This window comes from Panthera tigris, chromosome A2, assembly GCF_018350195.1.
Source record: "Panthera tigris isolate Pti1 chromosome A2, P.tigris_Pti1_mat1.1, whole genome shotgun sequence".
Classification (NCBI taxonomy): domain Eukaryota; kingdom Metazoa; phylum Chordata; class Mammalia; order Carnivora; family Felidae; genus Panthera; species Panthera tigris.
Genome location: NC_056661.1, coordinates 90405899 through 90459911, shown reverse-complemented (window position 1 = coordinate 90459911; position 54013 = coordinate 90405899). Strand labels below are relative to the sequence as shown.

Below are 54013 nucleotides of genomic sequence, written 5' to 3'. Positions count from 1 at the left end.
AAGTGACATCACGTGACTTCAAAGCCTAGGCCTCAAGAGGTCTTGCAAATTCTACCTTTCTCTCTGGGAACACTCCCAATGCCAAGTGCAGAAGTCAAGGCTAGAATACTGAATGATCAGAGACCATGTGGAGAGTGTCCCAGGTACCAAGTCCCCAGAGAATGGGGGCTTTACAGCCTCAGTCCATTCCCCCTAGTGAATGCAGCCACATTAAACTACAGCAAGATCAGAAGAACTACCCAACTGGGCACAGTCAACTGACACCATCGTGTGAAATAATCAATTGATTTAAGACCCTTAGTTTTCGGTGGTGTTGTATGCAGCAGCACCTAAGTTACATCAGAAAGTAGAAGGTCAAACAGGAATGGATTAGTTATCCAAACACCATACAAGAAGCTATAGGATTGACAGCTTTATTTTCTATTTTGAATCGGGGGGAAAAAAAACCTGTAAAATCCTGAGAATCTGATTCAACATTCAATCTTTTTAAAGTCACCAACTCTAAATATGTGCTTTCATTTTATATTCACAAACCAGTTATAATGAATTTTGATAGGTTTTTTGTCTATATGCATCATAGGGTATAAACCTCCCACTAATTCTTATATCCAACAGAAATTCTACTTTTAAATGACCAGTAAATTGTAGTGTCCTTTCCCATCAAACAAAGCAGGCTTGTATCCCTGTGCTGAATGTGGAAGGCAATGACTTCATGGGGAGTTAGCATTTAATCATGTACTTTATATCCTTTGGCAACTAGAAAACGTTAAAGTGCTTGGAAGACAGACTCTACAATGATGGTCAGAGGATTTATGACCTATACAGGTACCAACAAAAATATCTGTAAGTTAAGAGTAAGACTTGCATTATTAAAAATTGTAGACTTGCATTGTTGAGGCTCATCTTCAACTTTCGCATGATGCTATATTTCATTGTATCAATTTGCATTGCTACTGCATCAGAGGAAGCTTAAAAATCTATTTTTATCTTCTAGGTGAGAATAGATTTAAAAAACGTGATTCTACCTATTTCTACATTTAACAAGTTTCCTTTAAATCAATATTCCTTTCTATCTCACATCAACAACCCACTCTCCACACCCAGTTTAATATTTTTGTAAATGCTAAATAAATGACTAGTCTCTAAAGATGAGCAGTGTTCATCAGCTGCATCATATCTTGGAAAGAATGAAAAACCAGCTGAACCAGCTTTTCTGCATCAGTTTCTGGGCAGGATTTCCAGGCTGTACTGGCCACATTAAACCTGTGAAGCACAAATAAAAAATGATTAAGTACTATACAAAAATCACAACACAAAGAGGCTCCAAATGGTGATGATGAACACAGCCGTGACCTTTACACCATCTGGTAAAATGCCTACTATTATACTTAGAAAATTCTGACTTCTTGTATTACAAGGCCCTGTATCAAATGACCACCCAAACCAAGACTCTGTCTCCAGAAGCAATGTTTTTAAAGCTCTCTAGGTGATTCTCATGTGTACCCAGACTTGAGAACACTGTCCTCCAAATGGAGGACCTCTTCAACTTCTACCCCCACCCAAAGCAACTTCATTGCTAATTAATAGTCATGCTGTTTCTTTCTGTTCCTTATAAATATCAGGCTCTTTCCTACCCCACGACCATATAATTTTGTTCACCAGCAAAGTCACTGTGAAAACGTTAAGTGTATTCTACTTATTTAGAAGGCATTGTTACAGGGCTGGGGATACAACAACAGACAAATCAAAACCCCTGTTCTTCTGGGCTTATATTCTAGGAAGGAAAGAAAGAGAACATACAAATAAACATGGATACCCACTGGATGGTTAGGAGTGTTCTAAAAAAAAAAAAAAAAAAAATGCAGCAGGTGTGTGTGAAGGAGGCACAAGGGCTATTTTAGACCATCAGAGAAGGCCTCCCCGACCAGAGCAAATTTTAAGCAAATACCTGTACGGACTAACGGAGTGATCCCTGCATGTTATTTCAAGGAAGAGTAGGAGGCAGAGGAAATCACAACCACAAATGCCAGGAGGAGGGAGCTTGCTTGCTGTACTCCAGGTACAAGGAGGCAAGGGTGGCTGCAGTAGACTGAAAGAGGAGGAGAGCTATAGAGGAAAGGTCAGATCTGTGACTGAGAACTTGATCAGACAGGATCTCACAGGAGGACTCTGAATTTTACTGTGAGTGAGATGAGCTCTTGGAGAATTTTGAGAAGAATGATAGGACTTGAGTCACATTTTTAAAAGGGCATCAGTGCTGTTGTGTAGACAGTGGTCTGTAAGAATGAAAGGGTGGACCCAGAAGACCACGTGAGAACCTGCTGCAATAACCTCAGTGGGAGAAGATGGTGGCTCAGCCCGGGTGGTGGCACTGGAGGTAGGAGGCGGTGATCGGAGTCTGGAGAGCTGCTTTCTTGGCATAGTATTAATTCCTTCTCATCCCTAACATCTCAACTTCCCTGTTGCTCTCTGACCACACTAAGTAAAGCGGTGCTCGATCTCGCCCTCCCCACCAGTGTGTCTGTATTACCACATCAGCTTGCTTTCTGCTTCCCAGCACTCATCACTACTTATCTTGCTTATTTGCTTCTGTGTCTCTTTCCCCAGGAGAAAATAAAATCTCTAAAAGCAAAAATCTGGTCTGTCTTGCATCCTGAGCACCTAAAACGCTACAAGTTTCCACTACATATTTCCTGAATGAGTGAATGGATGTTCTGCGCCAGGATTGGGACTTCCAAAGTCAGAGACCTGGTGTGTCTGGACTGAACCCTTGTCACTGCATGCAATACAAGATCCATACTTGTCAGGAAATATGTTAGAATGCTTATGCTCTGTGTCTGATCATGATTTTAGACCGTAGACCCTTTATATGAAAACATAGTAAGATCTATGTTGAACCTTTGTAATTTAACCTTTAATTTGTACATTCATGGACATAAACTAAATACTATGGGAATAAATATCTAAGGACTTAGATGCTAACAAATATAAGTACCACTGGTATAAGAGACTATATGCACAGGTCACACTTGACACGGAGGCAGAAGAGAACATTTTGCAGAACAACCCTGACTGTAAACTCTTTTTAAAAAGTTAATGAAAAAAATAAATTACAAACTGAAATATGTCATACATATTATCAGTCCAATTGTTCACATTCCATCCGAAGCCCCCAATCCTACCATCTTATTCACATAGTGCTAAATGTGGCCACATGATTTTTTACAAAGCCCCCCAAGCTCTGAAAAATCTCTGAGATGGCCAGACTATATGGATGAAGACCTTGCAAGCCATTCTCCCAATTTCATATTACCTTATTCTCCACCTAACAGGTTTTAGTATTTTCTTTCTCATTCTTTCCACAAACATAAATCAAACCTCATCTGAAATTCCATCTGAGCTGGTAAAACGTTCTTTTTTGGAATATAAATTAATTTACCTAGTCTCTTATCTTGGTCACATTAGTACTGTGAACTACATGAACGGACTACATGAACCACCACATATTTATAGGCAATTACATTTTATGTGTTTTATTACCATAAAACACCTTGCCCAGAATACGTTAATATGTGTACTGAGATTTAAGGATGATGGCAGTATATCACTGAGTCAACCTAAATTGGTGTTCTGCAAAAAATGCCTAAGGGACTGATTTGACCAGTGTCCCAAAAGCAGGATAGAGAAACAAACACACATTAAATGCCCACGTGGTAAAAATAATTACCTATGTAGCGAGTGGCAGATGACAACACAGTCAGAATTACAGTGCAAGAAAGACATTCAAAAGACAGAATAAAAGCTTTCTTACTCTATAGCACAGTAAGAATGAGAAGAGCAGTCTCACCTGTCATCTCTGATGTGGTAGAAAAATCCATAGCCATTGTGTACCATGGGAACCACCACTCCCAGGACTCTTGAATACCCAACCAGACTTGTTGAGAGAACAAAGTTTCCACCTCCTCCACTGTATGCCATAAAGAGAGGATATTTTACTAGGCTTACAGAAACTTACATTACTTCAGAAAAGCTTTTAGGGGCCCAGAGGTGGCTCAGTTGGTTAGGCCTCCTAGTTCAGGTCAGGTCATGACCTCTCGATTGCTGAGTTTGAGCCCTGCTTTGGGCTCTGTGCTGACAGCTCAGAGCCTAGAAGCTGCTTTAGATTCTGTGTCTCCCTCGCTCTCTGCCCCTCCCTTGCTGGCACTCTGTCTCTCTCTCTCAAAAATGAATAAATGTAAATTTTAAAAAAAGCTTGTAACCCTCAGAAAGAAGGAACTGATTATTAAACACTACATTACATTATATTACCTTTTGGAGAAAAGTGGGTCTGTAAAGAGTTCTGGAACTGGAAGATCTTCCTCTTTTGCTATGAGTAAAAGACCTAAAAGATGACGGTCAAATCCTGCAATGAAACCCCAAGTATTAAGCTAGAAAAAATTTTTCAACATGAGAGAATTTTTTTTAAGTCAGAATAATTCCAATGTAAGTACCTTTTCCAGCCAAACAATATTTCATCATTTTATCATGTTTTGCAAAAGCTTGTAACATCTTTCGCTGTCGCTCAAGAGGCTGTGTTAAAAATCAAGACATATTTCAATAAACTTTCAGCAACAACAACAACAAAAAAACCTGAGCTCAATATAGTTAGGATGCGGGTCATCTGAGAGAGAAAAGATTTCTAAAAAGACCTTTAGACACATGCTTCTATTTATTTTCCTCACTTCTACTGCCTTTTCTTTCCTATAGGTCCTGCATCTTGATTATTTCTTTCCCAGAACAGGAAAAACAATAGGAACTTGTGGGCAGCACTGAAGTGATACTAACAACTGTCAAGACAGAAACAAGTAGGATTTCAATACTAACACACAGTTGTTCAAAATGATAAGGAAGCAGTTCTAGGACACTAAAATAAATTAACACATACATAACTATGTCTATCAAAACTAAAGAAAAAAATACAATACCAAAATACCAGGGGGAAGGAACTACCCTATCGTCTAAATGCTTCAAAAATAAATAAATAAATACAGTATAGGGGTGCCTGCCTGACTTGGTTGGTAGATGTGACTCTCGATCTCGCGGTTGTGAGTTCAAGCCCCAGATTGGGTACAAAGATTACTTTTAAAACAAAACAAAAAAATAAAACAAAACTGTTCTGGTTCCAACACATTAAAACAAGAATCTGTGATTTCAAAAACGTTCAACCACATTAAGAAAAGCTTCCTTTTAAGGCACTTTGGGAAAGTCTTCACTTTATCGGTGTTATCTCAAAGGTAGATCGACAATAGTAAAATACTCATGGTATTGAAGACACTTTGCTGAAATACAATCAAAAGCACAATGAGATACCACCTCACACTTGTCAGAATGGCTAAAATCAACAACTCAGGAAACTTACACTTTTGGCGGGAATGCAAACTTGTGCAGCCACTATGGAAAACAGTGTGGCGGTTCCTCAGAAAGTTAAAAATAGAACTACTCTAACAACCCAGAAACTGCACTACAAGACATTTATCCAAAGGATACAAAACTACTGATTCAAAGGGGCACATGCACCTCAAAGTTTACAGAAGCACTCCCAACAAGAGTCAAATTATGGAAAGAGCCAAATGTCCACTGACTGATGAATGGATAAAGATGTGTGTGTGTGTGTGTGTGTGTGTGTGTGTGTGTGTGTGTGTGTGTGTGCCTCTCTCTCTATATATAGAGAATATTATTCAGCCTTCAGAAAGAACAAACTCTTTCCATTTGAAAAACATGGATGGAACTAGAGTGTATTGTGCTAAACAAAGTAAGTCAGAGAAAGACACATACCATATGATTTCACTCATATATGTAATTCAAGAAACAAAACAGACCAACAAAGGGGAAAGGAAGGAAAAATAAGATAAAATCAGAAATGGAGGCAAACTATAACAGACTCTTAACTAAACTGAGGGTTGCAGGAGAGGAAATGGGGGGCTGGGAAATGGGGGAGATGGGTGATGTGCAGTAAGAAGGGCACTTTCTGTGATGAGCAGTGGGTGTTCTATGTAAGTGATGAATCACTAAATTCTACTCCTGAAACCAATACTACATTATATGTTAACTAACTTGAATTTAAATAAAATCTTAGAAGAGGAAGGAAGGAAGGAAGGAAGGGAGGGAGGGAACCAACTTTGCCTAGAAACAGACACAAATGGACTGCTTCTCAGGTCCTTCCTGTTTCATATTCTTCCAAGTATATACTTCATTAGCAAATGAATGAATGCTTCAAAAACTTTCAGAAAAAAATATCTGCAAGTATTTTACTGATCCAGGAGAACTGAAGCCAAGGGGTTCGTTATTCAAGGTCTAAGGATCCTTTAAACAAGTAAATAAATACTGTGAATTTTTTGTTTTTCAAATACTCACACTAGTAGAGGGATCCTGCATGGACTGGCACCACCTGACTGCTTCTACTGTACATGACCTCACAGTCTCTGTGCGGCCATGATAAAAGTATCTGGTCATGGCAGTTTCATAGCAGCTGCCAGGGCTACAAGAAAAAATGAAAATACAAGGATGTGTCACAAGAAAGAAAATGCTCAAACATCATCCAAAGAAAGCTTACGTAATAAAGCTGGCTTTGGTCAGAGACTAAGTTCTGTAACACAGACCACAGTCGAGACTTTCAATAACAAAGAGACTATTTTCGGTATCAAAGAGCAAAAAAGTATTCTGATCAACAAGGCCTGGTATTAATATGGGCTGTTTCCAAGGCTTGGCTGCTCTGAGGTTATGTACACTGGAGTGTGTGTGGTAGGTGGCCTGTAAGATGCACCCACAGTGATCCCTGCCTCCTGTTATTTATGCTCTGGTGTAACTCCTCAGATGGAGTGTGAGAGGGACCTCATGATTTGCTTCTAATGAAACGAACAGGACAAAAGTGATGTCATTTCTGAAATAAGGTTACAAAGAGATCTCACTGCTCTCACTTCCTCGATACGAGGAAGACAAGCTGCCATGCTGGAAGGTGCCATACAGTGAGGCCCAGGTAGCAAGAAACTGAGGGAGGCCTCTGGAAAACAGCCTCGGAGGAAGTGATCCCTGTTAATAATCACATGAGTGAGCCTGGGAGCAGATCCCTTCTGAGTACCTTCAGATGAGAAAAGAGCTGAATGACACTCTAACTACAACCTCAGCAGACTACTACAATTGTATTTACCCACAGACTACAAAAATTCTAACTCAAAGGGATACATGCACTCCAACGTGTATAGCCCCAAATGTCCATCAACAGATGAATGGATAAAGAAGATATGGTATACATATACAATGGAATGTTACTTGGCCATCAAAAATAATGAAATCTTGCCATTTGCAACGACGTGGAAGAAATTAGAATGTAAGAAACAAAACAAACAAGCAAAGGGGGGAAAAAAGAGAGGCAAACCAAGACAGACTCTTAACTACAGAGAACTGATGGTTACCAGAGGGGAGGTGGGTGAGGGGTTGGAGATTAAGGAGTACACATCTTGTGATAAGCATTGGGTATCGTATAGAAGCTTTGAATCACTAAATTGTACACCAGAAACTAATACTACATTGTGTTAACTGGCATTTAAATAAAAACTTAAAAAAAAAAAAAAACACTACAAGAAAATACTATAGACCATTATCCCTTTACGAATATAGATGCAAAAATCCTCAAATTAGCCAACCAAATTCAGCAGCATATTAAAAAGGACAACTCACCATGCCCAAATGCAATATATCCTAGGAATGTAAGGGTGGTTCAACAAATGAAAATCAATCAATGTAATACACCTTATTAATAGAATGAAGGATAAGTCCTAGAGTAATTGAGACAGAAAAGCATCTGACAAAATCCAACACTCTCCAGTAAAAACGCTCAGTATACTAGGCATAGAAAGAAACTTGCTCAACATGATCAAGGGCATTTATGAAAAACTCACAGCTAACATACTCAAAAGTGAAAGACTGAAACCTTTCCATCTAAAAGGAGCAATATGACCAGAATGATTCAGCATAGTACTGGGTGTTCTAGCCAGGAGAAAAGAAATAAAAGGCACCCAAATTGGAAAGAAAAAAGCAAAACTATCTCTATTTACAGACAACATGATCTCATATTTAGAAAACCCCAAAGAGTCCACAAAAAATTGTTAGAGGAAATAAACAAATTTGGCAAAGTTTATTTATTTTTTAATGTTTATTCATATTTGAGAGAGAAAGCTCACACGCGCATGCGTGAACGGAGGAGGAGCAGAGAGAGAGGGAGACACAGAATCCGAAGCAGGCTCCAGGCTCCGAGCTGTCAGCACAGAGCCCGACACAGGGCTCGAACTCATGAACTGTGAGATCATGACCTGAGCCAAAGTCAGACGCTTAACTAGGGAGCCACCCAGGGGCCCCCGGCAAAGTTTAAAGATACAAAACTAACACACAAAAATCAGCTTCATTTTCATACGCTAGCAATGCACAATCTGAAGAAAATTAAGAAAACAACTGCATTTAAAACAGTGTCTAAAAGAATAAAATACTCAAGATTAAACTTAACCAAAGAGGCAAAAGCAGTATACACTAGAAACTACAGAACATTGCTTGAAGAAATTTTTAAAAACATAAATAAATGGAAAGGGATCCTATGTTCATGGACTAAGACTTATTATCATTAAGGTGACAATACTACCCATAGCAGTCCACAAATTCAAAACTCCCAACATTTCTGCAAAAATGGAAAAACTAATCCTAAAATTAATATGGTATTTCACAAAGAGCCAAGAACTGCCATAACAATCTTGCAAAGAACAAAGGTGAAGGACTCACCCTTTTGGATTTCAAAACTTACTACAAAGCTACCATAATCAAAATAGTATGGTATTGATATAAGAAGAGACATACAGACCAATGGGATAGAATTGAAACCCCAGAATTAAACCCTTACATCTATAATCAATTGATTTTAAACAACAACATCAAAACCATTCAATGAACAGCCTCTTCAACAAATAATGCTGGGAAAACTGGGTATCCACTTGCAAAAGAATGACATTGGACCCTTACCCCACAAAACTCCTAGAAGAATATGTAAGGGGAAAACTTCATGACATTGGATTTGGCAACTATTTCTTGAATACGTTGACAAAAGCACAGGCAACAAATAAAAAAAAACAAAACAAAACAAAACAGATAAACTGGACTTCAAAATTAAAAACTTGTGCGTCAAAGGGTACTATCAAGAGAGTGAAAAGAAAACCCACAGAATGGGAGGAAATATTTGCACATCACATATCTGATAAGGGTTTCATATCCAGAATACATAAAGAACTCTTACAATTCAACAACAAAATGGTAGCCCAATTACCAAATACACAAAGGACTTTTATGGACAGTTTGCCAAAGAAGATATACAAATGGATAATTAACATATGAAAAGCTACGCAACCTCATTAGTCAATAGGGAGATGCAAATAAAAACCACCATGAGATACTACTTCACAAATAATAGAAATAATTTTTTAAATGAAAAATGAAGTGTTGGCAAGGATGCGGAGCAACTGGAACCCTTACATATTGCTGGTGGGAATGTAAAATGGTATAACCATGGTAGAAAATAGTTTGGCAGGTGCTCAAAAAGTAAAAGAGAATTATCACGCAACCCAGCAATTCCACTCCTAGCTACAGACTCAAAAGGAAACTAAAACAGGGACTCAAACAGATACTTGTACGTGAACGTTTACAACAGTATTATTCACAAGATCTAAAACACAGAAACAACCCAAGTGTCAACCAAGAGATGAATGGATAAACAAAATGTGGTATACTCACATAATGGAATATTATTTAGCCATAAAAAAGAATAAAGTTCTGATTCTACAACATGGATGAATCTTGGAAACATTATCCTAAGTTAAACAAATCAGACACAAAAAGACAAATTCCACTTACATAAAATATGTGTATGATTCCACTTACATAAAATATCTATAAAAATAGGCAAGTTTTGGGGCGCCTGGGTGGCTCAGTCAGTTGAGCGTCTGACTTCGGCTCGGGTCACGATCTCGTGGTATGTGAGTTCGAGCCCCGCATCGGGCTCTGTGCTGACTGCTCGGAGCCTAGAGCCTGTTTCGGATTCTGTGTCTCCCTCTCTCTCTGACCCTCCCCCGTTCGTGCTCTGTCTCTCTCTGTCTCAAAAATAAATAAATGTTAAAAAAAAATTTAAAAAAAAAATAGGCAAGTTTATAGAGACTGAAAGTAGATTAGATTACCAGGGGCTGAGGAAACAGTAGGAATGAGAAATTATTTTTCAATGGGTACAGAGTTTCTTTTTGGGGTGATGAAAAAATTTTGCTATAGACAGTTGTGATGGTTGTATAACATTATGAACGTAATTAATGCTGCTATATCATACACTTAAAGGGGCACCTGGGTGGCTCAGTCAGTTAAGCATCTGACTTCAGCTCAGGTCATGATCTCACGGTCCGTGAGTTCGAGCCCCACATCGGGCTCTGTGCTGACAACTCAGAGCCTGAAGCCTGCTTCAGATTCTGTGTCTCCCTCTCTCTCTCCTCCCCTGCTTGCGCTCTGTCTCTCTCTCCCTCAAAAATAAATAAAAAACATTAAAAAAAATTTTTAAAAAAGAAAAAAAATGGCTACAATGGCAAATTCTATTTTATATATTTTACCACATTAAAAAAAAGATACTCAAATGCTTAAGGCAAATAGTAACAGTGTATTGTAAGGCTTGTAACATATGTAGAAATATAATGTTATGACAACAACAGCACTAAAGATGGGAGAATCAAAATAGAAACATTCTGTTTTAAGGTTCTTACATTATACTTCAAGTGGAAAATGTTATTTAAAGGTAGACTCTGGTAAGTTAAAGATATGCTTTATAAACCCCAGTTCAACTATTAAAAGCAAAACAAAACAGTATATCTGACAATGGAAATAAAAGGGAACAAGTGAAAAAAAATGAATTCAAAAGAAGATGAGGGGCGCCTGGGTGGCTCAGTTGAGCTTCTGACTTTGGCTAAGGTCATGATCTCACAGCTCATGAGATCGAGCCCCGCGTCGGGCTCTGTGCTGACAGCTCGGAGCCTGGAGCCTGCTTCGGATTCCGTGTCTTCCTCTCTCTCTGTCCCTAACCCACTCGCATTCTGTCTCTCTCTCAAAAATAAAATAAACATTAAAAAAAAATTCAAAAGGGGGCGCCTGGGTGGCTCAGTCGGTTAAGCGTCCGACTTCAGCTCAGGTCACGATCTCCCGGTCCGTGAGTTCGAGCCCCGCATCGGGCTCTGGGCTGATGGCTCAGAGCCTGGAGCCTGCTTCCGATTCTGTGTCTCCCTCTCTCTCTGCTCCTCCCCCATTCATGCTCTGTCTCTCTCTGTCTCAAAAATAAATAAAACGTTAAAAAAAAAAAAAATTCAAAAGAAGATGAAAAAGAACAAAAATCAGATATGATAAAAAGAAAAGAAACAGCAATATGGTAGACTTAAACCTATCATTACTGATAATTATATTAAATATAAATGACCTACATATCCTATTTAAAGATACATATTCTCAGGGCGCCTGGGTAGCTCAGTCGGTTGAATGTCCCACTCTTGATTTTGGCTCAGGTCACGATCTCATACTCATGAGATCAAGCCCAACATTAGGCTCTGTGCTGGGCGTGGAGTCTCCTGTTTTTTAATTTTTTTTTTTAAAGTTTCTTTATTTCTGAGAAAGAGTGAGCAAGAGTGAGTGAGCATGAGCAGGGGAGGAGCAGACAGAGGGAGACACAGAATCCGAAGCGGGCTCCAGGCACCGAGGTGTCAGCACAGAGCCCGATGCGGGGCTCGAACTCGCGAACTGCGAGATCATGACCTGAGCCGAAGTCAGAAGCTCAACTGACTGAGCCACCCAGGCGTCCCTGGGTGTGGAGTCTCCTTAGGATTCTCCCTCTCTCTCTCTCCCTCTGCCCTTTCCCATGCTTACAGGCAGCATGCTCTCTCTCTCTCAAAAGAAAAAAGAGAAAGAAAAAAAAAAAAAAAGGACACATGTTCCCTGATTAGATTTTTAATTTTAATGCTTATTTTTGAGAGAGACAGAGCACGAGCACGCACATGAGTGGGGGAGAGGCAGACAAAGAGGGGGACACAGAAACCACAGCAGGCTCCAGGCTCTGAGCTGTCAGCACAGAGCCCATTGCGGGGCTCAAATTCAAGAACCAAGAGATCATGACCTGAGCCAAAAACAACAGCCGGACAGTCAGCCAACTGAGCCACCCAGGTGCCCCTGGATTTTTTTTTTTTTTTACACTCAGCTGACTGACCCGCCCACATGCCCCTGGATGTTTTTTAAGTTTTATTTATTTATTTTGAAAGAGAAAGAGAACAGGAGTGGGGAAGGGGCAGAGAAACAGAGAGGGAGAAAGAGAATCCCAAGCAGGCTCCACACTGTCAGCGCAGAGCCAGATGCAGGACTTGAGCTAACTGTGAGATCATGACCCGAGCCAAAACCAAGAGTCAGGCGCTTAACAAACTGAGCCACCCAGGTGTCCCTCAGACTGGATTTTTATTTTTTTTTAATTTTTTTTTTTTTTTTTTACGTTTTATTTATTTTTGAGATCGAGACAGAGCATGAACAGGGGAGGGGCAGAGAGAGAGGGAGACACAGAATCAGAAGCAGGCTCCAGGCTCTGAGCCATCAGCCCAGAGCCTGACGCGGGGCTCAAACTCACGGACCGCGAGATCGTGACCTGAGCTGAAGTCGGCTGCTTAACCGACTGAGCCACCCAAGCGCCCCAAGACTGGATTTTTAAAAAGCAAGATCAAGGAGCTTCTACTTCTGCTTAAGATTTAAGAAAGTCTCAACATACCATTTCTCCAATCCTAAAAATTAGTAAAGACTGGATAATCTATAAAATCATGAACACATCAGGAAACTGAGGCTACAAGAAAACCAAGTGATTTGAATTCCAAAGAACATAAAACCCCTCGTAGAACAAAGCAGACACTTCAGAAGTATTAAGGTTATGAAAAACAAGACTATGAAAAGTGTCACAGATCAAAACTCTAATGTACTAATGATGTTAAGTCCCAATTAGGACAAGGTGCTACTTGGGAGAAAAGTCAGGAAAAACAATGGGGAGGAGTTAGGATGGAATAGCTATGGTAAAGATATACCCTTGGACTTCAAGATCTGAAAATGGAAAATGAATGGTCCTCACCGTCCATGAAGTCTATAATAGGCCAGCTGAAGTGCAAGCTGAATAAATGTATCAGGGTGAAGCCTCTTCTTCTTGGTTAGTTTTTTGCCAAAAGATGTAAAGGCATATGCCACAATCTGCAGATCAGATGCCTAACAAAAAAAATTAAATGGGAAAAATGAAAAATCACCTGAGAATACCCCAAAGATAACCAAATCATCATTTGCATCAATCATTAGATATTAAATAATAAAGGTATCAGAGCTATAATTTAAAATGTTTTATGTTGTCATGCTTGGATGGTAGCCAAATTTTTATATACGGTAGTTAAAAGACAAAGCATCAGTTTCTAAGAAAAAAAGTTAAAAAAATCTACCTGCTTGAGATATTGGGCTTCAGCCTGTTTAATGTTGTTTAGGATTTTATCATCCACAGTGAAAACGAGCTCCTCTGGAAGTGATATATCCCGTACTCTTTCTGAACCCTGAAAATAAGGAAGACTTAAAAATGCTCAATCAAAAAACTACCAGGAAAAAAAGGATGAAATATTTTTTGACATACCTTCCATCTTCCTTCATTCTCTAAAATTTTCTCATCAACATAATGGCTGACGTTTACTATAACCATCCCATCAAAAGGAGCATGCTAAAATGAAAATATACAAGATACTGAATACTTTATGTAAACTTAAAATTTGACCCAATATTTCATTTTCAATTTCCCTGCCCTTCATTCTTAATACAGAATAAACTGCAAAATTCAAATGCTTCACCTAGTAAGAATATATGGCATAATAAATGACTGCTATATTTTATCTGCTGCGAAAGAACAAATACTTAAAGCTGGAAGCACCTAATTAGAGATCCTTAGGTAATGATATTTATACTGGAAGTGAAAGCAGGTGTATGTGTGCAGTGCTAAGATGTTCTGAAATTTTAGGAGCACTGTGCAAAACACAAATAAGGCTGGCAAACTTTCTGAAGGCAAACTGAGCATGGATGCAAATTTTTTAGGTGAAGACATAGACCACTAGGTTGAGTATCAAAAAGCGTAACAATTTTGTGTTTATGTCTACAAAACTGTTCAGATGTGGCAGAAATAATTCTCAACCTTTAAGGAATTCTGGAAAGATGGGCTGAGTTACAGGGGTATTATGGGTTTGACAACTATATTTAGAGAAAGGAATTGCAGCTAGTGAATTTTTCCATCATTTACTGTGGGGGACAAACTTTATGCCTTCTTTTTCCCATGTCCTTTGACAATTGCATCAAATAGTTTTATTTTTCCTCCGTGTTACTGCTCCACTTTAAACAGTTACCATTCATGAACTGTATGTGGTACTACCAGCCTTGGAGAGAAAGATGGGAGGCTTAAGATAGGAACTGAGCACACTTGGACCCAGTTTCAGAGGGAGTTAGGTATCGTAAATATCACCCTACTATTACAGAGATCCGCTGCCCTCTCGAACAGCCCAGTGGAGCCTAGAAGTACAGATGAATACTGTTACCAACTAGAGAGCAGCCTCAACATGAGGAAAGGCTCCTGAGAGAGTTCAGAACAAGATGCATGAACAACTCATCCCACCTGTCAGCAACAGCACCCATAAGACTCACAGATCAGTGACAAGCACATTTTCTAACTGCATCTTGCAACTTTACAAGAATTTTTTATTGGTATCACATAATGTTTCATTTGAGGAAATACTATTAATTTCTAACTCTTTTACTAGAGCCAGTAAGAAAAAGCAAGACTGGAGGATAAAAGTCTCTTTGACTTATAATTCTACCCTACCCATCTCATGGTAGAAAGCTTATCATCTATTTTTTAAAAGTTAGGAACTATGAAAACTTTAAATGCTTTCATGACGTTTTATCTATTAATACAGTTTTAACTTCCTTTTCTTTTTATTTACGTGGAGACAATATGTGTAACGTATTGTTTAGGAATGAGGGCTTTGATTCGGAGTCCAAACTCTACCATTTCCTGGTTGTTCAAGTGTTGAAAAGTTACTCAATTTTTTTAAGTAATCTGCCTCATCTGTTAGTGGGGATAATAATCACAGACTTAGTGAGAAAAATGATTTTAATAATGCTTATAAAGTACTTACTACAGAACCTGGACCACAGCAATCATCAGTAACTGCTGTTATTATTTAATAACTTTATTATATGCTTCCTTATGTGCCCTTCACAAAGCCCTAAAACAAAGCCTGTATAGAGAAGACAAAATAGTTGACCCCAGGATTTTAAACCCCAAAAGGGAAATGTAATTAACTGCTATAATCACAAAAGTACATATTCAAGTACCAATGGAATACAGCAGCGACATGGCTTTGGATATAGAATAGACCAACTTTTAGAGTATACAGATGAACAACACTGACCTCTCATGCAATCAAAAATCCATATATAATTTTTCACTACCCATAACTTAATTACTATTGACCCGAAGTCTTGCCAATAACATCAACAGTCAATTAACATGTTCTGTGTTATAAGTATTATATCTACATTCTTACAATAAAGCTAAGAGAAAAGAAAACGTTGAGAAAATCCTAAGCAAGAGAAAATACACTTATTGTATAGTACATTAGTAGAACAAGGCACTACACATCTCCTCATTCCCACCCAAATTAGCAAAGCTACCCAGGAATGCAGGAAACCTCCTTCCAAGAAGATTCTAGGGGAAGGCAGAGAAATGGCGAAGAGAGAGCACCATTACCCTTCTCGCTAGGTTGCTTGCTCCCCTGACCCCTCTGCATGGTTCTAACTCAGCTTCTGCTTGTGGCAAGTGCTGGCAAGCGGCTCCCAGCAGTATTAGTTTTCTACTTCAGAGAATTTTCAGCACCTCAGACAGCATTCCTTCCTGCCCTGAGCTCTGCAGCCCAGGTTCCTGCCTGGTGGTATCCTGCCCCAGATATTCTCCTGGACCCGTGGCACGGAGAAAGGGTTGGAAGGAGTGCAGATTATCATTCTGTGGTTCCTGGCCAACTGTGGCCAGGCCAACTGTGGACAATGACTGGCCTCCAGTTCCTCTGCTCCTTTCAGTTCAAGACCTCAGTGAACCAAACTTTGCACAGGTAGTGAGGTGAGGACTGCCAGGAGCACGTAGAAGCCCTGCTGTTCCAGCCTTCCCAGCATCTCTTCTCTATCTTTCCTTCACTTTTAGTCATTTGGCAACTTCTATCTTATTTTTCAATCACAATATAAAATATATACTTAAAACAATTAAAAAATAAAAATAAAATATATACTTTTAAAAATCCACGTATTTACACCCACACAGTTGAAACCCATGTTGTTCAAAGGTCAACTGTATACACTCTATTAATGATATTTTACATAGGTGAAATTGTTTTTTTCTGTAATCATCTCAGGTTACAAGGGAAACCTACATGGAATTTTAAAATAAGTGGGTATTAATAAATACACATAAAACATGTCCATACACTTCCTACAAGAAAACATCTCATTTGTGCTGAGATGTGTGTTTATTTTGAGAGCAATATTCTTCATTTAGAGATGAAAAAACATCATTAAAGTTATTTTCATCCTGAATTTGAGCAAGTATCAAGAGTTTAGTGCTATTAGTAAAAGTCAAAGTAGTGCAAGGAGTTTTTTGGAGGGATTTGAGGGTTGAAAGTGATGATGAGAATAATTTACCCTTATGTAACAATATAACAACCAGTTTGAACAATATACAATGAAACAAAATTCTCAAAATAAGAATAGGTAAAAACTAGAAAAGAATAACTGCTCCACTGAGAGATGAATGGATAAAGAAGTTGTGGTATACATACTCAATAGAATATTACTACTTTGCCATAAAAAAGAATGAAATCTTGCCATTTGCAACAACATGGATGGAGTTAGAGAGTATTATGCTAAGCCAAACAAGTCAGTCAGAGAAAAGACAAATACCATATGATTTCACTCATATGTGGAATTTAAGAAACAAACAAACAAAAATGATCATAGGGAAAAAAGAGAGAGAAGCAAACCAAGAAAGAGACTCTTAACTATGGCAAACAATCTGCTGGTTACCAGAGGGGAGGTGGGTGGGGGTAAGGGTGAAATAGGTGATGGGGATTAAGGAGGGCACTTGCAAAGAGCACTGGGTACTGTATGTAAGTACTGAATCACCACATTGTACACCTGAAACTAATAGTACACTGTATGTTAACTGGAATTTAAATAAAAACTTGAAAAAAAGAAAAGAATAACTTTAAGCCACCCATATACAAATGGTCAATGAAACTATCAAACCAGGGGAGAGAACACACATAAGAGGAAACAGTGAGACTAATACTAAGGTCAGAATCAGTACACAGGACAAGACTGTTAAGAGATGGAGGCAATGTCAGAATATGTATGAAGAAGGTAATCAACTGTAGCAGACAAGTCAAGAGAAAGAGAGAGGAAGACACTAGGAAGTAGTTAGCTACTATACAGAGGATAGTTTCCGGGGAATAGAAAGAACTCAAGAAAATGGAGGCAATTAACAACAAGTATTTTGTCAACAATGAATCCCAAGGAAGATAAGAGACAAGAAATCTTTAAAATGACTCACAACAAACTTGCACTCTGATGAGGTACTATAATAGACATCTAGTTTATTACCTACTCATCAACCCTTCACCCTCTTCTGAGATTTATTTTTCTATAGGCAACCACCACATATGCTGTGGTGGTATGAATGAGAGTGATTCTACCCCCTAGATTCCAAGGTTTAACATGTGACCCAGGCCACACAAATGAGAGCACCTGATTCCTCAGAATGGGCACATGATAGACAAAGGCCAATCACAACCAGTGAGCATTATTCCAAGGACTTTTGCTGGAACCACTAGGATGGTGGAGGCGGTGTGTGTGGGGAGGGGGAGGGGGGTGTTTGGTGTGCTGGCCATTTGCATGAAGAACACTAATCTCTGAAGCGATCTGTGAATGTGAAGACAAGACATTGTGGGTACAACGACCACATGGGATGGTCCACCTGAAGTCAAACACAGGAAGTAGTGTAAAAAATGAAGAGGGAAATTTCTAATAAAAGCATTTGGACACTGGAAGTCAGCCTTACCCAAATTCAGCTGTACCCTTATGCCAACAAATACCTTCTTAAGCTAATGCCAGTATAATTTAGGTTTCTGTCACCCAGCACTGAATACTGATTAACACAACTATTGAACGCAGATCAACATAACAGGTCTTTTTAGTATTGTATAGTCGCTAAATGCTTCTGGAGGAAGGCTACCAAAAACAATCTACCTCATACTACTTTATAGCAAATTACGTATTTTATGAAAGGTCTTAAAATGAGATTACAAGTGTATGCTGCAACTCTGACTTTGATTGATTTTTTAATTTTCTTGGTTTATAGACTTCTTGAATGGCCATCAGAAAATGGCAAGGTAGAGCTAATGAAGATGATCAAAGGAGAATAAAAGAAACAAGTTTTTTCTTTTTATTATGAAGAAGGTAAAAAATTGTAGAAGCATCACTTTAATATCTACAGTGTAAATAAATGTTCCAAGGATCATGTGCCATTTTAGGAAAATAATAATTCCTGGGTAAATCTAGAGATATATCCACATATATCTCTCTGTGCACAGAACATACACATAATGCTCTATCTTTTTTTTCAATGCTTTTATTATCTTTATTTTTGAGAGAGACAATGTGAGCAGAGTTGGGGCAGAGAGAGGAAGACATAGAATTCAAAGCAGGCTCCAGGCTCTGAGCTGTCAGCACAAAGCCTGATGTGGGGCTTGAACTCACGAATCATGAGATCATGACCTAAGCCGAAGTCAGAGGCTTAATTGACTCAGGTACCCCAATGCTGTATCTTTTAAAATAGGTTGTAACTCTCAACCAACAGGTAACAGTGGACTTCAAGACCTTCAAAACTCTTTAAAATCCTTAACCACATAAAATACACGCAAATTCCACTTTGCAGATACACGTCAAACCGTCAGCCTTACTACGAATAAAAATAACTTGTCCTATACTCTGTCTTCACTGGAATTTATAACTAAGCCTTTTAGTATAATGTTACAGAACTACACAAGTGTTTATTTGACCACAGCACAGCCTAACTACTATAGTTTATTGCCACTAAATTAACCTCAACAATTGAAAGGAAAAGTAACTTTAGTAGTTTACTTACATCACAATTACAGCCAAATACTCCATTGGAAAAGGAAATCAAGTTATAAGATTTGTCTCCCCAGCGTAATGTTGGATCTCCTGCAAGAATCATTGCAGTTACCTAAAACAAATTCAATGTTTTAAAATTAAAAGAATTTTAATATTAAAAGGTATATAAGAATTTATACCTTAAACGTGTATATACACACACACAAACACACACAAAACCCACTTTTCCTCTTCAGGTAAACCAAATTTAATAAAATGATAATAATTATACTCAAGAGATCATACTAATTCCAGCCCTGTCTCTAGGTATTTCTCAAAATCTCAAGAAATCCCACCAGTAAACAGAAAGCTGGTAAAATACTCATGGGTGTTTAGAGAACTTGGAAGGGAAAAGACAAAGCTTTTGCAACTTGAATAGTCTAAGAAGCTGTGATAAGTTTAGTCATTAGAGTCTAGTTACAAGAAGAATATTTCAAGAATTCATACCCTACTAAGCCTGTTTCTTAAACAGTACGTTTGGCCCATTAGTGAGCCATGAGAACAATTTAGCACATCAGAGTAAACATTCATTACAAAAAAAGTACAAAATAAAAATAAATATCAGAGTCTGTCACAAACAGTAAAAGTAATTACTATTTTGTGAAACTTCCATTATGTGTGTATATGCGTGTAGTGGGCTACAACCTCAATGCATGTCTAACTAGACTGCAGTAAAAGTTCAAACACTACATTAAAATATATTCTTCCTCAAGAAGTTTGGTGACTCTCCCAGGGCACCTGGGTGGCTCAGTTGGGTAAGCATACAATTTTGCCTCGCGTCATGGTCTCAAAGTTCATGAGTTTGAGCCCCACATCAGGCTCTGTGCTGAGTTCAGCCCCTGGCCGGGCTTAGAGCCTGGAGCCTGTTTCAGATTCTCTGTCTCCCTCTCTCTCTGCCCTCCCCCGCTCACGGTCTGTCGGTGTCTCTCAAAAATTAATAAACATTAAAAAAAATTTTTAAAAAAAGCTTGCAGACTTTCCTACTAAAGAAGTCCAGCTAAAGTTATTTTTACTTACAAAATTTTTCAATCCTTTATTTTTTCTACTATTTAATCGTGATGAATCCATTATGAAATAATTTAAGTGTTTTCAAAAGCCTAAGAGACTTCTACAGGTACGAATACTACCTTTTATTGTTTCCCAGGAAATGATAACATTACCCTGGGGGGGGCAGGGAAGGAAACAAAATAAGGCCACATTTACTCTGTACTCGTGACTCACTAAAAGTCAGTGTGAATAAAAATCAAATGATAAATTACTTACAAGAGTGATATAACTCCTAGAACAGACCTCACCAACTAAGATGTCAACCCACTGCTGTGGGTTACTGGAAGGTTCTCATGTCACCTTTGGCATGATAAGCTCACTTAGCCCAGAGTCCCATGCAAATTTTCTGTTCATCCAAACAATAGCCATACTTCTTTAAATAATGTACAAGATATATCTAAATTACCTAAACAATGAGGCAAGAATTTACAAAGGATTATTTATGTGTAAGCTTCAATCTGGTAAATGTATATATGACAGCTAAGTAAAAATTTTAAGAAACTGCATGTAACAAAAAATCTTTTCATCTTTAATATACACAAGAGCCTTCCAGAATAATCTGTGAGAAGAAGTAACAGAACAAGATAGTCAAGTACCTGAGAATAATCTTCTGGCGTTACATGTGGACTGCTATCTTCTAGGGAATACACCAGTAAACTGCTTTGAATTTTTTCTAACCTAGTCAAGTTCTCCGGATCAAGACTAATCAAATATTCTCGTGCCTAAGAAACAAAGAAATAATGATTAAATGTTACAAACTAAATATATCCAGAAAATCTAAAAATAGTCTGTTAGGGAAAAGGTTTATTAAGAAAAGCATAAACCTCTACCTGAAAGTAGACTATTCCTATGAAATCTTTCATGAGCCAAAATGGTATAGAGCAAAGAGGCAATTACCATTAATTTATATGGAAACAGGTTTGAACGTTCTCCAAAAACAACCTCGCTTTTGCTTTACTGATAACACAGGACACATCTTGCAAAGGGATGCACAAATAAAGTCAGATAAAGCACAGGTGCTCCCAGACACAGATGCCCAGAGCTTGATGGTGAGATTCTGAAGGCAGCTCCAGGGGAATGAGCTTGGTGTGCCACTCTTGCTGCTCAAGGAACGTGCTGTGACACACACTTGCTGACACTATTTTTGCTTTTTGCCTTTTTTCGTGAAAGCAAACATCCTCCTTGGGTTTCTTTCAATGCACAAAACCCAGTACTAATGTAGGTACTTTGTGAGAGTGTAGTGACATAACCAAAACTTTAAAAAAGTGGGAGATACTTGTGCAGTTAATAATGCCCTATTACATATTTCGAAACTGCTAAGAGAATACATGTTAAAAGTCCTCATCACAAGACAAAAAATTTAATTATGTGAGATTTATTGTGATCATTTTACAGTATATACAAATATCTAATTATGCTGTACACCTGAAACTAATATAATGTCAATTATACCTCAGTTAAAAAAAAACACACACAACTATAAATTATAACCTTAGCCCATCGGGTTCGCTCCTCACTGGTTAATGCTGGTATCCCAGGTCCATCGGGTTCACTATGGCACTTCTTGTGAATATATGTCAATTGCCTTAGGGAAGATTAAAGAAAGAATATGTAAAAAAAGCATAAGCAGGATCACTAGCTACTTTTAGCCTTTAATAGGTCATATTGTTTATCAGTACTTAAATGTTTTGATGTATTATCCAAAGAAAGGGATTATGATCTCAACAGCAATTTCCCACACCTTATCTCCTTTTTTTTTTTTTTTTTAAAGTGTGTGGCCTATTAACACAAAAGTATATTTAATAACTTTAAGTAATTAAATTTGCTGTTTGGCTGGTATTATTTATACTTTCAAAATGTACATGTACTTCCGGGGTCTAAGTAAATACCCCTTACAATAGAGAACTTGAAAAATATTCTGTAAATGATATCACAAATATTATGTACATCTTACCTAACTAAAAACTATGTGCATATATATTTAACAGAAGAATTACTCTATAACCAATTAATATTTGTGTGTAACCTCAAAAATAGAATACATTGTCAATTTTAAATGTTTTCACATGTTACTTACAATCATTTTAAAGATTCTATTAAAGAAAAATTTTCACTCCCAAGTACTCTATACTCTCAAACTGATGAGTTTCCTGTATCTTTAAACATTTGACAGGCAAATAACAGGGTTCTTCAATAAAGAAATACACTTTCATCAATCCAAAATCCACAGAGGTTTAGCATAGGCAACAAAAGCAAAAAATTACATCAAACTAAAAGCTTCTGCACAGTTAACATCAAAATTAAAAGGCAACCTACAGAATATGAGAAAGTATTTGCAAGCCATGTATCTGATAAGAGGTTAATATTCAAAATATATAAGGAATCCCTACAACTCAATACCAAAAAACCAAATAACCCTAATTTAAAAATGGGTTAAGGAACTAAACAGACATTTCTTCAAAGACATACAAATGGCCAGCAAGTGCACAAGGTACTCAACATGACTACACATCAGGGAAATATTAATCAAAACCACAATGATACATCACTTCACAGCTATCTGGATGGTTATGAGAAAGTAAGAAATAAGTGTTGGTGAGGATGTGGAGAAAAGAACTCTTGTGGACTGTTGGTAGGAATGTCAATTGCTGCAGCCTCTATGGAAAATAGTAAGGAGTTTCCTTGAGAAATTAAAAGCAAAACTACTCTATGACCCAGCAATCCCAGTTCTGAGTGTATATCAAAAGGAATTGAAGTCAGGACCTTAAGAGACATCTGCACTCCCATGTTCACTGCAGCATTATTCACAATAGCCAAGAGGTGTAAGACACTTAAGTATCCACTGACAGATGAATGGATAAACAAAACGTAACATATATGTACAATGGAGTATCATTCACCCTTAAAAAAGAAGGAAAGGAAATCCTGCCATTGGCAACAACATGGATAAGCCTGGAGTACAATACACTAAGTGAAGTAAGTCAGACACAGGACAAATACAACATAGTATCACTTACAGGAGCAAGCTAAAATAGAGTGGCATGGTGGTTTCCTGGACATGGGTAAGGAGGAAAAGGGGGGGGGGGGGTGTAATTAGTCAAAGGACACAAAATTCCAGCTTTACAAGATGAATATCCTAGAGATCTACTGTAGAGCACAGGGCTTGTAATTAACAATACTGTATTGTATGCTTTAAAAAATTAAGAGGATAGGTTTTATGTTAAGTGTTATCACAAAAAAATTATTAAATAAAGGAGGCAGGCAACTTTTGGAGGTAATGGATAGGTTTATGGTAGATTGTGGTGATGGTTTCATGGGTCTGTACTTATTTCCAAACTCATCAGGATGTACACAATAAACATGTCCAGCTTTTCATATGTCAATCACACCTCAATAAAGCTTTTAAAAGTCTGTTCAAATTTTTTTAAATGCTACAGATTTGGTAACTAGGATAACCCCTTTTCCTTTAATTTGGCCATCTATGCATCTGTTTTTTAGCTACACATGCATTGTTTGATATTTAAAAGCACAAAATTTGTATTACCAGTATTTACATTTCAGACTCCTACACCTTTCAAAATATTCTATACTTGAGATTTTCTCACAATCTGGTTTCTGCCTTCATTACTTTCCACTTTCATTTATTATAATCTGGTTTTGTCCTCCAATGATTATCTTGAAACTGCATTTCTGAAAGTCACCAACAGTATCGCATAAAACAAATGTAGTAGGTTTATCTCAGTCCTGTTTTCCTGATCACAGAGTATTTAACACCCAGGAGTAAATCTTAAAATTATCTTCTATCTTAGCTTTTGTAGCACTGTTCCACGGCAGTCTCCTTACCTCGCTTTCTGCTCAGTCTATTTCACTGATCATCTGTTCTCTTTTCACCGCCAAACGTTCCCCCAAATCTGTCACTGACCTCTCCTGACATCTTCTACAAGTTTCTCCTTTGGTAATTTCATCCATTTGTTTAAGAGCTTTAACTGTCTATTACCTTTGTGTAAGAGGCAACCAAATCTCTAACTTCAACCCCACTTTCTCTTAAAATTTCTGGTCCCAAATTTCCTAATGCTTGCTGATATCTCTACTTCAGTTTCAGTCAGCATTCCAAACTAGATTTAAAAATCATCTCCCTGTCCCCTTTCCAAATTAAAAGAAAAAAAGCTTATCTTAGAAGAAAACATAGGTATACATCTTTGTGACTTTGTTTTTGTTTTTTAAGGAGGCTCCATGCCCAATGTGGAGCTTCAACTCATGATGCTAGGCTCAAAAGTGGGATGCTCTACCAACTGAGCCTGCCAGGTGCCCCTAAATATTTACGACTTTGGATTAGGCAACGATTTCTCAGATACAACACCAAAAGCGCAAGCAACCAAAGAAATAGAAAAGTGGACTCTGTAAAAATTAAAACATTTGTGCTTCAAAGGAAGTCAAGAAGAAAATGAGAAGAGAACTCCAGAAAGGGAGAGAAATATTTGCAAATTATGTATCTGGTAAGAGACAGAATGTACAAAGAAGTTTTACAACTCAATAATCAAAAGACAATCCAATTAAAAATTGGAAAAGGATTTTAATAGACTTTTCTCCAAGGAAGATATACAAATGGTCAATAAGCACATGAAAAGATGCTCAACAGCACAGAAGAAAAAGAACACTACTGCACCATTGGTGGAAATGAAAACTGGTGCAGCCACTGTGGAAAATAGTATGGAGGTTCCTAAAAAAGTTAAAAATAAAACTACCTAGAATCTAGCAATCACACTACTGCGTACTTACCCAAAGAATACAAAAACATTAATTCAAAGGGGTACATACACCCCTATGTTTATAGCAGCATTACTTACAATAGCCAAGACATGGAAACAGCCCAAGTGTTCACTGAATGATGAATGGATAAACATGTGGTATATATATACAACTGAAAACTATTCATCCATACAAAAGAATGAAATCTTGCTATTTGCAATGACATGTATGCACCTAAGTGAAATAAGTGAGCAAAAGACAAATACTATATGGTTTCACTCATATGTAGAATTTAAGAACACAACAAATGAGCAAAAGGGGGAAAAAAGGGGAGAGACAAACCAAGAAACTGACTCCTCACTATAGACAACAAACTGATGATTACCAGAGGGGAGGTGGGGGGAGGATTGGGTTAAATCGATGATGAGGATTAAGGAATGCACTTGTTATGATGAACACCGGCTGATGTGTGGAATTGTTGAATCACTATACTGTATACCTGAAACTAATACAGTTAGGTATGTTAACTAAACTGGAATTAAAATAAAAACTTAAAAAAAAATAAAGTTCTTAGTCATTTAAAAAAATGCTCAAGATCCCTGTCATTATAAAAAAGCAAAACTAAACCACAATGAGATCCTACGTCACACCTTTTTGGTTATAGCCAAGGTTATAGGATGGCTATAACCCAAAAGACAGATAATAACAAGTGTTGGTGAGGTGAGGATGCTAAGAAATTAGAACCCTCATTTACTGCTGAAGTGAATGTAAAATGGTGCAGTCATTTTAGAAAACAGTTTGGCATTCCCTCTAATAGTTAAACAGAGCTACGACCTAGCAATTCCCTCCTAGTTATGTATCCAAAAGAAATGAAAATACATATTCACACAAAAGTCTGATGTTCAGGACAGTATTATTCATAATGTCCATTAAGTGATGAATATTTACATAAAATGTGGCATATCCACAGAATGGAATATTCAGCCATTAAAAAGAATAAAGTAATAACGCATGCTACAACACAGATGAGCCTTGAAAACATCATGCTAAGTAAAAGAAGCCAGACACAAAAGACCATACATTTTAAGATTCCATTTGTATGAAATGCCCAGAATAAGCAAATATACAGACACAAAAAGTCCATTGGTGGTTATGCCAGGCTAATGGAATTAGAGTGTTTGGGAGATATGGGTAGTGTCTACTAATGGATGGGGTGAAAGCTGGGGAGCAATAGGGCTTTACTGCTTATGGGTCCAGGGTTACTTTTGGAGGTAACAAAATGTTCTAAAATTGATTGTAGACATGATTGCACAATTCTGTGAATATTCTAAAACATGCCAAATTTCACCCTTTATTTTTTTTAAGTAGCTTCACACCCAGCACAGAGCCCAACGTGGGGCCTGAACCCATGACCCTGAGATTATGACCTGAGATCAAGAGTCAGACACTCAACCAAGTGAGCCACCCAGGCACCCCAAGAATTGCACACTTTAAATGGGTGAAAGGTATGGTGTGTGAATTATATCTCAATAAAGTAGTTATTAAAAACAAGAAAAAAAATGAAATGGTTCCTCCTCCTCTGTTGCCTCCTTTTGTTATAATACTACTTGCCTACCCAACCATGTTTAAAAATTTCAGTCCTATTTAATACCTTCTTTTCTTTCTAAGCCCAATCACCAACTCTTACTAATTTTATCCAATGATATTCTAATAGTGTTGTATGGTGACGATTGGTAGTTGCACTTCTGGTAAGTATAGTGTAACACAGGAAAAAGTTGAATCGCTATGTTACGCACTTAAAACTGATCTGGGGCGCCTGGGTGGCTCAGTCGGTTGAGCGTCCGACTTCAGCTCAGGTCATGATCTCACTCTGAGTTCGAGCACCGCATCTGGCTCTGAGCTGTCAGCACAGCTGAGACAGCTGGAGCCCGCTTCACATTCTGTGTCTCCCCCTCTCTCTGCCCCTCCCTGCTCATGCTCTGTCTCTGTCTCAAAAATAAATAAAAACATTTAAAAAAAATTAAAAATTTAACTTATCTAACACTGTGTGCCAACTTCCCTAATAGAAACACTAAAAAAAAAAAAAAAAAGATACTTTAATAGGGTATAAACATCTTCTATTCTGTGGATTTCAACACCTAAACACAACAAAAGGCTCACATCCAAAAAGTATAAAGAACTCCTCCCACATAGTCATATATGTATGAAAGTGCTAATTAGTATAACTATTTTCGAAAACTGCATTATGTACTGAATTTCAATGTTCACATACCCTATGACTCAACAAGTCCTTTCCTAAGTGTAATCAGAAAGAAAACGTACAAGGATTCTCACAGCATCATTTTTTGTTCTAGTAAAAACCGTAAGCCACCTAAATAATTACCCTTGAAAAGAAGAGAAAGCATGGTAACTGACAAGTGGTATGAAGGAAATTTCTAAAATACTGGAAATATTCTATTATCTTGACCCGGTGGTGGTTACATGAGTATGTAGCTGTATATTTCTGTGTGCACTTTTGTACATGTTTGTAATACTTAATAAAAAAATTTTAGAGATATATATAGATACATACAACTCAACATTTATAAGACAATCTAGGAAGATTTGAACAAATGATTGTATATTAATGATATTAAAGAATTCCTCATTTTCTAAAAGAAGCAAGTCATTAGGTGTGATAATGATACTGCATGTGTATGATTTTAAGAGTCCTTATCTTTTAGAGGTACATACTAAAATACTTCAGTGGAAACATTATGTCTTGAGATTTTCTTTACAATAATCCATAGGAGACTGAGGGGAGGAGAAAAGGCGAGTTGATACAAGGCTATGAATTCATAATTGTTGAAGCTAGGAGATGATAACTGTTGAAGCCGGGGTATGAGAACATGGAAGAGCTTCATTATACAGTTCCCTCAAAATTTTGAAATTTTCCATAATATACTTTGAAAATATAAACACACAAAATACTACACGTACATACTACGTGTACATACTATTTGTATGCATTTAAATACATACTAGATATAAACTACATTCTTTTTTATAAGTCTTTATGTGCATACAAATTCACTAGAACGGATACAGAAGGACAGAATATACCAAACTAGTTAATGGTGATAAATTCTGGGGCAAGAAATGGAATTGATAATATTCTGAATGTTTTCCTTTTCTCCAAGTGGAATAGATTCATATACATCTAGTAAAGTTAAAAATTAATGAAAGCTAAAAATAATAAATTTGCAAAAATCAGCATATACAGAATTATTTCTTTTTAGCTTACTGTCCCTTTATACAAAGGCAATTGTGAACAAAATTTATTTTTTTAACTCAAGCAAAAACTTAACACCTCAAGACTCAAGAAAGTAGTTTGAAAACCTGTGAATCTCTGGTGGGGTCATCAAACATCCTTCATGCATTACATCAAAGACAAAGACTCGGCCTCGACAAAGCACCGTAATGTGAGTTGGGGAACGCCCTTCGCTCTCTGGAAAAAGAAACAGGAAATCCAAACTCAATCTCTCAAAGTTAAACAAGAGTAAAACTGCTTATTTACATCCAAAAGAAGAAAATAATCCTTGCTCCAATACTTGATAATATATTCATATATTCATCAAAAATATCATATGAACAATAAGGTGATGGACTTTCAATTATGATATAAATATACACTCTTGAAATCTGTCCATGTGAAACAGCCAAAAATCCATGGAGTTTCAAATATTTGTACACCTTGAGACTTATATAATCCCAAACTCCTGCAGGGCTTTCTAGTTTATTCATGGATAGAAATGACAAAGGGAAAAGGGCAGCAAGAAATCCTGTAGAAGAGCTATGAGAATTAGTTTCTCCTAGGCTTTATTTCAATGTTGACTGCTTATCAGATAATTTAATTGCAGTAAAAATCTAGCTATGATTTCTAAATAAAATAGTTTTCAGTTGAAAAAGGGCACTGTTTGAGTGGCAAGGAGAATGCTTTTTGCCAAATCTAGTTTTACTTAAGGCTCTAATCACACCTGGCAAGCCACTGATAATTGATTCTATGATTCTTTGGGCACACTTTAACTCTCCAAGAACTGTATGTTTGCTGTAAATCTCAGAATATTCTGATTTAGCCTCACTTTTCTATTACCATTGCCTTTGACAAAGGTCTTCCTATATGGTCCCTGTTCCTTTCCTCTAAGAAAAAAGACAGAAAAGACATACACTGCCAATGGAAGGAAATGTACTGATTAATATGTACAATTAACTGTGGTAAATGCTTTACACACATTATCTCATGAAACCCATCAACTATGAGGAAAGATCATCTCCTCATAGCACTGTTTTTTTTCTCTTATATCCTATTTCTTCCAGTTCTAGGAGGTAAGGTATGTATTTTCATTGTCTTTCATGGCTACTTCCAATACATTTCTTCTCTCTTCTCCTTCAAAAACCTCCTCATCTTTTTACATTTAATACTACTACATCTTATTGTTGCCATTTACTGACCACCCCCTATTTAAATTTAGGACTGGAAAAGAAAAAAGAAAATAAGTCTGATAGCAAATTCATCAACAAATGTTGGGAGGGCGACAGGACAGGAGGGTACTACTTCAGGATGGGCCTAAGTGGGGATATTTTAGCAGAGACCTAAACAAAGTCAGGAGTGAGCATGGAAATATCTGCAAGAAGAGAATCTTAAGCACAGGAAACAGCAAGTGCAAAGGCATTAGGACAAAATGAGATAGTTTGCTTTAAAAAAAAAAAAAAAACCACAAAAAAAAGTCAGTGTAGCTGCAGCAGAGAGAGAAAAGGGTAGAACGGTAGCCAGGATCAGGGCCAGGTTACATTGGCCTCAGAAAGCACTTCCAATTTTAAATATTATGAAAAGGAAGCCTATGGAGGGTTTTAAGTAAGACAGTAATAATGTGACCTCATTAGTACTTGAAAAAGGTCACTCAGGCTACTCTATGAAGAGGAGATCATAACAGTGAAGAGAACATACAGCAAGATCAGTTGAGAGATAACTAAAGTGATCTAGGTGACAAGGATCTATGTGAAAGGTGATGGTGGCTTTGAATGAGGTGTGACACTTGAAGCAGACAAGAGGTCAAATTTTTTTTTTCTTTCCAAATGAGCGATACTACAGATTAGGACAATCCAGTAAAGAGGGAAAACTGACAACGCAGCGAAGAGAAGATAAGTCAGCAGCAAGGTCCTTGATTACACAAGAAGAGGTGGGGCCCAGTGCACCATACAGAACGTTGTCTTTATGAGACAAAGCAGTTCATCCATTTAAACAAGGCAAGGCAGAACGTAAAATAATGTATTGTGAGGGGGTTGCAGGATGGACAAGTATTTGAATGAGTAGGTTTTCTATGAATGCTGTAACAAATTACCACTAACAACACAAATGGATTATCTTACAGGTATGGGGAACAGAAGTTTGAAACTTGTCTTACTAGTCTAAAATGAAGGTCAGCACGTCTGTGTTCCTTCTGGAGGCTCTAGGGGAGAATCAGTTTCCTTTGCTTTTCCAGCTTCTAGAGACTGCCCACACTCTTGCCCTTAGGACTCTCCTCCATTTTCACAACCATCAAAGGAGGATCATGACTTTCTCATCCTCCCATCAATTGGGTTCTCTTCTGCCTCTTTCTTTACTTGTAAGAATTCTTGTGATTATTTTGTGTCCACATGAATATTCCAGAATAATCTTCCCATGTCTAGTCAACTGATTAACAAACTTAACTTCATTTGTGACCTAAATTCCCCTTTACTATGTAACCTAAAACATCTGACAGGCTCCAAGGATTAGGAAGCAAACATCTCTGGGGGGCTGAGGAGCATTATTCTGCCTAACAGATAGGTTGGTAAATTTTGTGATGGAAAGACTGCTTTACATTTATTGAGAATAACAGTTCATTAGCTGAGAATAAAGAAAAGCATGAGACAGTCTTTCTGGAAGAGAGAGAATAACCTGACAAAAATATATGGCAAGATCGGGGCACCTGGGTGGCTCAGTCGGTTAAGCATCCGACTTTGGCTCAAGTCATGATCTCACAGTTTGTGAGTTCAAGCCACGCATCGGGCTCTGTGCTGACAGCCTGGAGCCTGCTTCTAATTCTGTGTCTCCCTCTCTCTCTGCCCCTTCCCCATCATGCTCTGTTTCTCTCTCTCAAAAATAAACAAACATTAAAAAATATATATATATGGCAAGGTATGCTGTGGGTCCATTTGAGGTTTAACAGAAAATTAAGTGATGTTTTCTCAAGCCAAGTAAATTGCTATGGTAATATGTAGAGGTAAGAGAGAAGATTATAATTAAACAGTGATGAGGGGTGGGTGGAGTGGGGAAGGGGGGCGGTGGGTGGAGTGGGGAAGGGGGGGTGGGTGGAGTGGGGAAGGGGGGTGGGGTGGAGTGGGGAAGGGGGGGTGGGTGGAGTGGGGAAGGGGGGGTGGGTGGAGTGGGGAAGGGGGGGTGGGTGGAGTGGGGAAGGGGGGGTGGGTGGAGTGGGGAAGGGGGGGTGGGCAAAGATTTGAATGTGTATGCAAAGGAGTGGTTACAGTGGAGGTGGCAGGAATGGAACTGTGAATAACTGTAGAATAACTGCATTTAAGTCACAATGTGATCAAAGAAACAGCTAAGGTAGACTCCCAAAGGAAGGGAGTTGTGAAGACAAGGTGGAGATCAGAGTGAGATGCTTATAATTACCATGCAGCATCGAAATTGGAGATGGAGTTTTTGATAACAAGGTCTAGGGCATGACCACAGGAGTGTGTGGCTCCTTGAGAAGGAATGGAGGTGCAGATCACTAGAGGAAGAAAGTGAAGGAAAGCAGAAGTCACGGATTATCAACAATTGGAAGTTCAAGTCATCAAGGATGTGACTGAGGTAGTAATGGAAAGAAATGCAGGGAGCCTGGTGCTATACCAATCAATGAACAAAGGAGAATGGTCAAAAACAAAGTCACTGCAATCATGACAAGCTCTGGGGATCTCACCTGATAGCTTTCCTTTTTTCCAGAGCTCAAACTTTAAGGAAGAAGGGAAAGTGGAAAGAATAACAGGAGATAAAGAGCATACAACATCTCCTACCTTTCTTCTTCTAGTACCAAAGTATGAGAGAAAATATACCCACTTGAGATGGTTATAGGCAACGCAGTAAGCTCAAAGAATAACCAGGTTCAGTAACAGAACCCTTCAAAGTAAACAGGAACTTTCAGAGAAAAGGTTGAAGATATAAAGGATTTTGCTGACTGTGTGCTTCAGGAAGTACACAAGAGTCTGGAAAAGGAAAGGAGAGTGGGTCACAGTAGTAAGGAACGTAGATCAAATTAGGCTATGCACAAATCCACGAATCCAGAGGACAGGCTATGATCTGAGAAGTCTGAACTTCTAGGCAAAATGAGGTAAACAGGGCAAAAGGCATGACGGAATTAGTGTTAATGGTCTCTTAAGGGGGAAGTAAAAATAAAAATAGTTCTAACTATTGCCTCCTTATTGACACCATCCTTTGAGCCATAGCAGCTTACAGGCTGCCTCCACATACATCATTTCTTCAATTTTCTCTGTCTTCAAGATAGATTCCAAGACCCATTTTAATTTCTCTCTTCCAAAACACTTAAATCTTCCACTTTCTCTTTCTGCACCTGCTTGATTGTTGTAGGGAAAAAAAAAGAATATATCATCTAATTTTAAATTCGTAAACACCATTTCAAATGGGCACTCAACACTGATCAGCTACCCTACATTTCCATAGCAAATGTGCTTCTCCCACTTTCCAAAAATGACTAGTATTTCACACCATCTCCTTTCTCCTCAAATCTTCTACCCCAGGTGATGACCTCAGTTCTCATTTCACCAACGAAAACACAGGGAATTCATAGGACCTCCTCATCTTCCCACAACAAAATTGGTCAATTATGTCTGCATCAAGATGCACACTTTCTGCATTCCCTCTCATCATTGCTCTTGTCAAAGACCAACCCCTCCACCATTTCTACTTTTTGACCCTCTCAGCTCTTATCTTTTCAAAGACTCTGGCTGTTTATTCTTACCCCTGTAAGATTATTGTTCTTCCTCTCCTATGCCAATCTCGTGATGTAATAGCACTCATTTTTATTTAAATTTTAGCTAGCCAACATGTAGTGCAGTATTGGTTTCAGCAGAATTCAGTGATTCATCGCTCACATACAACTCCCAGTCCTCATCACAACTGCCCTCCTTAATACCCATCACCAATCTAAGCCCATCTCCCACCCACCTCCCTTCATCAGCCTCAGTTTGTTCTCTATCATTAAGAGTCTCCTGTGGTGTTTTCTCTCTCCCTCTTTCCAATCCCCTCTTCTCATATGTTCATGTTTGGGTTCTTAAATTCCACATAAGAGCGAAATCATATGGTTTCTCTAATTGAGTTATTTTGCTTAGCCTAATACATTCTAGTTTCATCCATGTCATTTCAAATGGCAAGATTTCATTCTTTTTGATGGCTAATATTCTGTTGTGTGGGTGTATGTGTGTATACATATGTGTATATGCATATACACATATATATGCATACACACATAGTTTGACTATTGTGGATAATGCTACTATAAACACTGGGGTCTGTGGACCCCTCTGAATCTGTACTTTTGTATCCTTTGGGTAAATACCTAATAGTCCAATTGCTAGATTATAGAGTAGTTCTATTATTAGTTTTTTGAGGAACCTACATACTGTTCTCCAGAGAGGCTGCACCAGTTTATATTCCCACTCACAGTTCAAGAGGTTTCCCCTTTCTCTGCATCCTTGTCAATGCCTGTTGTTTCTTGTGTTGTTAATTTTAGCCATTCTGACAGGTGTGAGGTGGTTATCTCATTGTGGTTTTGATGTGTAGTTCCCTGATGAGTGATGTTGAGTATCTTTTTAGGTGTCTGTTAGCCACTTGGATGTCTTCTTTGGAAAAGTGTCCATTCATGTCTTCTGCCCATTTCTTCAGTGGATTGTTTTTTTGGGTGTTGAGTTTGGCAAGTTCTTTATAGTCTTTATCTGATAGGTCATTTGCAAGTATCTTCTCCTATTCCGTAAGTTACCTTTTAGTTTTGCTTCCTTCACTGTACAGAAGCTTTTCATCTTGATGAAACAGTTCACATTTGCTTTCTTTCCCCTTGCCTCCAGCAACGTGTCTAGTAAGAAGTTGCTGTTGCCAAGGTCAAAGAGGTTGCTACCTGTGATCTCCTCTAGGATTTTGATGGTTTCATGTCTCATATTTAGGTCTTTCATCCTTTTTGAATTTACTTTTGTGTATGATGTAAGAAAGTGGTCTAAGCTTCATTCTTCCACATGTCACTGTCCAGTTTTCCCAACACCATTTGTTGAAGGGACTATCTTTTTTCCATTGGATATTCTTTCCTGCTTTGTTGAAGAGGAGTTGACCATGTAGTTGTGGGTCCATTTCTGGGTTTTCTATTCTGTTCCATTGATCTTTGTGTCTCTTTTTGTGCCAGTAACAATAGTGTCTTGATGACTACAGCTTTGTAATATAGCTTGAAATCAGAATTATGATGCCTCCAGTCTTTTCTTTTTTAGGATTGCTTGGACAATTTGGGGTCTTTTGTGGTTCCGTACAAATTTTAGGATTGTTTGTTCTAGCTCTGCAAAAAATGCTAGTGGTATTTTGATTGGGATTGCGTTAAATGTATAGATCGCTTTGGGTAGTATAGACATTTTAACAATGTTTTGTTCTTCAGTGACCATGGAATGCTTTTCCATTTCTTGGTGTGCTCTTCAATTTCTTTCCTAAGTGTTCAATAGTTTTCAGAGTACTTCTTTAGTTAGGTTTATTCCTAGGTATCTTATTGTTTTTTGATGTAATTGCAAATGGGATCAATTCCTTGATTTCTTTTTCTGCTACTTTGTTACTGGTGTATAGAAATGCAACAGATTTCTGCATGTTGATCTTATATCCTGTGATTGTGCTGAATTCATGTATTAGTTCTAACAATTTTTTGGTGGTATCTGTTGAGTTTTCTACATACAGTACCATGTCATCTGCAAAAAGCAGAAGTTTGACTTCTTCCTTGCCAATTTGGATGCCTTTTATTTCTCTTTGTTATATAATAGTACCCATTTAAAAAAATAAAGTATCTCCCACTGTACATCAAAACTTCTTCCGTAAGGATTATTTCCAAATGTTGTCACTACTTACTTAGCTTCCTTTCATCTTCTCCAGTTGAGCTCCCTTCCCCAACTTCCACTAAGACTGCTCTTGTCGAGGGCAGCCGGTCCATGTCATGTTGACAAATAATTTGGTCACTTTTAAATTTTATCTCAGTTGACCTTTGGAGCATTCAGTACAACACTTCCTCCTCTTGGCTTCCGGGAGACCACTGTCCTTGCTTCCTTCCCACTTTAGTCTCTTTTCCTGTGTTGGACTCTTCAGACCACCAAATACCATATTTAATTGTGCTAAGCATCATTATTTGTTCACTTGATAATCTTCCTCTATATGTGTTACAAAAGCTACTCTTAGGGCTTTAAAATGTTTTCTGTGCCTGCTAATGGTGATTCCTAAATCTCTTGGTACAGCACTGAAACTGCTCCCCCAGTCCAAACTTTGCATCCAACTATCTACTTGCATTTCCACTTCAGATGTCTAAAAGGCATCTTAAACTCAACATAGCCTAAGGGACCTCTTAATTTCCTCCCTGAATATTTCGTCCCAATTTTTCCCACCTCATCAACCAACACATCTATCTACCCCATTTCTTAAGCCAAATACCTTGAAGTCATCTGATTCCCCTTTTTTTTCTTACATCTCATAACCAATCTATGAATAATTCTGCTAAACCCAAAACCAAAATATATCCAGAATGTAAGAACTTTTTATCAGTTCCATATTATTACGCAAGTACAAGTCGTTATTGTAGCTCACTAGAACTACTAAAACTATTTTCTTTTTTTTTTTTTTTTTTAACGTTTTATTTATTTTTGAGACAGGGAGAGACAGAGCATGAACAGGGGAGGGTGAGAGAGACGGAGACACAGAATCTGAAACATGCTCCAGGCTCTGAGCTGTCAGCACGGGGCCTGGCGCGGGGCTCGAACTCATGGACCGCGAGATCATGACCTGAGCCGAAGTCGGCCGCTTAACCGACTGAGCCACCCAGGCGCCCCTAAAACTATTTTCTAACTGATCTCCCTGCTTCTACCACTGTCTGTTTCCTAAAAATCTTAATCTTCAAACAGCAGGTACAATCATCTTTTCAAAACATAAACCTGATCACATCACTTTCCTCCTCAAAACTCACTAATACTATCTTATTCACATTTTAAATAAAATCCAAATCCACGAGTTGGCTTCCAAATTACCATATGATCCAGCCTCTAGTCACCACTCCAGTCGGCCACCTCCCCGTGGCCTCGTGTGCTCCATCCATATTCCCCTTCAAACATGCCAAATTTATTCATGCCTGGGGGATTTCTTCCCTCAACACAAAAACAATATGAACCAATCAAAAATAAAAAGACAAAAAACTGCTGGAACATCTTATTCATATCCTCAGAGATGCTTTCCCTGACTACCTAAACAGCCACCTACTTACCCATTATTTGAATTCTCTATACAGTATTTATCACCAACTCTGTTATTTGTTTACTTATTACCTCAGCTTTATCCCTAACTATACCTCTTCGCATGGCTGTAAGTATAAGAATATAGTCTATGATAGCTTGAAGGACTGTATTAAGAGGCACATTGTTAAATTAATGACTGCATTTTACATGCCCAAACACCATAAAATATCTAGGAATAAACCTAACCAAAGAGGTAAAAGACCTGTATGCTGAAAACTATTCAAAGCTTATGAAAGAAATTGAAGACGACACTAAGAAATCAAAGAACATTTCATGCTCATAGATTAGAAGAATATTGTTAAAATGTCGAAACTACCCAAAGCAATCTACACACTCAATGCAATCCTTATCAAAATAGCACCAGCATTCTTCACAGAGTTAAAACAATCCTAAAATTTCTATGGAACCACAAAAGACCCCAAATAGCCAAAGTAATGTTGAAAAAGAAAACCAAAGATGGAAGCATCACAATCCCACACTTTAACTCGCAATACATGCTGTACCTTAAAGGATTATTTTATCTATCTTAGAACATACCTATCAAATAGTAAAGATTGAACTTGAAAACCAGGTTGACTGATTTGAGTTCTTAACCGATATGCATATTTCTCTCTTTGCTACGGCTATTCCATTTTCTCCTGTTCATTTTTTCCATTCGTGTTTGGGCATTAAACTTTATGCCCTAAGTAACCAGGTTTTTCACTTGGAACATCAAGATAAATGTGTGTGGGCCTGAGGACATTAAATATCTCAAGCATCTAATGAGGTTTACAAAGAGGAGTTTATGAAAGTAAACTCATATTCCTCACATTACAAGCAAAACTGGCAAAGAAATTTTACTTTTTTTTTTAATGTTTATTTATTTTTGAGACATAGAGAGACAGAGCATGAACGGGGGAGGGTCAGACAGAGAGGGAGACCCAGAATCCGAAACAGGCTCCAGGCTCTGAGCAGTCAGCACAGAGCCTGACGCGGGGCTTGAACTCACGGACCGCGAGATCATGACCTGAGCCGAAGTCGGACGCTTAACTGACTGAGCCACCCAGGCGCCCCAGAAATTTTACTTTTAAACAAAATTTCAGGTAAGAAAAATCTCCTTTCATAGTTACATTCTGCAGTAACTATAAACTATGTTATTAAATTTATAAAAAAGAAAAAGATCCTGAAATAACCAAAAACAGGCAGTTACTACAATAGAATTTTCCATTTTGAGATATGCTAGCACACCAAGCAGAATTTACCATTAAGCGGACAGTAAAAACAAAAACTTTGGTGAGTCAATCTGAACTCATATGCCTTCAAGAAGACTGGCACCAGGCTCTCATCTCGAAAGGCTGGGAGTGGAAGGAAGGGCATACTCACAGAGAAATGGGGCATAATAACCATATATAAGCAAACACTCAAAAAGAAAATTCAAGTAAGAGGGTAGAGACAGAAAGATCCAAATCATATGCTCCAGATTTCCTAATATTCTAATCGATAATGTTCTTTAAAATTTAAATACTCAAATGATGCAACATAAACACCAGCTTTTATATAGAACTATGTAAGACACATTTTACAAAATCCATTCCCAGGGCATCTGGGTGGCTCAGTTGGTTTCACATCCAACTCTTGATTTCAGCTCAGGTCATGATCTCACAATTGGTGAGTTCACGCCCCATGTCGAGCTCTGGGCTGGCAGCAAGAAGCCAGCTTGGGATTCTCTCCCCTACCTCTGTGCCCCTCTCTCTCTCAAAATAAATAAGCATTTAAAAAAAAAAAAAATCCATTCCCATAAATTACTTACAACTAAAAGGTTCACAGAAAGCCTCCAATTAGTCATCCACAGCATCACAGTAGAAACCACAGCACAACTATCCAAATCCTAATGACTTAACCAAAAAAGTACCCATGTTTTCTACTTACCAGTCCTAAAATAATTCATAATTGAATCTCTAGTAATCCCTGGAATCCTGCATGTGGAAAACACCATTCGGAATTGATCCATATCTAGAGGATTATTTCCAACTTTATGAACAGGCACTTTTTCCCTATTAAAACAAACAAAAAAAAGTATTTTGGTCAACAAGTCTTTATAACACTTGTAAAACAAGTAGTCACAACTATAGTATCTTTGAATAACTAAAATTCAGCTTCTCAACATTTTGCCACCTAAAACTGTAGGTAAACCTGTTACTAAATTCACATAACTGTCCTTACTTTCTTAATAGCTGCCAGTAGTTCAAGTTATGCCAAAGACTTATACTTCCTCTTTCCAACTGAGTGCCTTCCTTTGGAGGCCAGTAGTGTTCAATATAAGGTGCAGGACCAGCAAAATTGACATTCAGTTGTGACGGTAAACGAGCATCCAGATAGGCAACATTCAGCCACCATTCTTCCAGCTAAAAGAAATTAAGAACTTCAGCCTAATGCAATTGGGTATACTTGAATGTATAATTGCTGCCAAAGAAAACCAAAAAAACAAAAGCTGTATTTGTTCTTTTCTCTTTACTCTTTAACACTTAAAAACACATTTACTTACCCACATCAAATTGTACACGGACAATGGACTTTAAGTCAATTTTACCTCAGTAAGCTCTTTTTAAAAAAATGATAAATTAAAAAATAAAAACACACTTTCTTGTTTTAAATTATCACAGATATTGAAAAATGGTATTATGATCATTTCTTTCTTCTGGAACTATAGGATCTTAATTATAATTACATTACCAAAAACAGGCAACAAGAAAGCACTGAAAAGTCACCTTCAGATAGATAATACTGAAGTCACAACACCGAAGTCCTTAGGTGAGTTTTCCCAGAGTACTTTGGGTATAATAAATATTTAACAAATCCTCAATTATAACAACTAGTAAGACATTTGCAATTTTCCTTTTCCAAGCAAAAACTGCAGTGCTAAATCAGAAATATGAAACCTTTTCAGTACACATAAAACTAATTCAGAATTTTCAGTGCTTTCTGTGTCCTTCTTTTATAATATGCAACTAAATTTCAGGCAGATATGCAGATCTCATCAAATTATCTGGAGTTATTTTTTAAGAAATGGATGTTATAAACTATAATCATTCAGAAAAGGAAGTAACCAAAAAGGATACAGACTTCTTACCTTACCCTGATTCAATTAAAATTGCTCAAGTCTCAAGACTGTGAAGAAAGAAATCTCAAAGTATAAAATTCTATTACTCCTTCATAGTTATCAATGACTAATGGAAAGATCAACTTGCTTTTTATTTCTAAAGCTTAAATACAGTTACAATCATTATTTCTAGATTAAGGCAATTTTTTTTAATGTTTATGAGACAGCACGAGTCATTGATGGGCAGAAAGAGAGAGAGCCACAGAATTTGAAGCAGGCTCCACGTTCTCAGCTGTCAGCACAAAGCCCAATACAGGGCTCAAACCCACAAACTGCGAGATCACGACCTGAGCCAAAGCCAGAAGCTTAACCAACTGAACCACCCAGGCACCCTGGCAATTTTTTTAAATTATGAAAACCTAATCTCTGGTTCACACTACAGAAGCAGAGTAGTTAAGCTGAAGAAGCCCAAGATTCCTTAAAGAAAATTATGCACTGCCTCAGTAATGACTGTATCAACATCTCCCCCTCAATCTACCTAATTCCAACATATAATACTCAAAACCATTCTCCACTCCAACTTTGTAATGGCCCTTTCTCTCCCATGCAATATTTAAGTATTTGTATGCCACCTATGTGGCATGTCTATTTTTTTCAGGCTAGGATTACCTGAACAAAATGTTTCTCTCAAAGCAGGGTCTGCATATCACCTCCACCAGGACCACATGGAAAGTTAAAATAAGGACTTCTGGGCCCCCATTCTAGAGATACTGAATCAGAATCACTGGCCCCAGGAAGTCTGCATTTTAACAAGTTCTCCATGTGGTAAAAGAAAAGTTCACACACAACACTTAAAACTCCTAGAGTTAAACAATTCCCTCATTCTTCTGGATGATTACAACAACGACTGCAAGGATATTTACACTAATAATTTTAAATTGAAAGCTATTTAAATAAAACATTTTTATTTTTCATTCAAGCATCATCAATTTTCTAATTATAAGTACAATAACACAAATACCCAATTTCTTTTTCCTTTTGCCCTTTCAAGTAATTTCTGGTGCAATTTTCTTCCAATACCATCTTGAAATTTTTGGACAATTTCTTCAGTTTTTTTATATTCTTCTTTATTTGCAAATGGCTTTACTATAAAGATAAAATATGCATTAAAATACTTAGACATCATGTGCCATAAACTCACATTATTACATAAACCTTGAGACTCAATTACGTAAAACAATTATAAATGCATTAATTACTACAGCAGTCCAATAAATTATGACAGAGTTTACAACATAAAAATAGCTGAAAAGCAACAATGCAAAATGAGGTGAAAAATAAAACAGTGGATACTGGGTAATCTGATAACCTTTTTCTGAAAAACTATTTTAAAATTATTCTGGATGATGAGAATTAAAAAGATAAAGATAGAACTATCATCTAGCTATTAGTCCAACAGAAAAGTTAATCCTGTTTAGCCATGAATAAGAGAAATTAAAATCTCCTTCCACTAATGTTCAAGCAGAGCCTTGAACATCATGTACGTAAGTGCAATATGTACGTAAATTTAAGTGTAAAGCCTGCCTCCAGCCCAGAGCCAGAGCTAATAACAGTTTCCTTCCAAATACATACACACACACAAAACAAAAACAAATAAAAAACAGGATTTTAGCCCATGAAAATGAAAACCAATTGTTCTGAAAATTTGCTACCGAGAAAAGCAAATTAGCAAAGGACATTAATATCTTCCTTTTTTATGATTCTGTCTCTTCCACGTACTATCTTAAAGTCAATTTAAACAGCTGTATTTAGCAACAGTCCAAGTGAAATGTATAATCAAAAACAGTGAATAATCATTAAAATTTTTACAAAAGAAACTTGAATTCCCAGATAAAAGTACCTGAGGAAAAAGAGAAAAGAAGAAACTTAAAGAACATCAAGGGCTTTCAGCTCAACAAAGTGAACCAAATGCATACATTTATCTCCAAACCTCCTAGAATTCAGTAAAATCACGGTAATTAAAAAGGCAAAAACCTATAAGGACCAAGAATATGGAAGGAGAGGACAGCAGACCAGTTAAGCTAACATTTTACAAATTAGAAAACACATGAGAAAATGGGGACTTTGTAGAATGGAGAAAGCCTGTCTAAAGCCTAGACAGCGGAAGGGAGGAAGATACAAGGTTAAGGTTAGGTGCAAACCAAGAAGCAAGTCAATTCCTGCAGTAGAATCCCAGAAAGGTTCAAGAATTCTAGGCAAATGGACTTTCAAGGGGGGGGGGCAAAAAGTGGCTGAAAACAGGTCTCCTGTAGATCTTTCTCCACTCTAGAAAGCCAGGCAACTTCCTACCAATGCCAGCAGAAATCTAGAGGTTTATTCTTAGGAAAAATTGACAAACAGAATACATGGCTCCTAAGTCATATTGAAAAAAAGAGATTATGATGAAAGGGTACACCCAGAACAATGACCCCTCCAGCCTCCTTCCCCTACTTAGTTCCCAAAACACTAGAAATCAGGCTAATGCCTTCTAAACAAAAGAGGACTCTTTGGGGAAACAGATCAGTCCAAGAAAAATTATTACTTAGGTCTGGGCATGGTCCCAATGGAACTGCTAGATCTCTGCAACAAGAGTCACTAGAAGGCCCACTGGTCACCAAATCCCTACCCACACATATAGAGCTTTCAATCGGCTTTTTAGGGTCTAACTCTCAAATATGAAGACTACAAATTTTCTGATATTTGAGGAAAGCCTCTCGCATGACAGTCAAAGGCAGAATAAGCAAAAATAGGATTGGTGGTCCCAAACAATAAACAGACCCTTTCCCAGGAAGGGAAAGGCACTAATAATAAGGGAAATCATTTTTTAATTAAAAGCTTAGTCCAGAATGCCCCAGATCCAATTACTACGAATTCCAGAAAGAGAGGGAAAACAAAGGAGAAAACTATTCAAGAAACACTATTTTTCAAATTTCCTCAAACTGAGTAACTTGAATTTTTCAACTTAAAAGAACCTACTGTGTATTCAGAGAAATAAATGAGAAAAAAAAATCTACACACTAAGGGACATGGAAACAATCAAAATGGTAGGGATAAAAAGGTTTCCAAACACATCTGTAAAGTAAAAAACAGGCCACATATGAAGAATCAAACAGAATGGCATTAGACCTCTCAAGAGAACAGACAGTACCTTCAAAACTCCTAAGAAAAATCATTTCCAACCCAGAATATTCTATATTCAGCCAAACAATCAGATATGAGGGTAGAATAAATTTTTAGGTCTCACATTCTTTTTTTCCCCAGAAATTCTTTTCTCAAGTAGCTACTAAAGATGTACTTCACAAATATAAGTGAAAAGAGGAAGAAAAAGACAGGAACCAGAGAATCCAATAAAGGAGGGAGAGGTGAAGCAAACTGCTAGGATAATGGGGGAAAGAAAGTCCCCAGAGAACAGCTATCAACCAACTTAAGAAAAATATGCTGATTGAAGGAAGAGGGCAGAGGGCCCTAGGAGGGATGTCTCCAAGAAATGAAACTCAGAGAATAGCTTATGTGTTTAATATATGTATAGGTACATACACATATATGTGTTATATATAATGTACATAAGGGTTTTCAGTGTATTGAAGTGTTTGGGAGTGAATTAGTTAAGGATACAAAGCAAAGTAAGCAAATGAAAAATGAGGCAAAATCAAACAAAAAAAACAGCAAAAAGGTAACCAAAGCACAGTGTGATTGACTGCATAATCATAAACCCTAAATGATCAGGTAAAGTAACACAGGTACATACTGATTTAAATGAGGTAAAACCTGGAGTTCAATCAAGTGAATACTAATTTAATCATTTAATCCCAAATGGTGATTCTGTACAACTATATTGAGAGAATGAAAAGGAAAACGTGGATATGTTGGACTGCATATATGCTGAGCGTGAAGAGTGGAAAGGTAAAAGGTGTGAAAGAGCTAAATCCACATCTTTTTACCAACAAATTTATAATATCTAAAACTAAAAAAAAAAAAGAAATAGTAGTATAAACATGTTACTTTAAATCTGGAAATAGAAGATATCTGGAGATAAACAATATCAAAAAACTGAGAAAATATTTGAAAATGCTTTCCTGAGGGAGTGGGATTTGGGGGTGGGAGTAGAGAATGAGGCAGAGGCCTGCTACTTTTTATTATAAACCTAAAAATACTATCTGGCTTTTCAAACTATGGAAAAAGTAACTTGAGAAATAAAGACAAAAAAGTTCTGCACATTTTAAGGATACATTACCATGAGTCTCAAGGAAAAAACAATTACACCCCCATCAACTTCTAGTAATTTCATAGTTTCCTACATTACTAATAATATAATACATACGAAAAGATTACAAACATACATACCTGATTCAAGATATTTTTTTAATGATTCTTCAAGTGAAGGAACAGGCAGAGATGGAAGAGAATCCTGGTATTGAAATGTTCGTTCTTCAGTTGATTTAGCCAAGTGATTTTCCATGATGCAATCACAACAGGAAAACTAAAGAAAAAAGCCCTCACAATTTCAATCTCATAAATATTCTTATATATGCTAGTTCCAATGCAATAAATCATTATCTAGAGACCACAGTATATACAGAACTTTGTTCTAGTCCTTACAGAAGTCATAAACTTGTCAGAGTGAGAAAATCAGTTAAAAAACAAAAAAAACAAAAACAAAAAAACATGTAGATTCCAAGAGGTGGAGCTCAGAGTCAGTACCTACTATTTGCCAAGTACTACGGTATCATAGAAGACCTTATCTAATCTTCCTATTATCTCTGCCTTTTGGCATTCACTGACATTTTACATACCAAGAAACCAAAACTCAAAAGACAATTTACCAACTCTAGTAAGGTCAAGATCTGTTTGATTCCAATCTTCCCCTTAAAAGCTACTAGAGACAGGTAAGAGAACCCACAGGAGCTCTAAATGGGTAGGGAGAATTCAGATGTGTAGCAAGTTATGCTGGGTGGAAGGTGAGCACTCCCAAGAGCCTAGTATGAAAAGCAGAAGATTCATCCAGCTGTGGACTTGTAGAATATTACAGAATTCATCAATCATACGACAAGCTGTTGTAACCGCATGCAGATGGTTTGAAGCCTACCCAGAATGACTTCAAGTATCCCCAGCAATCTTGAACAAATTTATTAATTTTCATCAGAGAAATCAAACTAATCCAAAATGTGAATGAGGTATACAAATGTTAAAAGGAAAACTAAGTTTCTCAAAGTCTTTAATAGCAACTGAGAAATCAAGGAACCTTAAGAATTATCTGTGCTTTCAAATCTTTTTAAAAACTGACAGCAAACCAAATAAAATATTCCACTCATAGGTTAAAGAATAAAACATTATCAAAAGCAAGGGTGTGGCAGAGACTGTTATCAGCCAATATTAACTGTTTCCTTTTTTTTTTTTTTTTTTTTTTCTTAACAGAATCCTGACTTTCAACTGGGTATAAAGCCACACAGCTTTATCTCCTACCCTGCCTTGGAGCTCAGTATGACTTTGAAATGTGTCACCTCCAGGTCATGCCCCTATAAAGGACTAACTACATGTGTTCTCCCTGTGCTTTCTCTCCTCACTAACAGGTATGACCAATGGAAGCAGCACCTTACAGACACCTCAACTGCTTACAGACACCATGTATTGACAGAATCTTCCTATTACCCCTAGCCTCCACCCTCTAGATGTATGTGAAAACACTGTCATTCATGTCATCAAGCTTTGTTAGGCTAAAACAGTTCAACCTACAGCGCTAATAAAAAGATATAATCCAGAAGTAAGGTACAACAAAGACCTCCCATTTAATAGCTTCTTGCTATCTAATGACTTTGCACTTTATTTTGACCATCCACCATCATTAGCTTTAGACTTAACGGAAATGTAGGCATGGGTCCATATGCCAACTCTACCACTTTCTAGTCATGAGCCTCTGGGCAACTGACTTGAACCAAATTCCCTTATCTGTAGAGAGGATAATCATACAATCAGAAAGAGTTGTTGTTAGGATTGTTTTATTTATTTTTATTATCATTCTTAAATAGGCTCCATACCCAATTGGGGCTTGAACTTGCAACTCTAGGATCAAGAGTCAGATGCTCTACAGAGCCAGCCAGGTGCCTCCAGGATTGTTTTTAAATGACTGCAAAAACACGTCACAGGGGCGCCTAGGTGGCTCAGTCGGTTAAGAGTCTGATTCTTGATTTCGGCTCAGATCACGGTCTCACAATTCGTGGGTTCAAGCCCCGTGTCGGGCTCTGCATAGACACCAAGAAATCTGCTTAGGATATTCTCTCTTTCTCTCTCTCTTCCCCTCCCTTGCTGGCACGCAATCTCTAAATAAACTTAAAATAAAAAACAAAAACACACATCATAAAAATAAAGCAATCTGGGGCACCCGAGTGAGTGGCTCAGTCGGTTAAGCGTCCGACTTTAGCTCAAGGCATGATCTGCCGGTTCGTGAGTTCGAGCCCCGTGTTGGGCTCTGTGCTGACAGCTCAGAGCCTGGAGTCTTCTTCAGATTCTGTGTCTCTTGTCTCTCTGCCCCTCTCCTGCTTATGTGCTGTCTCTCTCTCTCTCAAAGAATAAACATTTAAAAAAGTGTTAAAAAAAAATAAAACAAATAAAAAAAGTAAAAATAAAGCAATCTAGTTGAGACAACCATGTTATGCTAGGCAGAATTTCTAGGAATGGCTCCCATGATTTCACCCCTACACTCTCCAGAACTTGTGAATATAATGAGATCATCACTTCCATGACTGTGATCATGTTGTCTTACACAGCACAGGTGACCTTAGATTATCCAGGTGGGTCTAATCATTTGAGCCCTCAAGAGCAGAAAGCTTACTCCAGCAGTTGGCTGTAGATGAGTCAGGGGGATTAAAAGCATGAAAAGGATTGAAGGTGCTGTCTGGCAATGAACATACAGGTGGTCTTACGGAACTGACAAAGCCCCCAGCTGGAGCCTAGGAAGGAAATCGGGTCCTCGGCCCTAGTACACCTGCAAGAAAATAAATTTTGCACCTTCACTTAGCCTAGAGGTGGATTCTTCCTCAGGGCCTCCAGACCAGAGCCCAGGACTAGAGAAACCTTTATTTCGGCTTTGTGAGGTGCTAAGCAGAGTACCCAGATAAAACTACCTGGACTTCAGACCTATAGAAGCTGTGAGATAACCACTTTGTGATTTTGTGTGGTTTGTTTTGTTTTGTTTTTTTAACTAAGTTTATGGTAAATTGTTATGGCAGCAATAAGAATCTAATACACATACGTAGAAAAGATAAGCTATTCTCTGTATACCTACCTCCCTTAGTACTTAATGGACACTAGAAAAATGATACCAAGACTACCAATCCCATACCTATATGGTCTTAACTCACCAAAACGTACACAGTGAAAATATGAATTAGGAGATTTTTTCAGCAAGGACTGTTTTGAATGTTCAACTACAAAGATGAAGTCTAAAAGAACCTACATACGCATTAAGAAAAATCATGACACTGGATTTAATTACAGGATGGCTTCCTGGGGGCAATAAAATGTAAACACGGATTGGAAAAGAGAATCGGGAACAGCAAGTAAAAAAATAAATTGCCACATACCGGTACACGAAGATGAACTGGTTAGGACTTCCAGGAGGCCGCTGCAACCATCCTGTTTGAGAACACAGGGGTTTGAACTAGGCTGGTGACTGTGGGAAGCAAGAAACTAGCGTGACAACCGCCGGGGGCGGGAGGGAACATGGAAATTTTTACCAAAAACTGGCTTAAGAAAATGGAAGACAAAAAATCTGCAGACTATGAAGCCCTAAGACTTAAAACTGTTGGGAATCAGAGCACGCACTCAAAAGAGTCCATCTACCAGACAGCTGGCGAACAATTGTTACGGGATTCACCAGGTTTTGGACAACCACACTCAAGAGACAAAGTGCTGCCGGTGCCCGGTATCTGGGGCCCCCGCCCAGACGCAGGGCGACAAGCTTAAAGCTTGGGTGTAGATACAGAAGTGCAGAGCGAGGAGAGCTCAGACTTCTCCCACCACACCAAAAGTTGCTCCGCACACTCAGGAGGCCACCAAGTGAGAGAAATCCAAATAAGCAGCGCTACGGCACCACCCGGCGGCCCAACCTCGGGGGTACTTCTACGACCGCGGCAGGCGAGCTGCCGGACTACACGACACTCCCGCCGAGTCCGAGCACTTCCGCCGTTCCACGCTATGGAACTCTGTTCTACGCAACTTAACTTTTCCCCACCATCTCCACGGGCTGGGGAGAGAGGGAGCGCTGCCCCATCGGGCCTACTGGTCCTCACCGCTTGCCCTTCACCTCCTCGGCCGCGACCCGCGGCCCCCGAGGAGCAGGAATTAAACGGAAAGCCGCGAGGGTCCCGCCCCGCAGGCACCGGCGAACGAAGATTGGATGGAAAGCCGCGAGGGTCCCGCCCCGTACTTGAGGCCTGGGACGAGCCGGGCCTGCGCTCTGATAGGACCCAGCCCAATCTCACTCGGGCGTCCTCTGCCGGAGGCTGGGTTCCAGGCTGCGGGGCTGGGAGGGGCTTCCCCGACGCCAGAGAAATGGCCCCAGCCCTGCCGGACAGCGGTTGACTGCTTTCAGCAGGTGGAGCCCAGCGCCCGGGCCAGGGATACAGCGGGAGACTCCGGGCAGGCAGCCCTCCGCCTACGCAGGCACACAACCCTGGGACTGACGTAGTAACTGATGCCTCAGACTCAATCTTGGTCCAGTTTGTGCAAGACTCGGCGCCCTGTTTACCTGCCTCTTCTAGCCCCAGCTCTGTCTTGCCAGCCGCTCCTTCCCCTTAACAGTGCGACTCTTTTTGCAACCCTCAAGCAATAATTTATACCATTGCTTTTTAAAGGAATCTTGTTCACCCTGTGTCTTGGCAAGAGAGTAGTGACCACACAGATATCTGCTTAATCTCTTTTTCTATACACTGAGACTGAAGTTTGCCCAGCGAAGATAATGCTTCAAGCACTCTGCAGCATCCCTGGCTTCCCTACCCGTCTACAATTCTACATGATGTCCAAGGTCGGTGAAGCCCCAAGGGAAGCTTACCCTGCAAGCTTGGGGTTGATCTGATGTTTTTTTTTTTTTAACTATTGCGCCAAAAAATAGAGTTTTCAACCAAAATAGAGCTAGACGAGTTCAAGAAGATCGCAATGTGATTAACTTGGTTAAACAGGCCAGTCTATTTTACATTTACCTCCTGAAACAAAATATACTGTTCGAATTTTCATTTTAAATACATTGTTTCATTTGTGTGGAAGCAAAGACCAATCTTTTACCCTGGCTCTGAACTAAATATCCAATATAAAGAACTGAGTTTCTAATTAACATATCAATGGAGGTCTCAATCCTTTATCTGTCTTTCCTAACTCCCTGGTAGTTAAATCTGAAGTGAATGGAACTGAAGCTATGTATAGCTGAATATTCACTTGGTTTGAATATTCCTAAATTTCCTGCAGAACTGTTAATGTGTGTGATTATGGTGCAGCTCCAGCCCTTGCTGAAGGTGTTGCATAATATATGACAGACACACCTTTCTAATAAAAGTTCTGAATTCTGAACTATATCAGGTCAAGCAGGTTTCGAATAGGAGTTGTAAATTTGTAGTAGTTGTTTCTGAAGTTGTCATAAAGACTATTTCTCACAGTATGTAAATGTTGTGTTCTGGATAATGTTACAATTGGCTTATAAGATAGTATTCTCACACAGAATAATAAAGTAATAGAAAGCTGCTCAAAAGCCTTCATCGTACTTTTTTCTTCTTCCTGATGAGTCTTGGCACCTCTTGAAAAATTTATGCTTATTTAATGCCTTTTGATGGCACAGAAGTTAGGGTCTCTTCACTATCTTTCTCCTACTCTTGTGACTTATGGGGAAACAAGTTATTTCTGTAAAGATTCCTGGATTCTTGAAAGGTGGAAAAAGATGGACTGAATGAAAATGACAGGAATGGACACTTGAGTGTGCAGGGAAAAAATGTAAGCTTAAAATATACTGAGGAGCCACTTGGGTGGCTCAGTCAGTTAAGCACCCAACTAAGGTCATGATTGTATGGTTCCTGACATGGAGCCCCACATGGGTGCCCTGCGCTGTCAGCATGGAGCCTGCTTGGGATCTCTATCTCCGTCTGTGCCATGCGCACGTGCTCTCTTTTTCAAAAATAAATAAATGTTGGGGTGCCTGGGTGGCTCAGTCGATTAAGCATCCAACTTCAGCTCAGGTCATGATCTTGCAGTTTGTGGGTTCGAGCCCTACATCGGGCTCTATGCTGACAGCTTAGAGCCTGGAGCCTCCTTCGGATTCAGTGTCTCCCTCTCTCTGTGCTCCTTCCCTGCTTGTGCTCTGACTCTCTCTCAAAAATACATAAACCTTAAGAAAAAGTTTTAAAAATAAAAAAATAAACCTTTTTAAGAAGATTTTAAAATATACTGATAAGCATATGTACTAATAATCCTTAAAAGCATATAAGTGATTTTTCTTCAAAATGCATAATAAATACTTTAATGGCAGACTCCAGATTATGTTCTGTTCAAGTTAAATTCTAACTGGTTTGCATTTCTTAGAGTGATATGGAAGATACTGGCTGGTGAGGAAGATGTTTCAGGCACATGAAGTACATTGATAACAGTAAGTTTTACCAAGATTAAGAACTGATTGTGAATCAAAATATTTTGCTGCAGAAAAACTTGTAAGTACTATAAGTGGTGATAATAAGTTTTTTTAAGTTGCCATAAAAGATCTTTCATTTTTAGTCCTGCATAGGTCTTTCTCACTATGCTACAAATAGAAAAAGCCCTTAGAGACGAGTCCAGTAAGTACAACTAGCTTACTGCTAAGACTTGTAACTCTAATGTGATGGGGAAACTGAAGGGAATCCGATTTATTTTATTTTTTAATTTTTTTTTAATGTTTGTTTATTTTTGAGAGACAGAGACAGAGTACAAGCCGGGGAGGGGCAGAGAGAGAGGGAGACATGGAATCTGAAGCAGGCTCCGGGCTCTGAGCCATCAGCACAGAGCCTGACGTGGGGCTTGAACTCATGAACCATAAGATCATGACCTGAGCCAAAGTCTGAGGATCAACCGACTGAGCCACCCAGGTACCCCAAAGGAGATCCATTTTAGAAAAGGTCCATCTGTGCTGTTTGTCTGCTAGGCCCATTTGCTCATGTTTTATATTTCGTCTTGCATCTGAGTAAACCAAAGAAGCTAATTATGTTTACATTCCAAGGGGGAAACAAGAAAGTTAATCATTCTGAGTTTCGTCCTAGGCCCCCATATACCTGATAGCATCTTAAGAACAAACCTCAGCGGACACTGGTGCCAACAGCCCCTTCCTTCGGTGATTTGTGGAATAACACCTATTGTTCACCTGACACTCACCTTTGATTGGACCCTACCCTGGATTCGTGAAGGAACCCATGCCCTGGACCCCTTTCCAACATAAAGCCCTAATCCCAAGCAGTGGAGAAACTCACTTCTTTTCTGAGCCTCCCAGACACTCCATCTGGGGTATTCTATCTGTTCTGTGCTATCACTTAGGTTATTCATTAAACTCTGCTCTCACTTCTTCCCGGCTCATATTTGATTTCTATCCTGTACAAAGCCAAGGACCCTCCAGTCCTATAAGACCCCCTTTGGGTCCTCAGACATAGCCTGCTTACTATGTCACTACCTGTCACTAAGAAGTAATGAAATAACATATAAATAGCTCTAATCTATAGGATAGATCTTGACTTTCATCCCAGTGTGTAAAATGAACATATGGAAGACATAGTGTTCTTATTTTTAATGGGGAGGCAGTAAAAAGGTGATCATTTTGGGAAGCAGCCAAAAACAAAGTATGCTGGATGCAAAGAGGCCAAGAAGGTCTAGAAACCTACTTCTGCACCTGCGAGACATGTGTTCTCAATTGCACAAGGATTCATCATGTAAACCCCACGTAGGCAGGCTTTGGCATTTTCTGGGAAATAAAATGATACTCTCCAAGCTCCATGCTCCTACTTTATAGTTCTGAGAAACTCCCAATAAGATTTACCAGGTGTCCCAAAGCAGGGCCCATCATGCCCATGTCTCCAGCTGGGCAGAAGCCCCAAGAGAAACTGGAGTCATCCTGGCTTGAGCAGGATTTACAATCAACCACACGAAACTTGTAGTCCTTAGAACACAAAATGGGTTTCATCATCTCTTGCAGCTGCCATCCACTCTTTCGTAACACGCAAACTGCTGTGGGAAACCTTCCTTCCTGTTCTTGTTCCTTCACCTTCTTACCAGCAACCCAGGCTGACTACGTACCTGTTTCCTCACAAATCCTTTCCACTGCCCACCTTTTGTGTAATCACTGTGAACCCTTCTCAGCTGCAATTGCACCCTGAATTCCCTCCATCACTAAAGCTGCTTAATCTGAATAGTTAACATGACTAAGCAATTTGACACACTTGTCAACACCGGCTGCCCACTATTGTGGTTTTCTTGTTAGCATTCCAAATATCCTGGACTGTGCTTTGGCGTGCTTAATATTCACTTCCTTTTTCGTGTGTTTCATACACATTCATATGTGATTAGCTACAGAGATAAAAGGCTATACAAGCAAGTGTTTATTTTTAATTTATTTATTTTTGAGAGAAAGAGAGAGAGGCAGAGCAAAAAACAGGGGTGGGGCAGAGAGAGAGGAGACAGATAATTGGAAGCAGGCTCCAGGCTCTGAGTTGTCAGCACAGACCCCTTCGCTCAAACTCACAAACTGTGAGATCATGCCCTGAACCGAAGTCAGACGTTTAACCAACTGAGCCACCCAGGCACCCCTACAAGCAAGTATTGACTGAGCACTGCTCCTTACCTAACATTCTATTCAATATCAACAAATCAACAAGTCAAATCCATAAATTTATGAAAACCTCCCCTCAGAGAAATACAAATACACGTATAGAAACAAAGTGTAAAAAATTTCTGAAGGTTCACAGATGCCCTGGAGCTTACTCATACATACCCTTTCAGCCTTGATCAAAGCATGGGCTACAATTTTCATCAGAACACCTGAAATGCTTGTATCAAATGCAGATTCCCAAAGGTTGCCCCAGGCTTTAATTGATTTGGAGGGAGAAGGGGGGCCCCAGAATCTGCATCTCTAAGGAGACAGTCATTCCCTACCCTCCAAGTATGCGGAGTGCATAGCAAGTGAGAATCTCAGGACCTAGGTGTCTACACATCCCACATTAAGAATCCTAAGTAAGAATAGCAAAAATTAAAATGATAGAGAATACCCAGTGCCATGTCTGGAACTTAGGAATCTGAGCAGAAAGCTGTCAAGTAGAGAAAGGGAGAAGGAGGCTTGCAGCCAAGGAAGGGGAAGAATTGGACAGAGGGAAGCATGGGCACAGAAGTGTGAACTAATGACAGTCTGACTGGGAACTGGAAAGAACTAAATAAAGGAAGTTCAAAGTGCTCACACGAAGTCATGAGCAAGACTGTCGGAGTCACATGTAGAAGTCATGAGGCCAAAAATAGTGGTGCCAGGCTCAGGCTGGTGTGGTTTTGGAGAAGGGATGTTTAAAGTAGTCTTGGTGGGAGGACCTGGGTGGCTCTGTTGGTTAGGCAGCTGACTCTTGATCTTTTTTTTTTTAATGTTTTTTAATGTTTATTTATTTTTGAGACAGAGAGAGACAGAGCATGAACAGGAAAGGGGCAGAGAGAGAGGGAGACATGGAATCCAAAGCAGGCTCCAGGCTCCGAACTGTCAGCACAGAGCCCCCACACGGGGCTCGAACTCATGGACCGTGAGATCACCACCTGAGCCAAAGCCGGACGCTTAACCGACTGAGCCACCCAGGTGTCCCTGCTCAGGTCTTGAGCTTAAGGTCGTGAGTTCAAGCCCTGCACTGGGCTCAGCACTGGATGTAAAGCCTACTTAAAAAACATACATAAATAAAAATTAAAGTAGCCTTGGTGGTACATAAGGATGTTTCATATTGTGAGAGTAGAGGGGAATCCCATGAGCAAATATGGCAATAGTATTTATCTGAAGAGAAAATAGGAGCTAATGAGTACTTCAAGAAGCTATTCTGGAATCATAAGATGTCAAGAATAGAAAAGACCTTGTTACTTATCTCTTACAGCATCCTCATTTTTAAAAAC

General features: G+C 38.5%; 1 protein-coding gene and 1 long non-coding RNA gene across 3 annotated transcripts; one reads left to right on the top strand and one right to left on the bottom strand.

Moving 5' to 3' along the window:
- Positions 1 to 399: 399 nt before the first annotated feature.
- Positions 400 to 48254, bottom strand: CROT (carnitine O-octanoyltransferase). 2 transcript variants are annotated; one of them, XM_007076764.3, is made up of 18 exons: positions 48169 to 48254; positions 47461 to 47512; positions 44225 to 44360; positions 40863 to 40987; positions 38965 to 39146; positions 38671 to 38795; positions 28543 to 28651; positions 21907 to 22000; positions 21012 to 21137; positions 19340 to 19441; positions 13739 to 13822; positions 13554 to 13661; positions 13199 to 13329; positions 6394 to 6517; positions 4491 to 4569; positions 4309 to 4402; positions 3848 to 3967; positions 400 to 1263 (listed from the first exon to the last, which is right to left on the bottom strand). In XM_007076764.3, the coding sequence occupies exons 3-18, from the start codon at positions 44337 to 44339 to the stop codon at positions 1143 to 1145; spliced, it is 1839 nt and encodes a 612-aa protein (XP_007076826.1). In that variant the 5' UTR covers positions 44340 to 44360; positions 47461 to 47512; positions 48169 to 48254; the 3' UTR covers positions 400 to 1142. The 2 variants fall into 2 exon arrangements, with proteins under 2 accessions (XP_007076826.1, XP_007076827.1); XM_007076765.3 differs by having other exon boundaries at positions 48101 to 48242.
- Positions 48255 to 48288: 34 nt separating this feature from the next.
- Positions 48289 to 51434, top strand: LOC122233431. The gene is made up of 3 exons (XR_006210976.1): positions 48289 to 48902; positions 50444 to 50507; positions 51151 to 51434. It is a non-coding gene; the product is annotated as an uncharacterized LOC122233431 (long non-coding RNA).
- The last annotated feature ends 2579 nt before the right edge of the window (positions 51435 to 54013 follow it).

Bases quoted from the DNA above. Each gene is read 5' to 3' on its own strand.
- CROT (XM_007076764.3), bottom strand. From the start codon at position 44,339: ATGGAAAATCACTTGGCTAAATCAACTGAAGAACGAACATTTCAATAC. The intron at 39,147-40,862 runs GTATTTGTGTTA...AATTTCTTTTAG, and splicing joins CAAAAGGAAAAAGAAATTGG to CTGGAAGAATGGTGGCTGAA. The intron at 1,264-3,847 runs GTGAGACTGCTC...TGTGCTTCACAG, and splicing joins TACCACATCAGAGATGACAG to GTTTAATGTGGCCAGTACAG.